Genomic DNA, 72,089 nt, shown 5'->3' with positions numbered 1-72,089 from the left:
GTAAAGTCTGCCTGAGTCACTTCCGGGTTTGAGGGGTTACAGCCAGATCTCATTAGGTTCTGGCGTTTTTTTTAGAGGACCCTCTGTTTTAGGCTTTAACTTCTCTGCCAGCTTACTGTTTTGTAATCAAGGCAGAGTAGTTAGCCTATAGCAGAGTGGCTCCTATAACTTCTCTAGCCACAGAGATCACTCCCGCCCCTGGTCTGCTCAGGACGCTAGCCTCTCGCTGCCTGTGCTAGTCTGTTCCTGGCCCCTCAGGACAAACCTTTCCTGGCGAGCTTCCGGATCGGCTGGTAAGTTGTAGTGCTTCTTATCTTCATGAATTTAAGCAGTGAAGAGTTATTTTTGAGGCTGGATTAAATAGTTGGTTATGAGGGTAATGAGAGGAGCTTAGAGAGTCGTGTGTGCCTGCTCCGCCATCTTGGCTCCGTCAATTTTCTACATATGTTAGAAATGAGGCCTTTATCAGATCCTTTGGATGCAAAAATGTTTTTTCCAGTTTATTGCTTCCCTTCTAATCTTGTCTGCATTAGTTTTGTTTGTACAAAAACCTTTTAACTTAATATAGTCAAAATGATCTATTTTATGATCAATAATGATCTCTAGTTCTTGTTTGGTCACAAATGCCTTCCTCCTCCACAGGTCTGAGAGGTAAACTATCCTATATTCTTCTAATTTATTTATAGTATCATTCTTTATGTCTAGATCATGAACCCATTTTGACGTTATCTTAGTATATGATGTTAGATCTAGGTCTGTGTCTATTTTCTGTCATGCTAGTTTCCAATTTTCTCAGCAGTTTTTGTCAAATAGTGAATTCTTATCCCACAAGGTGGGGTCTTTGGGTTTCTTGAATACTAGATTGTTATAGTCATTGGCTATTTTGTTCTGTGAACCTAACCTATTCCACTGATCAACTATTTCTTAGCCAATACCAAATAGTTTTGATGACCAGGGCTTTATAATATAGTTTTAGATCTGGCACAGCTAGGCCACTTTTATTTGCTTTTCTCTTCATTAATTCCTTTGAAATTCTTGATCTTTTGTTCTTCCAGATGAATTTTGTTGTTATTTTTTCTAGGTCAGTAAAATGGTTTCTTGAGAGTTTGATTGGTATAGCACTAAATAAATAGATTAATTTAGGAAGTATTGCCATCTTTATTATATTCACTTGACCTATCCACCAACACTTAACATTCTTTTCAATTGCTTAAATCTGACTTTATTTATGTGGAAAGTGTTCTGTAGTTTTGCTCATATAGTTACTGACTTTCTCTTGGTGGATAAATCCCCAAATATATTATATTATCAAAAGCTATTTTAAATGGAATTTCTCTTTGTATCTCTTGCTGTTGGATTTTGTTAGTGATGTATAAGAATGTTGGTGATTTATGTGGATTTATTTTGTATCCTGCAAATTTGCTAAAGTTGTAGATTATTTATGGCTTTTTAGTTGATTCTCTGGGGTTCTCTAAGTATGCAAAGAATGATAATTTGGTTTCCTCATTACCTACGCTAATTCCTTTAATCTCTTTTTCTTTTCTTGTTGCTAAGGCTAGCATTTCTAATACAATATTGAATAGCAATGGTGATAGTAAGCAAGCTTGTTCCACCCCTGATCTTTTTGGGAATGATTCTAATTTATCCTCATTACATATGATGCTTGCTGATGATTTTAAATAGATGCTACTGACTATTTTAAGGAAAAGTCCATATATTCCTATACTAGCTTTTCATTTTCAAAGAAGAATATTGAGACTTGGGAAATGACTGGTTCAATGAGTAAAGCCTTGATGCTCCTGTGTTGGAAACTAGAGACTAAGTACTCTTTTAGTAAAGCTGTGCTTATGGTATACCTATCTAGAGTAAGTAAAGCATCCTCTCATGTGGAGTCAATTGTAAGGATTATCCAAAATACACATGCATATACACACATATGAATGCATATGTGTGTATATATGTGTACGCACACATATGTGCATATATTTCTATGTATGTAAATATCTAGCTATAATTTTACAAACATTACATATATGTTATATATTTTACATCTGATATACATCTCATAATTATACATATACATAGCTGATATGTCATTATCAGTGGTAATGACCACTGATACTTGCACATACACATCATATGTCTACATATATATGCAGATATATGTATATGTATGTATAAATGGAGTGGCAAATGTTAATGAGAGGGGGAGTAAATTTTCCTTCCTAATTATGTTTTTCTTAGCTAAAATGGACTATTTTCCTTGACCAGAATCTGGGAGAAGATCACCATAGAGCTCATATAATGCCAGGCTAAAATGAAATGTTGGCTTTGCATAGTCCCCAAGGAAATTTTTAGAGTTGGCTATCTTTTCCTATAAAAGGAATTTCTGCAGTTCCATTCTGGAGTTGAGCTTATACCCAGCTGATAGAACCTGCTCATAATCCCAAACCCTATATTAGGATACTACATCCCTTGAATATATATATTTTTTAATTGTTCCCATGAGCTTTGCATATATTCTGTTCAAATGAAATGTGTACAAATGCATACCTTTAGGTATAAGTCTGTAGGAGTTCATCACAGAATCCTAAATATCAGAGGCTGAAAAATTCTTAGAGACTGACAAGCCCAAACTCTATCATATTACAATGAATCAATAAGTATTTATTAAGTGTTTTCCAGGCACTGAAGTAAGAACAGGGTTTAGAGAAAAGTAAAAACAATCTCTGCCTTCAAGAAGTTCACTTTCTAATGATGGAGACAATATGGAAGATTGCTTACCCAGGTTCACATATGAAATTAATGGCCTGGCTAGGAGTTTTTTATCTGCCAAGTTGAGCCAAAATCATACTCTGAGGTTTTCCTGTGGCAAATGAGAAGTCTGTGAGGTTTCTGTTCTCAAGCCTAGCGACCATGATTTTCTAGGAACATGAAACGGAACTTGGGATAAGGAACAGGGAAAATAGAAAGGAAGAAAAGATAGAAGAAGCTTAGAATTATGAGGAGAATCTAATCCTCTACTTATTTTTCTTTTTTTAGGGATAACAGTGACTCCCAATCTATGTAAGAATTTAAAAACAAGAAGAAAAAATGAAGGAATAATAAGGCTGGGGACAGCACCTGTATCTTCTCTGTAATTTATAGCCTTAGAAAGTCACCTAGAACACTAAAGAGTAAATGAATTATTCTAGATCTCACTGCCAATGTGTGTCAAATGTGAGACTTCAACCCAATCTTAAGATCCATCACCAGCAACAATAGCACAACCACTACCATTTAAATCATATTTTATGCTTTGTGAAACATTTATCCTATTTGATCATCTATTCCTAGCCCCTGTTTTTTAAATAAGCTCATACCCAAACAATGATGCAGAGGAATAAAGAAAATTTATTATATAGCTCTTCATTCACATTCTGGCATACTCCTGATAGCCAGAGAAAGGAAGAAAGGTCTCCAGAACAGTGGAGTCTCACTAGTGAATTTATGAAGCAGCATAGACAAGAATTGCACAAAATGGACAGGGAAATAATAGGTTATAGTTATCCTATATAGGTGATATTATATAGATTGATTTATCCTATATAGGTTCTATCTCATACATTTGCAAATTGAATGTTGACAGCCTTATTTGTCTTACTGTCTAACCTCTCTTAGCTAACTCCTTCTTATCATTGTATTCCTTGGATGGCTAATGTTTATCCCCAGTTTCAGTGGCAGTCCACTTACCCTTTTTCCAAGTTCCCTTTTATAGACTAAGTTATAACCTAAAAAACAGGATATTTCTTTCTACAAATTTTACTGTAGAAGGTGGATTCTGGAGTTTCTCCAGATGGTTATCTTTTGCTGCACTTGTTCAAGGCTCAGACCCAATCTATTGTGCTCTCCTCCTCTCTCTCCTTAGCCCCCAACACTGTTTCTCTCCTTCTCCAGACTCTGCCTCTCAGGAAAAGGAGATAGGAAGATAGATGTCATTAAGCCATACATGTCATCAAACCAGTCGTTAGCTGGGGTCAGATGAATAGAAAGAAAGGAGAAAGAGAAAGGATGATGCTAGGTTTATAAGCTTATATGAAACACGTATGAGCTAAAATTATTAGTGTGCCTTGAGGCTATATTTCTGAATTTTTTTTTTTTTGGTCACTACAAAACTCAAATAATTCCTTATTTCAACATAGTTCCTATTTTCAAAAAGCTCTATGTATTTTATTTTCCAATTTAATGAATCCCTATAAACATGATTCCTGAGTAATTACTATGATCTCCATTTTAGTTTGAGAGAAAACACAGAGAAATTCAGTTATTTTCTGAAGGCCGCGCAACAAGAAAGTCTCTCTGACTTTCATGAGAATGAAACCTAGTTTTTAGCTCTCAATTGGATGGTCCTGGAAAAAAAAAAAAAAAAAACTAGTACTTTTTAATAGTAGTTTTTATAGTAGTTTACCCAAGTAAAAGAGTATTTCCTCACTAAGATCCTCCAGAACAACAAAGAGTCAGAAAGAACATAAGACTTGTAGTTCCTAGCCTAGCTCAGAGATTTGGCAAGTGGTACAAACTGGGAGTAGACTTTAGAGTGCATGGATTCAAATCTTGCTTCTGCTGCTTGCTAACAGTATGGCTTTGACCAAGTGAAGTTCACTTGTTTGATTTTCAATTTCCTCTTCTGAAAAATTAGAAAATTGTATTTTATGATCTTTGAAGTCCCTTCCAGGTCTAAATCCTATGTTTATTTGTCCTTTCTTAAACTATATATAGTACTTTTATATAGACACTTCACTATTTCCTGTATCTCTGCTAGCTCTCTCTTAAGGCAGTGTGAATTTTTTTATATGAGAATATTTTTATATGGTGAGTCTGGTTTGCTGATAGAAATAGAAATAGAGGAAAAATTAGTACAAAAATGGTTCATACTAGCAAATGAATTCTTTTTTCTTTTTTTTTATTATAGCTTTTTATTTACAAGATATATGCATGGGTAATTTTTCAGCATTGATCTTGCAAAATCTTCTGTTCCAATTTTTCCCCTTCTTCCCCCCACCCTTTCCCCCAGATGGCAGGTAGGCCAATACATGTTAAATATGTTAAAATATATGTTAAATACAATATATGTATACATATCCATAGAGTTATTTTAGCAAATGAATTCTTTTTGAGGATATTATCCTAGTTGCTTTGAACCTAGAATAGAGCACAGACTTCTGGGTGAGATCTATAGTCACTCAAAATAGTTTGAGGTAACTAATAAGGAAAAACTAAGTAGATGAAAAATATTCATCATTCAAACTATGATATGCAGTTAGATAGGCAATTTACTGAGTTTCTGACTCATCCATCCATCCATATATATGCATATATTTTATATGTGTGTAAAATATATGCATATATATATATAAAATATATGCATACATATGGATTCTCTTTAACTACATATTATATAGTGTGAAGAGTAAACATTCTTCAACCACTAGGATTCACATATATATGCATATATACATACACACTCATACATACACACATATAAAATTTAGGGAACTAGATTTTTGGTTCCATTGGTAAAAAGGAGCCCTTATTGAGGAACTTCCTCTATCAATTCAGAACTTTATCTTCTCTGTAACTCATATTCATAGCTATTTGAGAGGTAAAGTAATTTACCCGAGGTGACAAGGTATGAACTCAAATCTTCACTGACTAGAAGGCTAGTTCTCTAACCACCAATGCTGAAATTAGTCTCCCTTCAAAACAATGAAAAGTATATGATGGATTTGAGGACCACAAAGTCTTACAAATAACAAATTATGAGGAAGTTGGAATCAAGCATGTCATCAAAGACATATAAACAAAAACAAAATAGTTATGAGATGAGAGAAAGAAAGAAATTATTGGAGAGTGAATAAATAAATTGATGAATGTGCTTCACTGATATCCTCTTGATGTCAAAAGAAAGCATGAAACCCTCCAAAAGAACTATTGAATGAGTCCCTTGCAGCAAATCTAAAGGAGAATATGGACAAAAGTCCCACATTGGCAAAAATTGTAAATAGGTTGCAATATACATCACTGAAGGAAATACCCACATCAACAAGCTATTATATGAACAAATCTAAGAACCAACCCCAGAGAAGAGATGGCAAATGATAAGTACATTGTCATGTGTGTTAGCGACTGGTTGCACCAATTTACCTGGTAACATATAAAAATATGTTGATTACTATATGTGTATATGTATTACATATATATGTGTATATATATTCCATATAAGTATACACCCATATGTATGTATGTATAAAATAGCTAGGTTTACTTCATCACCCTGCATTTCCTGTGGCAATGTCCCTCTCCCCCTCACAGATTCACAAAGACCAGAGGCCTTTGTGGGGTATTGATTGGGGTGATAATAATTTTCAAAAAGGACAGCCACTCAGAGAAATGAAAAGAATAAGCATAACTATTACATCACAATGTACATATGACCTTTAGCAGAAGCAACTTTAGTTTTTCCCCCTTCAAATTCCAGGTTGTCTTAAGTAATAGAAACAAAAAAGGACTGCAGGTTTGAGATAGCCTCTGGGCATCAGACCTAAACAGAGTCACCTTAGGTCATTCTACTGTCTAAGGCTGGGTCATATACAAAAGACACGCTGCTTTGAGAGAGAGAGACCTGAGATGCAGGAGATAGTAGAGATGTTAGAAGCAAACAAGAAAACCAGATGACAGCATGTGGTTTGTCCTTGAAAAATTGTAAATAGAATGAGGATTCTATGCAATCCCAGGACCATTTACCTACCTGATTATCCCAGACATAAAAAATGGTCACACTAGAGGATAGAGGATGAGAGCTTTCATCCCACTATGAGTTGCTTTCTACTCTTCACTCCCTTGAAACTATATAGTCAAGCAAAGCTTGGCAAAAATCCTCTGGATATGCTTGCCTGTGTGATGACAGCAGGAACCAGTGCACAAAAGAGAAGGGGGAAAGCTCTGTATTTCTCACCACTCTATATAGCCTTATAGCCTTTCTTTGATAACTTTGTTTTCCAGGATTGTTTGGATAGCTCCTTCTCAAAAAAGGTTTGGTTGAGTGAGAAATGGAATTATTTAGAGGGGACTTTACTTTTTAAAGATTAAAGTATAGGAAAAGGTTAATTTTTTTTCATATAATTTTGATGACCAGGAGTGTTCTTGGAGGAAAGGGGAGCCTTTGTCTTATCTAGTGTTGATTTTAAGTCCCTGTGAAGGTGTCTTTAACCATTCCCCATGGAACAACAACAAAGTACCTATTTTCCAAGAAGGAGGAGGAGAAGATGGTGGAGAAAGAGAAAGTGCAGGATGAGAAGAAGGGAAGAGGGAGGTAGAAAAGGAGAGGGAGGGAAAGAAAAGGGGAGAAGGAGGGGAAGGGAAGGAGGAAGAAAAGAGGGAGTGGAGGAAAAAGAAGGGAGGAGGATGGCAGGGGATGATAACAAGAGGGGAGAAAAGAAACTGAGAGAAATGAAAACATTTTCTTTTAAAAGAAGAAAAAACTTTGACCCTGCTGAGCTAAGCCAAATTTGAGTTTATCCTTCAATTATGTTTTATGCCTATAAAGAAAGAGAATACATATACATGTAAAAAAAGTACCTGGACCTAGAGTCAAGAGACTTGTTATTTATTTATTTTGTTCTAATGGACAAGTCAATTTACCCATTCTGAGTCTCAATTTCAGTATCCAACAAATAGAGAACTTAATATTTATACCACACTATCCCTTTGATATCATGTGGTGTGTGTGTGTGTGTGTGTGTGTGTGTGTGTGTGTGTGTGTGTATGTGTGTGTGTGTGCTTGTGGAGAGAGAGAGAGAGAGAGACAGAGACAGAGAGAGAGAGAGAGAGAGAGAGAATCTACAAACTTTAGTCTACCAAAGTAAAAGAGTATTTCCTCACTAATATCCTCCAGAACAACAAAGAGTCAGAAAGAACATAAGACTTGTAGTTCCTAGCCTAGCTCAGAGACTTGGCACAAACTGGGAGTAGGCTTTAGAGTGCATGAATTCAAATCTTGCCTCTGCTACTTGCTACCAGTATGACTTTGACCTAGTGAAGTTCACTTGTTTGATTTTCAGTTTCCTCTTCTGAAAAATTAGAAAATTGTATTTTATGATCTTTGAAATCCCTTCCAGGTCTAAATCCTATGTTCATTTGTCCTTTCTTAAACTACATGGAGCAATGGAAAGAATGCTGGACTAAACAAAAGGAGATTTTTATTCTTGTTCTTATCTTTATAACCTTAAACAAATTCCTTCCCTTTTCCCTCATTTATGAAAGAAACAAGTTAAACTAGAAATTTTCTATAGTTCATTTGAGCTCTAAGATTATATGATAACCCTTGTATCAAACATTTCCTCTTAATTTAAAGGGCCCATCTACATCTACTTCTAAACTTCTCTAGATTGTTTTAGTGAAATCTAGGAGTGTTAGTATGTGACACTCCAAGGTGGAAGTAGAGTTTTTCTTTAAAGCAAAACTCCTTAAGCTGTAAATTGTGACCCCATTTAGAGTCATGTAACTGAATGTGGGGTGTCATGAAAAACTTGGCAACAGTAAAAGGTATAACTATTCTTCCAAGATTTTAATTCTTCATGTAAAAATAAATAAGCACATCCATCCCATTAGAATTCAAATTTGCTTTCATTTTTAATAAGTGGTAAAATTAAATGTATGCTAAATAATTATTTTTAAATAAATTTCTTATGATTTACTATCTGTAAATGTTTGATTTGCATACATATTTTATATGTCTATATACCTCAGGTCACACAAAAATTTTTCAGGCAAAAGTGCAATGTGAATCTCAGGGGGAAATATCATTAACCTTTGAAAAGTTAAAAAAGGTCTCAGAGATATAGTGACAATTGTAGTGCTTGGTAAGAGATGTGTAGAAATTCAACAGGCAAATAAATAGTGTTAAAGAGATTCGGGATACATAGAGTTCATGGCTGAGGTAGTCTGGAAAAGCAAGGTAGAATAAGTTGTGGAGGATCTTAACACTCATGCATAATATGAATTCTGCACCAATTACATAATAGACAGACATGGAAGTTGTTTGAGCAGAGTGATATATGCATCTTTTCATAAGGGAAATTTGTATAGCAGTATGAAGGATAAATGAGTAAGGGAAAGCAAAAATGAATCATCATTGACTCTTAGAATTAAATTCTACTTGGTTATGATAAGTAAAATTTATTTGGTATATTCCTCTTTCCTCTTGGCTAATATTTTACTAAATTTTTACATCTATATTAATTACTGAGATTAGTTTACACTTTTCTTTTCCAATGCTATCTCCACCTGCTTTAAAATCCAGACTATTTGTTTGATAAAACAAACTGGATATCATGTTATCTACTTCCATATTTAGAAATAATCAGTATAATAATGTGTTGTAAACTGAAAAAAAATTATCCATTAAGTCATTTAGCTTAAATGGTTTATGGGAGGGACTGTTAATTAATGACTTGCTTTATTTCTGCTTCTGAAACTTACCTATTCCTTATTGTATCCATTTTTGTAATTTTATTTTTAATATCTATTCATTTAACCATGTCTCTAATTTATCACCAAAGAACTATGTTGCAAATATTCAATTTATCTGTAACTTTATTTTTAATAAAACACAGACTGTCAGATCTGGCAGATCCTAAGAGATCATTTAATCCAATCTTCTCTTTATACAGATGGATAAACTAAAATAAATTAATTTGTTAAAAGCCATATAGCAGAGTGTTTTGGAAGCATATCCAAGCTGGGAGATACATAGCTTCTCTCATGCTTCACATTACCCTAGCATTGATGAAATATACCCATGACCTTGTAATGAAGAATGACTTTTTGAATAAATACCACCTGGACTAAGCAAAACTGAAGTTGCTGCCACCCACCCTCCTTATAAATCATAAACCTCACACGGAAGCAGATATCTTGATTCTAATAGAAATTCTAACTCATGGGAAGAAAATTTCAGAGCCATACATCACATTCCAAGGATTTGAAACTGATAAGTGCACAGAGATCATGCAAAACAGTTATAACCATATGCATGGTATCTGACAAAGGGAGGAGACGCAATCAAGCAATTTAGCAACCCATCTTTTCATAATGATTAATTATGAGCCATCTCATTTTTGCTGTTCAATTATGTCCAATTTTTTCATTACTTCATGAATCATACCGTCCATGGGATTTTCTTATCCCAATTTTATATTGGAGTGGGTTGCCATTTTCTTCTCCAGTAGATTAAAACAAACAGTGATTAAGTGACTTGCCTAGGATTACACAGCAAGTGTGACCTCAGGTCTTTGAACTCAAGTCTTCCTGACTCTAGATACAGTATTGTAGCTGTCCCATCTGTAATTGCTAAATTCTTTCTATCTCTGTGTATTCTTCAATAAAGCTTATGACAATAATCCAATCATGAGTTGGCTTCTGCTGGGTTATGGGACCCTGCTGAGAGGGAGTACCGAGGCCACCTCGACCTTTGATGCACAATAAGTTTACTTCCACGTTGCAAAAAGGCCCTTATTGAGCAAGGAGCAATGACTTGTGATCATGGGAACAGGTTTCCAAGGGTCACAGCTAGTGCTCATGAGCAGAGATTCCTTGACAAGGCCTCTTGCCTGTGAGTGGGTTGCTAAATTGCTTGATTGGCTCTTCTCCCTTTGTCGGATACCATGCATATGCAAAGCCCACAAACTGCTTCTCTGAATGGGGATTGGGGATTGCCTACTGTTCATGCACTGATCACCCTTGCAAAAATGTATATCAACAAGGCTGTATGGCATAATAAACTGGAGATCTTTTCACACTCTATGAGTCTACCACCTCATTCATCTTGCCTCTGAGAACAAAGGGCTCTATGCTATGAGCACTTAGGCTACAACAACTGGCACTGAGGAACAGGGACAGGAAGCTGTGGAAGTACTGTTACATAGTCAAGACAACCTTTACAGGGAGAACCCGCCATTTCTGGACCAGGCAGAGTGTGGCAGAGATAGTTAAGTAATCTAATAGGGCAAAAAATAAGCACCCTATTTCCTTCAGACAGGGAAATATATGTCAGGACTATATGTAAATGTATAAAAGAGCAAGTGTGCACAGTTCAATTAGGAGACATTAGGAAATTCCTGGACATTGCTTATAAAGTTTCTCCACGGTTACCTAAGGAGGGCTGTTAGAATTGTGATAGATGAATTGTTTATCATAAGTCACCACTTACGATAAGCAATGCTTAGGAGAAATACAAAAAAGCCATTTTACTATGTATAATCTTATTAAGCAAAGTCTGAAATCAGAACCAGAAAAGAAGGTCAGGAATTTACAATTAGAGCACAGAAAGGACCATCTCTTAGCAGTAGATGTCCCTCTCCTGACCCTGAGAAAGATGATTTTGAATGACCTCCCCACCACTACCTTCAGTCCCGCCTTATTTTTGTGTGTATCCAGACTTACAGCCTTTCAAAGGCTCTCCTAATGTAAAAAACAAAATAACAACTGAAGAAAAGCAGGATCAGAAATATAAAACAAAGACCACAATGGCATTTAGTGGACAAAAAACTGGTAATCAGTTATATTCTTTATCTTCACTTCAAAAAGTTTTGCAGCTGTTCATGGAACCTATTCAAAAATTGACCATATATTAGGACATAAAAACCTCAAAATTAAATGCAAGAAGGCATAAATAGTAAATGCTTTCTTTTCAGATCATGATGCAATAAAAATTACATTCAACCAAAAGTTAGGGGTAAATAGACCAAAAAGTAATGGGAAATTAAACAATCTCATCTTAAAGAATGATAGGGCAAAACAGCAAATTATAGACACAATGAATAATTTCACTCAAGATAATGACAACAATGAGACATCATACCAAAATTTGTGGGATGCAGCCAAAGCAGTAATAAGAGGAAATTTTATATCCTTAGAGGCTTACTTGAATAAAATAGAGAAAGAAAAGATCAATGCATTGGGCTTGGAACTAAAAAAGCTAGAAAAAGACCAAATTAAAACCCCCCAATGAAATACTAAATTTGAAATTCTAAAATTAAAAGGAGAAATTAATAATATTGAAAGTAAAAAACTATTGAACTTATAAATAAAACTAAGAGTTGGTTATATGAAAAAAACAATAAAATAGATAAGCCTTTGGTAAATCTGATTAGAAAAAGGAGGGAGGAAAATCAAATTAATATTCTTAAAAATGAAAAGGGAGAACTTTCCACCAATGAAGAGGAAATTAGAGAAATAAGGAGTTACTTTACCCTACTTTATGCCAATAAATTTGCTAAACTAAGTTAAATGGATGACTACCTCCAAAAACATAGGCTTCCCAGATTAACAGAGGAGGAAGTAAATTGCTTGAATAGTCCCATTTCAGAAAAAGAAATAGAACAAGCTATTAATCAACTCTCTAAGAAAAAATCCCCAGGATCAGATGGATTTACATGTGAATTCTACCAAACATTTAAAGAACAATTAGGTGCAATGCTATATAAATTATTTGATAAAATAGGGAATGAATGAGCCTATCAAATTCCTTTTATGACACAGACATGGTACTGATACCTAAACCAGGTAGGTTGAAAACAGAGAAAGAAAATTATAGACCAAATAAGATATTATCAAAAAGACTACAGAAAATCATCCCCAGGATAATACACTATGATCAAGTAGGATTTATACCAGGAATGCAGGGCTGGTTCAATATTAGGAAAACTATTAGTATAATTGGCCATATTAATAACCAAATTAACAAAAACAATATGATAATCTCAATAGATGCAGAAAAAGCATTTGATAAAATCCAACATCCATTCCTATTAAAAACACTTGAGAGTATAGGAATAAATGGACTTTTCCTTAAAATAATCAGTAGCATCTATTTAAAACCATCAGTAAGCATCATATGTAATGGGGGGAAAACTGCAACCATTCCCAGTAAGATCAGGAGTAAAACAAGGTTGCCCACTATCACCATTACTATTCAATATTTTATTAGAAATGCTAGCTTTGGCAATAAGAGTTGAGTTGAGAAAGAGATGAAAGGAATTAGAGTAGGCAATGAGGAAACCAAATTATCACTCTTTGCTGATGATATGATGGTATACTTAGAGAACCCCAGAGATTCTACTAAAAAGTTATTAGAAATAATCCACAACTTTAGCAAAGTTGCAGGATGCAAAATAAACCCACATAAATCATCAGCATTCTTACATATCACTAACAAAATCGAACAGAGTTACAAAGAGAAATTCCATGTAAAGTAACTACTGATAGTATAAAATACTTAGAAATCTATTTGCCAAGGGAAAATCAGAAACATTATGAACAAAACTACAAATTAAGTCTGATCTAACCAATTGGAAAAATACTAAATGCTCTTAGATAGGGCAAGCAAATATAATAAAGATGACAATACTAACTAAACTAATCTATTTGTTTAATGCTATACTAATCAGACTCCCAAAAAACTATTTTAATGACTTAGAAAAAAATAACAACAAAGTTCATATGGAAAAACAAAAGATCAAGAATTTCAAGGGAATTAATGAAAAAAAAAAATCAAATGAAGGTGACCTAACTGTACCAGATCTAAAATTATATTATAAAGCAGCAGTTACCAAAACCATTTGGTATTGGCTAAGGAATAGATTAGTTGATCAGTGGAATAGGTTAGGTTCAAAGGACAAAATAGTCAATAATTTTAATAATCTAGTGTTTGACAAACCCAGAGACCCCAGCTTTTGGGATAAGAACTTACTGTTTGACAAAAATTGCTGGGAAAGTTGGAAACTACTATGGCAGAAACTAGGCATCGACCCACACTTAACACCATACACCAAGATAGGTCAAAATGGGTTTATGACCCATATAATGAGATTATAAATAATTTAGAGGAACACAAGATAGTTTACCTCTCAGACCTGTTGGAAGAGGAAGGAATTTATGACCAAAGAAGAACTAGAGATCATTACTGATCACAAAATAGAAAATTTTGGTTATATAAAATTGAAAAGTTTTTATACAAACAAAACTAATGAAGGCAAGAATAGAAGGGAAGCAATAAACTAGGAAAATATTTTTACTGTCAAAGGTTCTGATAAAGGACTCATTTCCAAAATCTATAGAGAATTGACTCTAATAAATGGTCAAAAGATATGAACAGATAATTCTCAGATGAAGAAATTGAAACTATGAAAAGATGCTCCAAGTCATTATTAATCAGAGAAATACAAATTAAGACAACTCTGAGATACCACTACACACCTGTCAGATTGGCTAGAATGACAGGGAAAGATAATGGGGAATGTTGGAGGGGATGTGGGAAAACAGGGACACTAATACATTGTTGGTGGAATTGTGAATACATCCAGCCATTCTGGAGAGCAATTTGGAACGAGGCTCAAAAAGTTATCAAAGTGTGCATACCCTTTGATCCAGCAGTGTTACTACTGGGCTTATATCCCAAAGAGATCTTAAAGAAGGGAAAGGGGCCGGTATGTGCAAGAATATTTGTGGCAACCCACTTTATAGTGGCCAGAAACTGGAAACTGAGTAGATGCCCATCAACTGGAGAATGGCTGAATAAACTGTGGTATATGAATATTATGGAATATTATTGTTCAGTAAGAAATGATCAATAGGATGATTTCAGAAAGGCCTGGAGAGACTTACACAAACTGATGCTGAGTGAAACGAGCAGAGCCAGGAGATCATTATATACTTCAACAAAAATACTATATGATGATCAATTCTGATGGACGTGGCCCTCTTCAGTAATGAGATGAACCAAATCAGTTCCAACGGAGCAGTAATGAACTGAACCAGATACACCCAGCAAAAGAACTCTGGAAGATGACTAAGAACCACTACATTGAATTCCCAATCCCTATATTTTTGCCTGCCTGCATTTTGGATTTCCTTCACAGGCTAATTGTATAATATTTCAGAGTCCAATTCTTTTTGTACAGCAAAATAATGGTTTAGTCATGTTATTATGTATCTAATTTATACTTTATATTTAACATCTACTGGTCATCCCGCCATCTAGGGGAGGGGGGAGGGGGAAGGAGGGGAAAAATTGGAACAAAAGGTTTGGCAATTGGCAATGCTGTAAAATTACCCATACATATAACTTGTGAATAAAAAGCTATTTTAAAAAAGTTTTGCACCTAGCTAGAGATCAAGGAAAAGACATGGAGGGGGTGGGAAGAATTGTATCTTGATATAGAGGAGGATGACCCTTTTAACCCAGAACAGAGAAGGCACAGCCATGAACCACTTCCCTTTAAAGTTCTAATCCAGATCACGGACTCAGTTCATAAATATGGGCTCATAGCATCTTTTCTTATGTTACAACTTGAAACAATGTCACAGGCAATTTTGTGTCCCAATGATTGGAAAGTACTTGCAGGGACAGTGTTGACTCCAGTCCAGGCAGTATTCTGGATGACAAAATTTTTAGAACAGATTTAGTTGACTGCCACTCAAGTTGCTCCAGGAGCAAGTATGAAATTATATTTTGAGCAACTTAGCACCACTGGGGCTCAGACACAGGATATCAAATTCATTTTACTGAATAGACATAGCTCCTAATATTCCAATGTGCCAGAACAGAATGGAGTAGGATTCTTGTAGAAAAGGGTGAAAAGGAAAACTTTACCCAAATAAGACAAAAAATTGGGGAGCCCTTTACTGATTTTGTTGCTCGATTACAGAATGCTATAGCTAAGGCCATAGGAAATGTAAATGGTGTAGATAGGATATTAAAAGCTTTGTTTCGGAAGAATTGTAATGCAGATTGTTGCAGAGCAATGATTGGACTGAGAATAGATTGTACCATAGAAGAAATGATATGACAGAGTAGGTTCACAAGTATATCAAGTTGACTTGTGATTGCTGCTAACAAAGGGTCAAAAGGGAATTGTTATACTTGTGGTAAACCAGGACACTTTAAGAAAGACTGTCATTCCCAAAGAAAGAAAGAAGGTAATGGGGGTCAACCTAATACACCATGTCCAAAATGCAAAACAATGGGACATAGGGCTTCAAAATGCAGGAATCAGGGAAATGGAGTCAGAGGCCTCTAGGAGGCCCCAAAACCAACCTGGGGAATAATAGCTCAAGTAGGGACAGATATAAATCAGGAATAGAGGAACAGGTATGCAGCTTTAGATGCCAAGGGACACTCACAGTAATAAAACTCAGGAGCAATGATTATTACCACCTACCCCCTCATGCTGTTTGTGAAGTGCCCATTTAACAGCATCAAAGAGGAAAACAATTAAAAATTCTTGTTATAAATCCTCCACTATCCTGGTAACATTAGCTATCCTAGTAATACATGTATATGAAGAAGTGCCTATGTCCATAACTATGATTAATACTGACAATATTGAAACATATCTGAACTTACAGTTAAAACAGAAGATAATAATTGTGAATTAGTCCCACAGATGGATCTAAATTCAGAGGCTGTTATACAAACATTTTACAAAGGCTATCACACTCACTCTGCGGATACTGACCCTTACTTTAAATAAACAACAGTTTGAAGGATTAATAGATACTGGAGCTGACAGGAATGTGGTCTCTGCTTCTCATTGGTCTGTTATGGGCCAGAACTGTGACCTTGAAATAAGGATTCTTACAGGGTGCTAACTCAGTGGAATTGATAAAGACAATGGTTGTTTAGCATGGTGCTTAATACTTCTCTAGTTCAATACATGTACCTAAGTACTTAATATAGTTCTACAAGATTCACATCTATGATAAGAAAGCATATAAGCTTGGACAAACTCAGCCAGATGGCGAGGCCAGAGAAGACAGAGGATTGGAGGCAGAGAGATCCATTTCATCTTCATCAGCACCATGGCTGACCTGTCCTCCTGCATTTTCTCCAGTGAAACCAAGACTCCATTAGGCCTCTAAGAAAACTGCCCAGCCCCAGGCAAAGAGATAATAAAGGATTTAGACTTTAACACCTGACTGTTCTCGTGGTGATTACTGAACTGAAACAAAGGCTGCTCCCAAGATTCCCAGGGACCACCAGAAAACCAACCAGAGAATATTACAGTGGTCCCTTTAGTGGCCTATGACTTCAGTTAACAATAGAGTGTCAGGAATAGGAGGCAGTAAGAAGGCTACAGGAACCATTTTTTCCTTTAATAATAGATGGTTTACATATTAACTTATGGGGTAGGGATATATTATATCAATTGGGGATGAAAATTACCACAGATTTTTAGGAGGGGTCATTGCTGCTGCAGCTTCCACTGCTCCAAAAATGACTTGGACTACCAACACACCAGTATGGGTGGAGCAGTGGCCCCTGACCAAATGTTAATGGTATGTTAATAAAGCTACTAGCAAGATAAGGAAATATTACTCTGATGCAGTCATCCTCCATTAATGGAGGTCATTCACAGCCTCAGAATTTGGAGAAAATATTACAAATGATACAGAATTAAAACATTTAGGTTTGATAATATTATCAGAAAAAATTCAAAGATACCCCCTTTTAGTTATTTGGGTTTCACTCTTCAGCCTGGGGGTGTATATCAAAAACCACTTGAATTCCAAACTGATCAGGTACACACATTAAATCAGGTCCAAAAATTGATTGGGGACATTCAATGACTTAGGCCCTAAACTTGTATACCCAGCACTCTGATGTTTCATTTGTATAAAATGCTAGAGGGCAATCCTTGATTAGATTCTAACAGGACATGGAGTTCTGAAGCCCTTCACAACATAAAGCAGATAATACAAATAACAGCAAAAACAAGTACTCAGGAAATACTTCCACAAAAAAAGGTTACATGGCTCTATTATTTTAGCTCCTATATAACCCATAGGAGTTATACACCAAAGCCATGACATTTATGAATGGTTATATATCTCAAAGACAAAAAGGTCACTAGAACCATACTTAGACGTGACAGCTGAAATAGCAACCAAAAATAACTTACCCAGCTAGAATGAGCATCTTTTTCCAGGGAAGAAGATGGGCATTCAACGAAGTAAGCGAATTTCACCTATTTTTGATGAAAAAGCCAGAACTTAACAAAAAGTTTGATCTACAAATATAGAACTCAAGAGAAATCTAAAAAGGTAAAGATTAATCTTGGGAACTATATTTTGGCTATAAAGATGTATAAAGAATACATGTATACCTTGTTCTAGAAACTAGATGTGGAAAGGACATTGTACTAGAAAAAGGGTAAAGTGGGGGTATTACATCTCATGAAGAGGCAAAGGAAACCTATTATATCTGAGAGAAAGAATGGAGGGGGATGAATATAGTGGGTATCTTATTGCCTTCAGAATTGGATTTAAGAGAAAAATTTTAGACATATTCAATTTATGGTGAAACTTCTCCCACCTCATTGAAAAGTGAGAAGGGAAAAGTGAAAAGGGAAGGAATAAGCTAAGCGGAAGGGAATATGGAAACTGAGAGGGAAAGGGGTAAGATAGGGGGAGGAACTCTAAGGCGGGGAGAGGGATAATAAAAAGGGAGGACTGTGAGAAGCAAGTGGTGCTCACAAGCTTAATACTGGGAAGGGGGGTAATGGGGAAAGAAGGGAGAAAAGCATAAACAGGGGTTAACAAGATGGCAAGTAATACAGAATTGGTCATTTTAACCATAAATGTGAACGGGGTAAACTCCCCCATAAAGAGGAAGCGGTTAGCAGAATGAATTAAAAGCCAGAATCCTACAATATGTTGTTTACAGGAAACACACCTGAAGCAGGGAGATACATGCAGGTTAAAGGTAAAAGGTTGGAGCAAAATCTACTATGCTTCAGGTGAAGTCAAAAAAGCAGGGGTAGCCATCCTGATCTCAGATCAAGCTAAAGCAAAAATTGATCTAATTAAAAGAGATAAGGAAGGGCACTATATCTTGCTAAATGGCAGCATGGATAATGAAGTAATATCAATATTAAACATATATGCACCAAGTGGTGTAGCATCTAAATTCTTAAAAGAGAAATTAAGAGAGCTGCAAGAATAAATAGACAGCAAAACTATAATAGTGGAAGATCTCAACCTTGCACTCTCAGAATTAGATAAATCAAACCACAAAATAAATAAGAAAGCAGTCAAAGAGGTAAATAGAATACTAGAAAGTTAGATATGATAGATCTCTGGAGAAAATGTAATAGAGACAGAAAGGAGTACACTTTCTTTTCAGCAGTTCATGGAACCTATACAAAAATTGACCATATATTAGGACATAAAAACCTCAAACTCAAATGCGTAAGGCAGAAATAGTAAATACATCCTTTTCAGACCACGATGCAATGAAAATTACATTCAACAAAAAGCCAGGGGAAAGTACACCAAAAAATAATTGGAAACCCAAAAAATAATTGGAAACTAAATAATCTCATACTAAAGAATGATTGGGTGAAACAGCAAATCATAGACATAAATTAATAACTTCACCCAAGAAAATGATAATAATGAGACATCATACCAAAATGTATGGGATGCAGCCAAAGCGGTAATAAGGGGAAATTTCATATCTCTAGAGGCCTATTTGTATAAAATAGAGAAAGAGAAGGTCAATGAATTGGGCTTGCAACTAAAAATGTTAGAAAAGAAACAAATTAAAAACCCCCAGTCAAACACTAAACTTGAAATTCTAAAAATAAAAGGAGAGATCAATAAAATTGAAAGTAAAAAAAAAAAAACTATTGAATTAATTAATAAAACTAAGAGTTGGTTCTATGAAAAAACCAACAAAATAGACAAACCCTTAGTAAATCTGATTTAAAAAAGGAAAGAGGAAAATAAAATTGTTAGTCTTAAAAATGAAAAAGGAGAACTCGCCACTAGCGAAGAGGAAATTAGAGCAATAATTAGGAATTACTTTGCCCACTTTATGCCAATAAATTCGACAACTTAAATGAAATAGAAGAATACCTCCAAAAATATAGCTTGCCCAAACTAACAGAGGAAGAAGTAAATATCCTAAACAGTCCCATCTCAGAAAGAGAAATAGAACAAACTATCAATCAACTCTCTAAGAAAAAATCCCCAGGACCAGATGGATTTACATGTGAATTCTATCAAACATTTAAAGAACAATTAACTCCAATGCTAAATAAACTATTTGAAAAAATAGGGATTGAAGGAGTCCTACCAAACTCCTTTTATGACACAGACGTGGTACTGATATCTAAACCAGGTAGGCTGAAAACAGAGAAAGAAAATTATAGACCAATCTCCCTAATGAATATTGATGCTAAAATCTTAAATAAAATATTAGCAAAAAGATTACAGATGTTGCAGCTCAAGAAAGGATTTTTTATCCAAAAGATAAAAAGGGGGAATTGCTGAGTTATGGGACCCTGCTAAGAAGTACTGAGGCCACCTCAATTTTGATGCACAATAAGTTTTCTGCCCCATTGCAAAAATACCCTCATTGAGCAAGAAGCAATGATTTGTGATCATTGGAATGTGTGAACGAGGGTCACAACTAGTTGCTCATAAGCAAGGATGCTTTAACAGGGCCTCTCATTTATGAATAAGTTGCTAAGTTGCTGAATTGGCTCTCTTCCCACTGGCAGATACCATGCATATGCAAAGCTCACAAAGCTGCTTCTCTGAATGGTGACTGGGGATGTGCTGTGGTGTTCTCTTCTTTAAAATATAATGGTTCTCTCTGAGCAGGTTTCTTGGGGAGGTTTTCTGGAGGCAGCCTTAGTTTCGGTTTCAAGTAATAATCACCTCAAACACAACCAGCTGATAAAATGCAAACGTTTATTTTCTCCTTCCGAGTCTTGTCTCCTTTCCTGGGGCTGGGCAACTTTCTATAGAGACTTTCAGACCAGCTTTGGTCTCAGTGGGGGAAGTGCAGGAGGATAGCCATCATGGTGGTGTGAGATGAAGTGAATGAATCTGGTTCCACCTCTGAGAGTGGGCTTCTTCTGAACTGACTCACTTCACTAACTCAGCTCCTTTTTATGCTCTTTTAGAGGTGTGAACTCAAAGGTTGACTCCTCCTCTGAGAGAGTGGAATTGTGGGTTTCTGACTTGTGAATCTCATACTGAATACTGACTTGTGAATCTCCCAAAAGTGTGACCGCCAATGAGTACTTAAATACATTAGTGAGCTAGAGAATTTGCTAAGTATCATGCTAAATTAGGCAACTGACATATCACTTTGTAAGGATTCTAACATCCCCCGCTTTCTTTTGATTTAGAACATAAAGTGGTCATGACCTCCCTGACTTCTCAAAGGAGGTGAGAACCCCCCAAAAAAGGTGATCACACCTTCCCTGACTGCTCAAAAAAGAAGTGAAAACACCATAAAAAGAAGATGGTCACACCCTCCCTGACATCTCAGGAAGGGAGATGAAAACACCAAAGGAAATGGGAAATCAAATCAGAATAGCGGGTTTCTGAAGGGGCTCATTTGAAAAAGTTATACATAAATCCATCAATATGGGAGGCATTACACATAATTTACATAAGCACATAGCAATATAACACAGGTTAGTAGTGATGTAACAAATAAGATGAATCAATATACAGAATTATAAATGCCCATAAGTCCTAGAAATAGTCCCAAAGGAATCCATTGTCCATTAGTTCATGTGCCAGGAATCCTATAATTCCTGTAAGCTTTGAAATTCTGCAGTAGTCTCATCAACAATTTTTCATCTCAAGGAATCCAATGATTCCTACTAGTTTTTGTTCATCTTGTGTTAGTGAATCCAATAATTCCTGAAGATTTTAAAGTTCTTTTAATAGTCTCATTGTCAGCCATGCTCTTTCAGTGTCAGATGTTTCTTAAATCTTCTCCTTTGTTTTGAAGTTTTTCTGCTTTTCTGTTTCTCTCTGATGAACAAGGTGAATATGACTTGTTGGCACCCATGTGATTCCTTCTCCACCTGTGGAGATACAAGCAAACCCTCTTCCCTAGGCAGTTAATCTATGTAATTCCCTTCTATTTATCACTTTGGGGATTTCTCCTCATCATCTGGCAATTACATTGGAGCTGTTTGCACTGGACAGTGCCCTGTTGGGTTAAAAAGCCTGAATTCTCCCCAATTGTAATCTCTTCCTATCATATGATTACTTTTAGGCTGATTGATCACATCAGAATCCTGAACTTCTAAAGACTCTCTGGGTGTAACCTCAGCTGCCATCATGCCCCATCTGTCCTTTGATCGATACCTTGGAGCTGGGCCCTGCTTCTCATTTCTCTGAGTCAATCTACATTCAGAGGCACAATGAAAGCCTTGGCTGCATTTTGGACATAGGGTTTTGGGTTTTCTGTCACCCTGTTCTCTTATTCTATCTCTGTACCTATGCTGAGCTCTCAGATGTCCTATCTTTCCACACTGAAGACATTGATGAATTTCTCTAGAAATCCCTTGCCAAGAGGGACCCTGTCTTCCCATGTTCATCATAGTCTGGGCATAATAAGCATTTGTGCCCACTGTGGCACAGCATCTTATGATCTCCTCTAAAGGAGCATCTTTGTGTAGTTCCCATATAATTCTTTTGCAAACCTCATTGGAATTTTCCTTAGCCAAATGTCTAGTCATTATTTCTGTTGCTGCATTATCTCCAATGGTTCTTATTACTTATTATAGTTGTTTGCAAATGTCCCACAAAATCAGCAAAAGATTCATTGGGACATTGCTCTATTTTTGTGAAGGCTTTACATCCATCTTTCTGTCCAGGGAGAGAACTCCAAGCTTTTATTGCAGCCTTAGAAACTTGCTCATGCACTGTTATGGGATAATAAATCTGTTCTGAATTCTCTCCATACTGAACTTCACCAACTAGTTGCTCAAAGTGATTTGTCCAATAACTCCAGTTTGCCTGTTTCGTTGGGCTTAAAGCCTACATAATTCATGATATTCTGAAAGCCACAAGTTTTGTCCAGGTTCTAAACGTGTTCTTACTATGGATTTCCAATCATTTGGGATTAAGATTTTATAAGACAAATTATCTAGTAACATTTTAACATAAGAGTGCAACCCTTTTTTAACTCTTTATTTTTTTCCAAATTAAAAGGAGTATTATCTTCTCCCTTTTTGACCTGAAGAGTCAAGCTTTTCGATCACAGGGTATGCATTTCTAAAATCAGATGTATCTTCTCCTTCATTTTTTGACTTAATTAATGCTTTTTCTAATCTTGTCATAGGCTCCTTAATAGGTGGTTCTGATTGCATTACTGCTTTTCCCTCTCTTCCTTTTCCCTCCACCCATAAAGGGTTATTTGAGGGGTGAGGGTCATGAGATGTGGAATAACCTAATTTCTCCTGCTGTGAAGTATCACACTCAAAATTGTACTTAACTCCATTCTTATCTGATTCTTCCTCCTTTTCACCTAGTTTAGTTGGTACCTCCCCTTTCTGCACTTTCTTCTGTTTTTTCATTCTAACACTTAAATAATTTCTTATAGCCAGTTGTATTAAATTGTATGTATAAAGTATATTTTTGGAAATTGAGTTTGGATGAGAATTGTAGTATTCACCTAGTTGTTCTCCTACTAATTTGGATCCAATTCTTTTTTCCATAGAAAACCAAGGAGATGTGTACTGTACAGTTTTTAAAAGATCAACAATATGCTCCCAGGTTATAATTAAACCTTGATTTTTTATAATTTTGGCAATGGTCTCTAAACATTTTCCTTGAACAGAAACAGAAGTCTGTTTTCTAAACATCTGTCCCATCTTAGCTGAAATTCTACTTTAACTTTTTTAACAAAAATTTCTTTGTTTGTACTCACCCTAATTTCTGGGTTGAGGAGACTTTTCCACTAAATCAGGATCACAGGCTTTTCCTCTGAGATCAGAGTCCTATTAGCCCAACGTTGGGTGCCAAAATGTGGTGTTCTCTTCTTTTTTATAATATGATCATTCTCTCTGGGAGCAGGTTTCTTGGGGAGGTTTTGGCACCAAAATGTGGTGTTCTCTTCTTTAAAATATAATGGTTCTCTCTGAGCAGGTTTCTTGGGGAGGTTTTCTGGAGACAGCCTTAGTTTTGGTTTCGAGTAATAATCACCTCAAATATAGTCAGCTGATAAAATCCAAACATTTATTTTCTCCTTCCAAGTCTTATCTCTTTCCTTGGGCCCAGGTAGCTTTCTTAGAGGCCTGTTTTTCAGTGGAGAAGCAAAGGAGGAGAGCCTGCCACCACGGTGGTGTGAGATGGGATGAATGAATCTGGTTCCGCCTCCAAAAGTGGGCTTCTTCTGAACTATGACTGACTCACTGAAGCTCTTTTTATGCTTGGTGTAAAAGGCTGACTCCTCCTCTGAGAGTAGGATTATGGGATCTGAGAGTGGTATTATGGGTTTCTGATTTGTGAATCTCATATTGAATACTGACTTGTGAATCTCCCAAAAGTGTGAAGTCCAATGAGGACTGAAATATATTAGTGAGCTAGAGAATTTGCTAAATACCATGCTAAATTAGGCAACTGACATCACTTTGTAAGGATTCTAACAATGTGCTGATCACACTTACAAAAATGTATATCAACAAGGCTGTATGTATGCCATAATAAACTGGAGCTCTTTTCACACTCTGAGTCTCCTGCCTCAATCATCTAACTTATGAGATCAAAGAGCTAATATGCTATGAACTCTTAAAAAACGGCTGCAGTAGGCTTCCTTTTATCAATCTGTATGGAATTATTAGAACTAAAGCCCAAAAGCCAAATGTGGAGTAGTTCTCTTGAACTTAGTGCTCTTTCCACTACACCATACCTCCTACATGATTTCTTCAAATTTTCAGACTGCTAATTGTAGCAAATGTATCTCTGTTCCACAGTGTTATCTTCTTCTAAGATAGGACAAGATTAAATCTGTTTACATATGTGAGACCAGTCACCTCTTGGTGTTGCTAAAAGTTGTCAAATCTACATATTCTTAATTACAAAATTTGACCTCCCCACAGTGTGCTGTGACCCTTTATAGCATTGTTTAGCAAATTAAAGCAATGTGTATGGTCCACTGTCTAGGGAATACAGTACTACCTTTCTGCCTTTTCCTGATGTTCAGTCTTTTAAACATACACACACACACACACACACACAATCACAAAACACATTGTTGCAAGAGTACAAGCCTTAGAATCAGACTCATGATTCAAATCCCCATCATCACAATTGATTTCTCTATGCCCTTGAACACTTGTCTCTTACTTCTTAGGACTGTCCCTTTTCATCTATGGCCCTAGAAGGTTGGATGGCAAGGTCTTTAGTGTCCTTTTAACTCAAATGTCCCTGATCCAATTAATAAGTGAATATCATCATTTTAGGTACAAGGAAATGAGTCATACTCACAAAATTAAAGTGAATTGCCCACAGTAGTAGAGTAAGGCCCAGGACACCCAGAACAAGAACCTGGCCTTCTTGGTGCCTAATCTTGAACTCTCTAAAATCACAGAACTGGAAAGATCTTAAGAACTCACCTAGTCTAAACTCATTTTATAGATAAAGAAACTGAGTCTTAGAAAAGATTCATCTCATGATTGATTACACCTCTTAGTAACAAGCCAGGACTTGTTGCCAAGATAATATGTAAATGTTTTCTGGGGTATCGATGAAGCATTTTCAAGGACATCTAAAACAGAAAATCTATAGCTGAAAAGGACCTGAGAATCTGGACAAATTCCTAATTTTATATCAGAAGAAAGTACTTGCCCAGAGCTAGGTCTTCTGCACGCTAAGTGATAAGCAGTAACATGATATACTAAAGACAGTCAAATTAAAGGTCCACAGGTTACAAATGACTTCATATGAAATTAAGATACAATAAAGCAAAACTATGCATCATCCCCATTCACTATCCACCAGAATCTTGAATTTCACTTTCTTAGATGCTAGGTGGTAATAGGTGACCCTACATCATCTTTAAAGGAACCAGGTCTCTGTGCCACTCTTATGCCATCTCTACACTTTCTAGTTCCCCTTTATTTGTTCTATATCTCAGTTAGAATATAAGATCCTTGAGGGCAGGGACTACCTTGATTGTTTATATTTATATCCTCAGAATTTATCACAATGCCTGGCACATAGCAATATTTAATACACATTTTATTTTTTTTCCAATCTGTTATCTTAAATACATTTTTAATAATTATATCCATTTCCATTAAGAGTTGTTATTCCTTATTATTGTTCGGTAAGAAATGACCAGCAGGATGATTTCAGAAAGGTCTGGAGAGACTTACACAAACTGATGCTGAGTGAAATGAGCAAGGCCAGGAGATCATTATATACTTCAACAAAAATACTATGTGATGATCAATTCTGATGGACCTGGCCATCTTCAGCAATGAGATGAACCAAATCAGTTCCAATGGAGCAGTAATGAACTGAACCAGCTACACCCAGCAAAAGAACTCTGAGAAATAACTAAGAACCATTACATTGAATTCCCAATCCCTATATTTTTGCCTGCCTGCATTTTAGATTTCCTTCACAGACTATTTGTACAATATTTCAGAGTCCGATTTTTTTTGTACAGCAAAATAATGGTTTAGTCATGTATACTTATTGTGTATTTAATTTATACTTTAATATATTTAACATATACTGGTCATCCTGCCATCTAGGGGAGGGGGTGGGGGAAGGAGGGAAAAAATTGGAATAAAAAGTTTGGCAATTGTCAATGCTGTAAAATTACCCATGCATATAGCTTGTAAATAAAAAGCTATTTAAAAATAAATAAATTAAGAGTCCTAAAAAAATAAAAGTTGTTATTCCTTTCACCTAGAATGTAGGATGTAATATTTCTTTAAAAGCCCACATATCAGAAATGTTATAGACAGAGCTTCTTATTCACCATTTCTCCTGTATTATGTTAAGAAGCTATAGCTTCCTTCCCCAATAGTGCAGGCAGAGAGGAGAAATGAAGAAACTGCATTTGAACTCAAATCCTGTCATGAATTTCCTGAATATTCTAGACATACAAAGAATAGATAAAGGGGTCAGATATCAAACACCCACCTCTCCTTTCATTTTTCTCTACCCATCATCCCCATCCTCCATTGCCCCTTAACAACCTTCATGGGCTGTTTTACAGATGCTGTAGTCAAGCAGTAATAGATGAGGTGATCTGTCCAAAAATCCACCAGGAAATGTATTTCAGATCCTAATATTTGAGTCTTGTAGCTGCCAAGCACATTTGGATATGGATGATGTGGCTCATTTTAGTACCAGAGACAGGGAATGGGAGCCTGAAGCCCCTTGGCAAACACAAAAAGGGTGAGAGAGAGAGAGAGAGTGAATGGGCATATTGCCAAGTTATAAATCAACTGGCCTGCTTGTGCCAAGTTTCTCTGAAACTAAGATGCTTTTATAAAAATGATTTTTGTCCTCAGAATCTACAGCATGTGCTATGCACACAGTGGCAGGCATATCAAATGGAAATTAGAAGTAAGAAACTGAGTTTGTTCTATTTTTTTTTTCTTGAAATTGGTCCTGTCTACTTTCCTAACCCTTCCATTTTGTCTCTGTTTCCTTTAATGAAGATCTAGGTCGGGGGGAAAGGACTTGTCCCAGAGTTAACATAACAACCTTATCTCTGCATCTCTGGAATCACTTGTGTGCTAGTTTTACCACCTCCATCTCGAAATCAGACTCTATTCACTTCTCATATGAACTGTTTTAATAGCTTCTAAAATGATCTTCCCAAATCCTAAATCCCACTCACAAATCCATCTGTTATACCATTACAAATATTATTTCCCTAATGTATGAAACTGGCTTAATAAAAATCTCACTTTCAAATAAAAAAAAAATAGCTTCCTATCACTTACATGATAAAGGCATTCAAAATCTTGCATATTATGGCTCTAAACAACCTTTCCAGTTTTATTTCACTTTACTCGTCTTTGGATAGAAGATAATTCCATCCAAATTTTACTATCATCAATAACAGAACTTACAGAAATCATATGATTATCTCAATAAATTCAGAAAAAAGCATTTGGCATAATATTACCATTCCTAGTTAAAAGACTAGGGCATGGGGATAAATGGAATTTTCCTTTAAGTGATAAGTAACATTGGGGCAGGTAGGTGGCACAGTAGATAGAGGATCAGCCCTGAAGTCAGGAGGACCTGAGCTCAAATCTGGTCTCAGACACTTAGCACTTCCTAGCTGTGTGACCCTGGGCAAGTCACTTGACCCCAATTGCCTCAGCAAAAATAATTAAATAGAATAAAATAAAAATAAATGATAAGTATCATTTATCTAAAACCATCAGTCAGAATGATATGCAATGGGGATAAATCAGAAGCATTCTCAATAAGATCAGGGGTGAAAAAAGGTTGCCCATTATCACCACCATTATTCAATCTCAGAAAAAGATATTAAAGGAATCAAAGTAGATAATGAGGAAACAAAAATATTACTCTTTGCAGATGATATGATGATATATTTAGAGAATCCTAGAGAATTAACTAAAAATTACCAGAGATAATGAACAACTTTAGCAAAGTTGCAGGATATAAAATAATAATTATCCACATTTCTATATGCTATCAACAAAGCCCAGCATCAAGAGATAGAAAGAGAAATCCCATTTAAAATAATTGTAGACAAAATAAAATACTTGGGAGTCTACCAGATGTACAAATCCAGGAAATATATGAACACAATTACAAAACACTTCACTCAAAATAAAGTCAGATCTAAACAATTTGAAGAATATCAATTGCTCATGGGTAGACCAAGCTAACATAATAAAACTGATAATTCTACCTAAACTAATCTACTTATTCACAGCTGTACCAAACAAATCTCCAAGGAATAATTTTCTAGAGCTAGGGAAAACATTAACAAAATTCATATTGAAGAACAAAATCAACATAATTAATGTACCAGACCTAAAACTCTATTAGGAAACAGAATTCATCAAAAACATATGGTACTGGCTAAGAAATAGAGTGGTCTATCTAAATCTAAAAGTATATTATAAATTATAAGTACCAAAACCATTGTTACTGGTTAAGAAATAGAGTAGTGGATCAGCAGAATAGGTTAGGTACCCAAGATGCAATAGTCAATGACTATAGTAATCTAGTTGTTGATAAACCTCAAGACTCCAGCTTCTTGGATAAGAACTTATTATTTGACAAAAATTGCTGGGAAAATTGGAAAATAGTATGGCAGATATTACGCTTTGACCAATATCTAAATAGCTATACCAAGATAAAATTGAATGGGTTCATGATTTATACAAAAAAAAAGTGATATTAAAAGCAAAGAGAGAAAGAGATAGTCTACCTGTCAGATCTTTGAAGAAGGGAGAAATTTATGGTCAAAGAATAACTAAAGAACATTATGAAATGAAAAATGAATCATTTTGATTACATTAAATTTAGAAGATTTTCCACAAACAATGGCAACACAAGCCAAGATTAGAAAGGAAGCAAAAGCAGGGGGAAAATTTTACAGCCAGTGTTCCTCATAAAGGGGTCATTTCTAAAATAAATACTGAATTGACTTAAATTTATAAGAACACAAGTCATTCCCCAATTGATAAATGGTCAGAAAATAGGAACAGACAATTTTCAGATGAACAAAGTAATTTCTAGTAATATAAAAAAATGCTTTAAATCATTATTGATTAGAGAAATGTAAATTAAGACAATTCTGAGGTTCCACTTCCTACTTCTTAGATTAACTAAGATGACAGGAAAAGAATAAATGTTGGAAAGGATGTGGGAAAACTGGGACATTAATGCATGGTTTGATGGAGTTGTAAAATTGATTATCCATTCTGGAAAACAATCTGGAACTACCAAAGAGCTACAAAACTATGCATACACTTTGATCCATTCTCACTAAGGGGTCTGTATCCCAAAGAGATCATAAAAGAGGGAAAAGAACCCACATGTGCAAAAATATTTGTAGCACTCCTTTTTGCAGTGGCAAGGTACTGGAAACTGAGAAAATGCCCATCAATTGGAGAATGGCCGAATAAATTATATTATATGAATATAATGGAATATTATTCTGTAAGAAATGATAAGCAGGCTGATTTTAGAAATGCCTGGAAAGACTTAGATTAACTGATGTTGAGTGAACCAAGCAGAACCAAAAGAGCATTGTACATAGTAACAACAAGATTATATGATGACCATCTGTGATGCACTTGGCTCTTCTCTACAATGTGGCAATTCAAGGAAGTTCCAATAGATTTGGGATGGAAAATGCCATCTGTATCCAGAGAAAAAAACTATTGAGACTAAATATTGATCAAAACATAGTATTTTCACTTTTTATGTGTTTGTTTTATTTCTGATGAAATTTTCCTTTTTTGTCTGCTTTTTTTTCTTGTACAAGAAATACATATGAAAAATACGTTCAAAAGAATCACAAATATTTAAATTATGTCAAATTACTTGTCTTGAGTAGAGAAGAGGTGAGAAAGGGAGAAAATTTAGAACACAAAGTCTTTACAAAAATAACTATTGATAACCATCTTTATCTATATTTGCAAAAATAAAATACTATAAATTTTTTTAAATAAAATTAATTATATTTCACCATAAAAACAAACAAACAAATTTGACTGTCTACTGATCTCATCCTGTAATCTCTTGCTAGTGTATGCATTCAGGAATGTACAAGTCTGAGACTGGTGGACAGAGGAGAAAGACTTACATGAACTGATGCTGAATGAAATAACCAGAACCAAGAGAACACTGTGGACAGTTACAGCAACCCTGTGCAGTGATCAACTATGACAGGCTTTGTTCTTCTCAGCAATACAGTGATTCAAGACAATTCCAATAGACTAATAATGGTAAATGAAAGCCACAACCAGAGAAAGAACTATGGAATCTGAATGCAGATCAATGCATACTATTTTCATTTTATTTTTGCTTGTTTTTTTTATCATTTTTTTTCTTTAGTTCTGATTTTTCTTCGATAGCATGACTAGTATGGAAATATGTTTTAAATGACTGTACTATGTATAACCTTTATCAGATTGTTTTCTGTCTTGGGGAAGGGGAAACAAAGGGAAGAAAGGAGAAAAAAATTTGGAATTCAAAATCTTTAAAAATGAATACTTAAAATTTTCTTTACATGTAATTGAAAAAAAAAGTGCTATCAAGTGGAAGGTAAAAGAGGTAAGTGAGAAGAGGAACAATCAATGGAGATGTCAATTCAAGTATACATGCTACAACAACTCACACTCTAGGAACACATCAGGCTATTTCCATTTCTTAACTGTATTCTTAGTCATAGACCTCTTTGAAGCCCAAATTAGGTATCACCTCCCCATGAAATTCCTAGTCCTCCAGAGTATTTTGTTTGAACATTTTTTTGTCCTTATATAATCTACATGAGTAGTATCAAATCCAAACATAACCTGATTCTTGCTGGCAGCATATTGACTGAGAAAATCACAAATTAACTTTATGCTGGACTATAGTTTTAATTTTATGAAGCATTTGCAAGTTACATTTTATTCTGTCTACAGTCAGAATGTTGGTGATATTGGTGATATACCTGTTCTACATTATATTATATTAATCTTTCTACATGTTGTAGATACTTAAGGTCAGGGATTTGAAGGATTTTTCTTAAGCTCCTTGAGATCAGAGAGACTCCATTCCAAAATCATGTCTGAGTAAAGCTTCACCTGGACATATTTAGTCGTAAGAAGAGGATGGCAGCACAGATGACATGAGTTCAAATCCATACTCAGGCATTTGCTAGTTTTATCACTTTGGAGCAAGTTATTTAACTCAGTTTGCTTCCATTTCTTCAACTGTAAAATGGGAATATCATTAGCCACCAGCTCCCAGAGTTGTTGTGAGGATCAAATGAGAGAATAATTTTAAAGTGCTATGTAAATACTAGTAGCTATTATAGTCATTATCATCTATTGTAGGGAGGGAATATGGTGATAGAAAGGACAGTCTGGGTTATTTTTTTTTATTAAAACTTTTTATTTACAAAACATATGCATGGGTAATTTTTCAACATTGACTCCTGCAAAACCTTTTGTTCCAAATTTTTTCCTCCTTCTCCCCATCCCATCCCCTAGCTAGCAGGTAGTCCAATGCATGTTAAATAAGTTAAAATATATGTTAAATCCAATATATGTATACAAATTTATACAATTATCTTGCTGTACAAGAAAAATCAGATGAAGAGAAAAGAAAAACTGAGAAAGAAAAATTTTAAGCAAAGAATGAGAATACTCTGTTGTGGTACACACTCAATTCCCATGGTCCTCTTTCTGGGTATAGATGGCTCTCTTCTTCACTGAACAAGGGGCATTGGTTTGAATCATCTCATTGAAGAGAGCCACATCCTTCAGAATTGATCGTTGCATATTTTTGTTGTTGCCATGTATAATGATTTCCTGGTTCTGCTCATTTCACTTAGCATCAGTTCATGTAAGTCTCTCCAGGCCTGTTGAAATGGTCCTGGTGGTCATTTCTTACAGAAAATGTAATATTCCATAACATTCATATACCATAACATATTCAGCCATTTTCCACTTGAAGGGCATCTACTCAATTTTCAGTTTTTTACCACTACGGCTGCCACAAATATTTTTATACATGTGGGTTCCTTTCCCATGTTTTAAGATCTCTTTGGGATATAGTCCCACTAAAAGCACTGCTGGATCAAAGGATATACACAGTTCGATAACTTTTTGAGCATAGTTCCAAATTGCTCTCTAGAATGGTTGGATCCTTGCACAGTTCAACCAACAATGTATCAGTATCCCAGTTTTCCCACATCCCCTCCAACATACGTCATTATTGTTCCCTGTCATCTTAGCCAATTTGAAAGATGTGCAGTGGTATCTCAGAGTTATCTTAATTTGCATTTCTCTGATCAATAGTTATTTGGAGCACCTTTTCATATGACTACAAATAGTTTTAATTTCTTCATCTGAAAATTGTTTGTTTCCTTTGACAATATATCAATTGGAGAATGGCTTGATTCCTTATAAATTTGAGTCAATTCTCTATATATGAGGCCTTTATCAGATACTTTGGATATAAAAATGTTTTCCCAGTTTATTGCTTTCCTTATTATCTTGTCTGCATTAGTTTTGTTTGTACAAAACCTTTTTAACTGAATATAATAAAAATTATCTATTTTGTAATTAATAATGATCTCTAGTTCTTCTTTGATCCCAAATTCCTTCCTCCTCCACAGATCTGAGAGGTAAACTATTCTATGTTCTTCTATTTGTTTATAATATCATTCTTTATGTCTAGATCCTATGATGTTAGGTGTGGGTCAATTCTTGGTTTCTGCCACACTAGTTTTCAATTTTCCCGGCAGTTTTTGTCAAACACTGAATTCTTAACCCAAAAGCTGGGGTCTTTGGGTTTGTCAAATACTAGATTGCTATAGTCATTGACTGTTTTGTTCTGTGACCCTAATCTGTTCTACTGATCAACTGCTCTATTTCTTAGCCAGTACCAAATGGTTTTGATGACCACTGCTTTATAGTATAGTTTTAGATCTGGTACAGCTAGGCCACTTTCATTTGCTTTTCTTTTTCCATTAATTCCCTTGAAATTCTCGACCTTTTGTTCTTCCAGATGAATTTTGTTGTTATTTTTTCTAGGTCAGTAAAATAGTTTCTTGGGAGTTTGATTGGTATAGCACTAAATAAATAGATTAGTTTAGGTACTATTGTCATTTTTATTATATTTGCTCACTCTATCCTAGAGCACTTGATATTTTTCCAATTGCTTAGATTGGACTTGGTTATTGACATAGTCAATTATGCTAATAGTTATCATAATATTGAACCAACCCTACATTCCTGGTATAAATCCTACTTGGTCATGGTGTATTATTCTGGGGATGATTATTTGTAATCTCTTTGCTAATATTTTATTTAAGGTTTTTACATCTGTATTCACGAGGGAGATTGGTCTATGATTTTCTTTCTCAGTTTTCTTCCTACCTGGTTTAGGTATCAGTACTATGTCTGTGTCATAAAAGGAATTTGGTAGGAGTCCTTTGTTCTCTATTTTTACAAATAGTTTATATACTATTAGAGTTAATTGTTCTTTAAATGTTTCGTAGAATTCACATGTAAATCTATCTGGTCCAGGGAGTTTTTTCTTAGGGAGTTTTCTAAAATGAGACTATTTAACCTCTTCTGTTAATCTGGGCAATCTATATTTTTGTATATATTCCTCCATTTCACTTATTTATTGGTATAAAGTTGGGCAATTAATTCCTTATTATTGTTCTAATTTCTTCTTCATTGGTGGAAAGTTACCTATTTTGTTAGTTTTTCATAAAACCAACTCTCAATTTTATTTATTAATTCAATAGTTTTTTTAATTTCAATTTTATTGAGCTCTCCTTTTGTTTTTAGAATTTCAAATTTGGCATTTGATTGGGGGGGGGAGTAATTTGTTCTTTTTCTAGCTTTTTAAATTATAAGCCTAATTTATTGATCTTCTCTTTCTCTATTTTATGCAAATAAGCATCTAGAGATATATAATTTCTCCTTATTACTGCTTTGGCTGCATCCCACAAATTTTGGCATGTTGTCTCATTATTGTCATTCTCTTGGATGAAATTACTAATTGTGTCTATGATTTGCTGTTTCACCCATTCATTCTTTAGGATGAAATTATTTAGTTTCTAATTACTTTTTGGTCTATTTTCCCGTGGCCTTTTATTGAATTTAATTTTTATTGCATTGTGATCTGAAAAAAATGTATTTACTATTTCTGCCTTTCTGTATTTGACTTTGAGGTATTTATGTCCTAATATATGGTCAATTTTTGTATAGGTTCCATTAACTGCTGTGAAGAAAGTGTACTCCTTTCTTTTTTCTTCATTCAATTTTCTTCAAAGATCTATCTTATCTAACTTTTCTAGTATTCTATTTATCTCTTTTACTTCATTCTTGTTTATTTTGTGGTTTGATTTATCTCATTCTGAGAGTGCAAGGTTGAGATTTCCCACTATTATAGTTTTGCTGTCCCTTTTTTCTTGCAACTCTCTTAACTTCTCTTTTAGGGATTTAGATGCTACACCACTTGTTTAATATTGGATATTGCTTCATTGTCCATGGTACCCTTTAGCAAGATAGAGTATGCTTCCTTATCTCTTCTAATTAGGTCAATTTTTGCTTTTGTTTGATTTGAGATCAGAATGCCTACCCCTGCTTATTTTTACTTCACCTGAAGCATAATAGATTCTGCTCCAGCCTTTTACCTTTAGTCTATATGTATCACTATGCTTTAAATGTGTTTCTTGTAAACAACATATTGTAGGATTCTGGCTTTTGATCCAGTCTGCTATCCACTTATGTTTTATGTGAATTCACCCCATTCACATTTATGGTTAAAACTACTATTTCCTGCCATCTAATTAACCCCAAATTATATTTTTCTCTTTCCTTTTCCCCCTTCCTTACTCCTCATTATTTTACTTATGAGCAGTACTTGCCTCAAGCAGTCCTCCCCCTTTCTTATACCTTTTCCCTACTATTTCTGTTTTCCCTTCTATTTAGCCTACCCCTTCCCTTTTCCCCTTTCCCCTCCAGCTTTTCTATAAGATGAGAGAAGTTTCTCGGTGAAACCAAATATGTCTGAGTAAGATTCACACAATGTTCATCACTCTCCCTTAGTTCCTTCAGTTATGATAGGTTTTCTTTGCTTCTTCCTGAGATGTAATTTCCCTCATTTTACCTTCCTTTTCCCCTTTTTTCTGGTACATTCCCCTTTTTACCTCTAGATTCTTTTTTATATTATAACAGTAAAATCAGATTATATATGTACTCTCTATGTATACCCATAACAGAAATAAAATTCTCAAGAGTTCTTTTCTTTTTGCTTTTTTATGCTTCTCTTAAGTTCTATATTTGGAGGTCAAATTTCTGTTTAGCTCTGGTCTTTTCATCAGAAATAAATTAAAATTACCTTTTTCATTGAATGCCCATCTTCTTCCCTGAAAGAAAATGCTTAGTTTAGCAGAGTAATTTTTTCTTGGCCAAGTTCATTTGGCACATGCCAAGTATAGCTTTATGGATGTAACGTTTTGCTTTTGAAATACAAGTACCTGGAATAGCATCTGGAACATAGTAGATCACTAATAAAGAATTGTTCATTTAAACTAAGCTGAAATGAATTTAATTTAATTTAATTGTACCAAATTAAACTGAAGTGAATTTAATTGAATTAAACTGAATTGAAATGAAGTCTATCAGGGCAAGAAAATGTGATTCTTAGAGACAATTCATTCCATCATATTTTTCTTTCAAGGGACAAAGGGGCTACAGAAACTAAACTAACAAGGAAAGAATGACTTGTCTTGAAGAAATTAAAACTATTAATAGCCATAAGAAAATATGCTCCAAATCATTATTAATCAGAGAAATATAAATTAAGACAACTCTGAGATACCACTACATACCTGTCAGGTTGGCTAGAATGACAGGGAAAGACAATGCGGAATGTTGGAGGGGATGTGGGAAAACAGGGACACTGATACATTGTTGGTGGAATTGTGAACACATCCAGCCATTCTGGAGAGCAATTTGGAACTATGCTCAAAAAAGTTATCAAACTGTGCATACCCTTTGATCCAGCAGTGTTTCTACTGGGCTTATATCCCAAAGAGATACTAAAGAAGGGAAAGGGACCTCCATGTGCCTTTTGTAGTGGCTAGAAGCTGGAAAATGAATGGATGCCCATCAATTAGAGAATGGTTGAGTAAATTGTGGTATATGAATGTTATGGAATATTATTTTTCTGTAAGAAATGACCAGCAGGATGAATACAGAGAGGATTGGCGAGACTTACATGAACTGATACTAAGTGAAATGAGCAGAACCAGGAGATCATTATATACCTCAACAACGATACTGTTTGAGAATGTATTCTGATGGAAGTGGATCTCTTCGATAAAGTTTCAATTGATCAAGGATGGACAGAAGCAGCTACACCCAAAGAAAGAACACTGGGAAATGAATATAAACTGCTTACATTTTTGTTTTTCTTCCCGGGTTATTTATACCTTCTGAATCCAATTCTCCCTGTGCAACAAGAGAACTGTTCAGTTCTGCACACATATATTGTATCTAGTATATACTGTAACCTATTTAACATGTAAAGAACTGCTTGTCATCTGGGGGAGGGGGTGGAGAGAGGGAGGGGAAAAATCGGAACAGAAGTGAGTGCAAGGGATAATGCTGTAAAAAATTACCCTGGCATGGGTTCTGTCAATAAAAAGTTATTTTTAAAAAATGACTTGTCTTCCTATAATTAAGAACAGAAATTACTAGTTTAAAATTATCTCAGAATGCCAAAAGTAATTCTTTCCTCCTCTCTCTCCTTGACCTCAGATACTCTTCCATGGTCCTCTCACCAAATTCATTTTTTTTCTGGAACTTTGACTACTATCTCCATTTGTCTCCCTGTCTTTCTTATTTTATAAAGCCCTATTCCATTTGGTCTTTCTGAGGACATGTGTGGAGGTGATCTTTTTAGAATATGATTATTAGACTGGTAAATCAAAAGAAAATCTGATCAAACAATCTTAACTAAAGCTGAAGAAGAAATTGAGAGAAAGCTTGTGATTCAGTAGAAAGAGATATGACTTTGCAATTATAGTACTGGAGTTGAATTTCAATCCTGCTACTTTGTGACCCTGAAAAGACAATTAACCTCCATAAGACTCTGTTTCCTCATCTATATACAAAGAGGTTGGACCAAATGGTTTCTAAGGGACCTTTCAGCTCAACATCTCTGATCCAATGATCTTAATTAAAATCATGGATACATTGTGGACCCTAATCTGCTGAATGTTATGAAATTTCTCCTAATTCAAGGAATAATCATTATCTTATATGATCATCACAGCAACCTTAGAAATAATAATGTTATTATTATTATCATTTTGCAGATGTGGAAACTAATTGAAATAGAAATTAAGTGACTTGCTTAAAATCACATACTAATCATCTGGGGTTATATTTGAACTCAGCTCTTCCTGACTTTACATTCAGCACCCTATTTATTGCATCATCTAGTTGCCAAAGAATTATGTAATCAAAAATATAAAAAGTTAAGAAATCTTGCCTTAAATGAAAGTTAGGCTTTGAACTTGTAAAACTGCACATGGAACATATTGATATAGTGTGATAGCAAAAGAAAACCAGTTTGTCTTTCATTTAACACAGACATGCAAAGAAAAACACCTACCAACATTCCCCCTGGGTGTCAAAGAGCATTTAGCTTTGAGAAGTAAGTAATGGCATACGTGCATTTTTAGTGCAATTTACATTTATTTCAATGATGCGGGCAATTGTCAGTGTCAAATTCTGTAGTGAAGCAAACATTCCACAAAATAAATAAGCATAAGATTTGAAGGAAGAAAAATTAGAACAAAATAACAAAACACATTTTTTTTCTTTTCCAAGATCTATACATACCAAAGTTTCCTCAACTTAGACACTTGTAGACAAGAGATATCCACTCAATCTCATACAACACTCCACATTACTAATCACTGGAGTGGTAGGAGGTAGTTAATAAGTACCTAGAATTATAACTAGAGTAGTATCAAGATATTTTTCCTAGACAAAATCATGTGAGTGAATTTTTACCAAACTACTAGTCCTTCAACCAGAGCAGGAGAAGCGAAGGACTCCTGGTGATCTGTTTTGGTTAGGAGTAGGTGAGAATGGGTCCACTAGAGCAGAACTTCTTAAACTTTTTCCACTTATGACCCGTTTTCACCTAAGAAATTTTTACATGACACTAGATATATAAGTATAAAAAATAGGTATACAAATTAAACTTTGACAATAAGTCATAATTTCACAACCCCTATATTAAATTACACAATCCCATATGTGGTAATGACCCACAGTTTAAGAAGGTTTGCACTAAACAGATTTTGTTTAGGTATATCATGGAGCACAGATATAAGACAACCTTCACGCAGCCCAAGGAAAGAAAATCCAATAGGGGCCTTGCTTTTTTTCCTAGGGAATTTGTTAATGGTTTATTCAATTTGTTATTTTCAGATGGGGTTATTTAGGGTTTCCATTTCCTGATCATTTAATCTAGGTAATTTATAATTTCATAAGTATAAGTATACTTTTTGCTCAGATTGTCAGATTTATTGGCTTATAATTGGGCAAAATAGTTCCTGATGATGAATTTTTTCTTTGTTGATGGTGATTTTAAACTTTTCAATTTTGATGCTGGGTATTTGATTTTCTTCTTTCTTAATTTTTACCAAATTAATCGATGGATTATCCATCTTTCTTATTGGTCAGTTTTTTTTCATAAAACTAGTTCTTAGATTTATTTATTACTTCAATAGAGTTTTTGCTGCTGTTGTTTTTAGTTTCAATCTTATTAATCTCAGGATTTTGATTTTAAGGATTTCCAATTTGGTGCTCAATTGGAGTGCTCAATTTTAACTTGTTTTTTTTTTTTTTCAAATTTCTTTAGTTGCATTGTTGTGCCACAGTTCCCTTTTATTGTCCTGACTCAGTTTCCCTAATTGTCCTGCCTCAGTTCCCTAACTGTTCTGCCTCAGTTTCTCTAAATTAGTTCTACCTCAGTTTCCCTTAGTTGCACCCCCCCCCAGTTCAGTGTATAACTCAGGGGTTATAAATTGTCAATGTGTAAACTCAGAAATTGGGACTACAGACATTCTGTCTGTAACCAGACACTTTCTTAATTCCCAGTTAGTAAGAATTTAGGATCCTACCCCTAACCTGTCAGAACTGAATTAATGATTCCTGCCTAGAGATTCCTGCTCACCAGATTTTGTACTCCATACCTCCGCCTTTGTTTAGCTATTGTGTATAAATATGTTATTGAGAACTCACATTGGCTGCTGGATGCTGGATTCTTGGAGATAGTCTCATTCAGCCCTGGAACCAAATCATGGATCCATTTGGTCCCAGTATATCTCTCCCTTTTAAATAAATTATTAAAAACTCTCTAATCTCTTATCTTGCCTCAGTTTCTCTGCCATTACAGCATATTCAATTTATTGATCTATTCTTTTCCATTTTGCTAATCTAAAAATTTACAGAAATATTTTTCCCCAAGCACTGCTTTTTCTATATTTTACAGATTTTGATTTGTTGTCTCATTTTCATTCTCTTTAATGAAATTATTTCTGATTTGTTCTTTGACCCACTTATTCTTTAGGATTAAATTATTTAGTTTCCAATTAATTTTTATCTTTCCACTGTTCTTTGTTAAATGTAATTTTTGTTTCATTATGATACAAAAATAACATGTTTAACATTCCTGCCTCTTTACATTTGATTCTGAGATTTTATACTCTATTATGTGGTCTATTTTTGTGTAGGTGTCAGGTACTACTGAACAAAAAGTATATTCCTTTCTGCTCCCATCAGCTCTCTCTAAAGATTCATCATATCTAACTTTTCTAATGTTCTATTTACTTCCTTAGTTTCTTTTTTTATTGGTTAGATCTATCAGGTTCTAAGAGGAAACCACTGAGGTTTCCCACTAATATAGTATTATTGTCTATTTCTGTCTGAAGTTATGACCATTTAACTTCTTGTAATTTACTTAACTTCTTTTAGAATTTGGATGCTATATCACTCAGTTCATATATGTTTAATATTAATATTGCTTTATTGTCTATGGTACCTTTTAGCAAGATGTAATTTCCTCCTTTATCTCATTTAATTAGGTGTATTTTTGTTTTTGTATTGTCTGAGATCAGGATTGCTATCCCTGCTTTTTTTTTTTACTTCAGCTGAAGCATGATAGATCTTGTTCCAGCCCCCTTACCTTTACTTTGGTGTGTCTCTATACTTGAAGTATGTTTCTTATAAACAATATATTGTAGGATTATGTTTTTTTTATTTGTTCTGCTAACCATTTCCATTTTATGGAAGAGTTCATCCCATTCACATTCATGGTTATGTTTACTACCTATGTATTTCCCTCTATTACAGTTTTCTTCCTATTTTTCCTCTTTCTCCTTTCACCCTTTCCCTTCTCACCACTGTTTTGCTTCTATCATCTTCCCTGATCTGCCCTCCCTTTTATCAGTCTCCCTCCTTCCCCTTTACTTATTTTCTTCCCTTCCTACTTATCTGTTAGATAAGATCAATTTTTATATTCAATTGATTGTCTATATTATTTCCTCTTTGAGATAATATTAATGAGATGCTTTTTGCTCACCCTCCTAGATTCTCTTCCTGCTTCTTTATGTGAAATAATTTAAACCAATCCACCTCTCCATTCTGAACTCAATGTACTCATGTTTTCTCATCCCTTAATATTTTTATGCAATTCTCTCAAATTCACCTTATACCTGTATCTCTTTCTGTGAACAGTTCTTCTAAGCTGTACTATTAGTGATACAATTATTAAGAATTTACAGGTATCATTTCCCCATAGAGGGATGTAAATAGTTTAGGTCTATTGAATCCCTTTTTTTTTTTTTTTTCTTTTTCCTTTTTATCTGTTTATGTTTCTCTTAGGCCGTGATATTGGAGGTCAAATTTTTGTTTAGCTCTGATATTCTCCTTATGAAAGCTTGAAATCCTTCTATTTCATTGAATGACCATTTTTATCCTTGAAGCATTATGCTTAATTTCCCTGGGTATGTAATCCTGAGTTGTAATCCTAACTCCCAGAATAAAAGGATTATTGTCTCAGGCTTCTTATATTAATGACTCTTGGCTCTGGTTGTTAACCTGAGATTGCATTGATGTTGCTCTAAGGTTCATGAGAGACTCTCTTGCCTGCTCCTGGCTGATGGGGTGATATGTGGGTAGGCGTGCTAGAGGCCGTTGTGATCTGGCAGTTTACCTGGTGCTGAGCTGAGGTCCTAGTGGTAGTATCCAACATATGCTGAGGCCAGGTGGGGGTAATTTTGTGTTTCCCTAGATTTATGCTGAAGCACTTGGTGGTCAGGACACTAAAGGATGCCTATTTGTCTGGGGCTTCACCAGAGCATGTGATGATTCCTAGAGCTGGAGTCCACTGGAACATTTTGTTTTGCCAAGGCATGTGGGGGAGTACTGGTATTGGTGTTCACCCACTCCAGCACACAGGGACTCAGGATCTTCTGCTGATTTGCTGAGGTGGAACTTGCTGCCAGTTCACTGGAGACTGCCTGTCTGAACTGCACCCCACCACCATCCCATCTTATCCAAGTGAGAAAGATCCCATCTGCCAATTCTCCAAGTTTCCTGGACTAAAAGTTTATTTCATCTGTCTCCTTGCTGGTTCCACCACTCCAGGGCTCATCTTGGAATGTTGTTTTATGATTGCCTGGAGGTAAACATGGGAGGATTATACTTCTACTATGTTGCCTCCCAGAAGTCACCCAGTTTGTCTTGATGATTTTTTATAAAGCAAAAATAGACCCTCTGATGTTCATCTAATCCATGTTTAACACCCAATCAAGATTCTAAAAGCTACTATCTATTAATGCCTAGGATGCTCCTTTCCTCACTAAGTTCAGTGCCTGGCTTCCAGTCTTTCCACCTCAATACTTGCCTTCATCTTAGTGTATTTCAACATACTTACTGATACTTACTCAAATGCCCTAATTTCCCACTTATCCTCCACATTTCCCAAGACCCACAGGTGACCAGTACTCTACCTTAGCTACACATCCTAAATTCTTTTGTCACCATCAAGTGTTTCATCTACTTTCTCTCTGCATTATAACCCCTAAACCAGTTCTTCCCCCTCATCGTGACCTCAGATACTTCCACCACAATTCTTTCCCTTGGATTGCTTACATTTTATAAACCAGTTGTAGCCTTTCCTCTCTTCTTTTCTGAAGTTTCTGGCTTTCTTATTCTATTGAAAATCATTCCATACCAACCTCTAATCTTGAATTGTATCCACCATCCATTGTCTTGCCTTTTATTCATATGCTGCTGAATGAAGCTGAAGAAAATCCTTTAACCAAACTAATTGGATTTACTAAAAAACATACTACAATAATCTCAGTGTTCACTAAAGCAAGGGAATAATTTTACACTTGCTAGTTGATTCAGTCCCTATTCAACCACAGTGTTTCCATACCTTTTCAACTCTCTTTAAGCTTTCCATATCTTGTTATTCCTTCAACCTCTCAGCCATAAATCTTGCATTATATTGCATTGGAAAAAACAAATAACCAAAGTAATTTGCTGAAAATTCTCCCCACCATTTCCTTCTTTATCCTTATCTCATGTAAAACAAGTTCTTTGACAAAGGTTAACCCTCCACATTCATCCTTGGTCCCATTCACTCTTGTCTCCTCAGCAGATGGCTCTCCATAACAGCTTCATTTCACTGATCTTCAATTTCTCCCTTTTTCTGCTGCCTAAAAACATGCTTCTGATTTTCCTATCCTTATAAAAACAAACAACCTTCACTTGCTATGCCCATAATTATAATCCAAAATCTCTCGTGATTAAATACCTTGAGAAAAAATACCTACTTCCTTTCTTTTCACTCTCTTCTAAATCTGATATCTACCTTCTAACCTCCTCATTCAACTGACATTGCTATCTCCAGTTACCAGTGATCTTTTAACTGCCAAATCTAATGGCCTTTTTTCAATCTTCATCTTTCTTGATTGTTTCTAAAACCTCTGACTCTATCCATCACCTCCTGGATACTCTTTCACTGCTCCTGAACACATTCTTTTCTCCAGACTTCTGTAACACTACTCATTCCTAGTTCTCTCTTCTCCTGTCTGACCACTCCTTTCTCAGTCTCCTTTTCTGTATCTTCCAAAAAGGCTCATTCCTGGAACCTCTTCTCCCTCAATACTGATTTTCTTGGTGATTTTCTAAATTCCTATGGTTGAACTTATATCTTTATGCTCAGATTCATTGAGATTCATTGAGAATATGAATATTTCATATTCATCTCAAACCTTTCTCCTGAATTTTAATCTTATATCTCCAGTAGCCTTTTGGGCATCTCAAATTGGATGTGTCATATAGATATCTGAAACTCAATATGTACAAAACTGAACTAATTATCTTGTCTCAAAAAATCCTCTCCTGTTCCTAAATGTTCTATTACTGTCCTAGTCATCTAAGCTACCATCTGAAATGCCACCCTCAATTCCTCATTCTAATTCACCCCATATATTCAATCTGTTGCCTTATGCTGGTCATTTCAATCTTTGCAAGATCTCTCATACATGTCTTCTTCTCTGACAAAGAGAAGACCACTCTAGTGCAGGCCTTCAACACCTAGACTAAACATTCTATTGATTAATCTCCCTGATACATGTCTCTCCCTATTCCAATCCATCTTGCACTCATCTTTTTTTTTTTATTTAAGAATGAAATTGCCAAGTTTTTATTTCACAAATATGAAGACTGGAATTTTAGACATAGTAATGAGAAAATTTTGTAATGTTATAAAGTAAATAACATCTGTTGAATGCATCTTTTAAACTGATCTTTCTAAAATGTGCATCATTATTATTTATGTTTACATCCTCTTCATTAAAAATTCAGTGGCTCCTTATTTCTTTCAGAATCAAATTTTAAAAATTCTGTTTGCCTTTTCCAAAAAAAACCCAAAAGAACCCCAGTTTTCATTGATGCCATTGTTACAATTACCCCTAGTATAACTCCCCTACCACTTCTCAGAGAAGCATCTCATATAACAAATATTATTTTTTAAAGACAAAAAGGTGGTAGGAGTAGGGAGGGAATCAGTACAACTGCTGGATATATCAAAAAAAGTCTAAAAGTATATACAGTGTGTAATATTTGTGGGACTCCCACATCCACAAAGAGTTTTTCTTGCTAATTTATGTATTCTACTGTATCAAACACTGGATTATTGCGTCCCAGTGTTTATTACTCTTGTAATAAGAGTAATAGGATTTGTTGAAGGGGAAAAGAAGGAAACTTTTTCACTGAAAGTGTTGTGCCACAATTTAGTCTGTTTCATTAATTTTTCTATCTATAGATTGTAGGATTTTGCTTTCTTGGCTAATTTGTCACAATTTTTCATTTTATTGGTTATTTTAATCCATCCACATTTAAAATTGTAAGAATAAGGTATATATTTTTCTCTATTGGCCTTTAATATTTTTTCATATTATGATTTCCTCCCTTCTCTAGCTCTTTTTAATGTGATTCTATTCCCACTGACTCTCTTTCTCTTACTCCAACATCTTCCCATTTGTTGCCTCTTTCCCTTAAAGTTTGGTTTATTAAGGTCCTTTTTCTCTCTTATTTTTATCTGTCCATTTCTTTCCTTCTGTTTTTTCCTTTTGTAATGCTGAAGAAACTAAGTCAAGAGAGAGATAAGAGAGTTTTAAATATTTTATTTAAAAGTGAGAAATTGTGCTGGGGGCATGTTGCCTCTAGGACTGATGTCCAAAGCATCCAGTAGTTAATGTGTGCTTCTCATGAAGTATATAAATACATGTGGCTCCAAGCTACCAGGGGGTAGACCGAGGCAGGAGTGGAGTCAGAGCACTGAGAGTGGGAACAGACTGTCAATCCAGTTCTGACAGGTGCGGGGAGGCACCTGACATTCTGATAAGTTGGGATCAAAAAGAACAATAACAGGATGGGGGGAGGCACTGGACATTCTGATAAGTAGGGAAGGTCTGGGGTCAGGATGTCTAAGATAGAATGTCTTCTATCTTATCTATCTAAAAATGTCTTTCTCCTTGTCTGGATCATGATAATTAGGATGGGAGGAATGTTGCAACGTGGCGGAACAATTCAGGGAAATTGAGGTAGAACAATTAGGGACACTGAGGCAGAATAATCAAAGGAAACTGTGGCACAACACTTTCAGTGAAAAAGTTTCCTTCTTTTCCCCTTCAACAAATCCTATTTATTAGATTTTTAAAGTTTCATTTCTGCACTGTTTTCCAGAGTATTATGTGTGTATATATTTATATTTATATAGTCTATTAAGTCCTACTGATAGGATACAGGATGCAAAAGCACTGGCCCCTGTAAATATATTGGCGTTTCAGAACTCTCCCAGTGTAAGCTACCAAATAATGGAATGCAAGGATTGAATCCCAAAAATATGTTAGGGTTTGGGGCTGTTGTAATAAATTGTCTTAAAATAACTTATAGGCTTAAATCATCTCCAAGTCAAGAGACAAAGATTTTATTATGCTGTTGGCAGTGGGGCTATATTCCAAAAGGAATTAACAAGAGAAAATATGAGGGCTAAGTTTCTTAGTGCAATTTGCCATTACCAAGTGCAAAGATACCACAAGAAGGCAGGCTAAGTTCCTAATGAACTAGTCTTGGTGATGTTTAGTAAAAGGGCTATGTTCCTAAAAAGGAGTTAGCAAAGAATTGGAGTGTCAATAGGTTCTTTTATAGGAGCAAATTAACCTCAGGGGATTAGCCTTCAGATCAGATACAGTAACTATGAAATGATGATAATTTTGTCAATTCAAGGAATTCAAACAAGGGCCCATGGTCACAAAGGCCCATTTAAAAACAACAAAAGGCCAACTTAAAGACAATATAATTAATGTTCTCTGCTTGCTGTGGGAATTCAACTAGAGCCCATTGCAGCAAAGGCCCATTTAAATTCACATACTCCTGTAATGCCTCCCCATAACCTACCTAGCCACCAAGGACCTAGAGTCTTTTTGCTGGATTCTTATTCATTCCAGAAAACAAGGCCACCCTTTTCATGTTCCCCTTTTTCAGTTATTGTCCCCTCCTCCTCAGCCATTTTCCTATAGGTTCTTCTCTTCCTGAAAGTCTATGGGAATCACCTTCCCCTCATTGCTAGCCTTCAATTTGACACTGGCACACCACACACTCCTCTTTTTGCCCTTTCTTCCCTTACACTTTTGCTCTTTCCCATTCTGTAATATAGTCCCACAAAAATCATTGTAAACAGAATGTCACAAGATTCTGTCCATAATAGTCCTGGCCTGCTTCTCTACAATCACCCCCAGATGGTGTCTACCTATTTTTCCCTCTATCTTCTTGTGTACCTTTAGAATAAAATCTTTTATTAGTCATTTGCTGTCATTCTGCTGCTATTGCTGTCCTTGGCTGCATTTGTTCACTCCTCTACATTTCTATTATTGAGAAGCAAATAATCTCTTTGGGTCTGATTTTCTTTCTAAAAATGTTTCAAATACCTCTTTATTATTGAACATCCATCTTTTTTCATTTTTGATTAAGCTTAAATTTGCAGGGTAGGTTACTCTGGGCTACATCTTAAGTTCCATTACTCTTCAGAACACATTATTCCATTCCCTCCTGGGTTTTCTGATGGGTGCAGAATAGTCTTAAGTTATTCAAATTTCCTTTCCTTTGTATTTGAAGGTCTTTCTCCTAGTTACTTGAAGAACTTGTTTCTGTATTGAATTGTTAAATTTAACTACTTTGTGCCCTGTAGTTTGTAGCCTTGGGCTTTTTTCTGCAAGTGATATATGAAATTCTTTCAACTGATAGTTCAACATTTGTATTCAGTTACCTTCTATTATTTCTTGAAATGTGGTAACCAGGTTTTTCTTTACTTGTGTTCTTCTGGAAAACATATAATCTTTAGATTGTCTCAACATGCCCTGTCTTTGACATCAATAATTTTCTTTTAATGTTATTGTTTTATGTTTTTCTTCTACATATCAAATTATTGCATTGGTAAGAACTTGTGAGCTACAATTCTAGCAGTGTAATAGCTATCTCCCTGGGCCCAAATCTTAAGCACAAGTAGCTCCAAAAAGTATTTACAAGTATTTACTTGTAAATTGCACATGCTATTTACCCTGGTAGAATACCAGGTAGAATATATGCCATTTGAGGGCAGAGACAATTTGCATTTGTATCCCTAGTGTCTCTCAAAATGTCTGGCACTCAATAGGTGCTTAAAAATACTTTGTGATTGACTGATGGATAGTTGAGCCCATGTGTTAAGAACACATAGAATAAAGAGAATAAAATAAGATTTTACTTCCATGCTTGTGTTGAGATTGGGAAAGGGGACCCTAAAATTTGGTGTCACAAATTGGTGTCACAAGGTGTCTCAAAAGAATTTGCAGGATGGAACCTATTTCCTAGTCAAGGGACAAAGTTTATTGTAATTGTAATGCTATTACAAGCTGGCTAAGTTCCAAAAGAAATTAACAAAGTCCTGAAAGAGGAGACCCCTTCATCCATCTTTTTATCATTGCCATGCTAATTCTATGGCCCAGAAGAGTGGTCTCCAGAATTTGATTATCACTGACCAGATTATCATTACCCAGATCATCAGTCAGCAATGAATTGAGGAGTGGTCTATTCAGTCTCAGGAGTTTATGAGACTATCTGGAAGCCAGAAACTATCTGACTGAGGAATGGGCTATTCAGAATCATGATGCAGATTGTGGTCCCTTTAAGAAACTAGTCCTTTCGGATTGATTTATTCCTTTCTTATTCCCAACCCCTCCTAGCTGATGCATTATCAATTCAGGAAGCTAGGACCTTTGATTCACAAATCCTGGTCAAAAGCATCCCTTTGAATTCCAATAAGAAGAGAAATAAAAGTCTCTTCAAGACTTACATGAACTGATGCTAAGTGAAATGAGCAGAACCAGGAGATCATTATTTACATCAATAATGATACTGTATGAGAATGTAGTCTGATGGAAGTGGATTTCTTCGACTAAAAGAAGATCTAACTCAGTTTCAATTGATCAATGATGGACAGAAGCAGCTATACCCAAAGAAAGAATACTGGGAAATGAATGTAAACTGTTTACATTTTTGTTTTTCTTCCTGGGTTATTTTTACCTTCTGAATCCAATTCTTCCTGTGCAACAAGAGAACTGTTTGGTTTTGTATACATATATTGTATCTAGGATATACTGTGACATATTTAACATATATAGGACTGCTTGGCATCTGGGGGAGGGGGTGGAGGGAGGGAGGGGAAAAGTCGGAACAGAAGTGAGTACAAGGGATAATGTTGTGAAAAATTACCCAGGCATGGGTTCTTTCAATAAAAAGTTATAATTTAAAAAAAAAAATACTCTCACAGTACCAAATGCTGTTACCTTGTTGCATTCACTGTGTATGTGTGTTTGTGTATGTGTGAAGAAAGTGTAGAAATGTCTATTTTAAAAGATTGTTTAGTTGAGAAAAATGAACCTTTAGAGATAATACATTTGTCTCCATATGTGATGGTAAATCTTTTTTAACTTTTAAAATGTCATGTCTTCAAAAGTTGGGATAACTCGCATGTTACAGTTTCTCAAAAGGACTCGTTTCTTGGGGAATCAATGCAATAAAGCTATCTATTATTACACCATCTTCTCTTGGCACATTCAATTTAATTCAGGCAAAAAAGTGAAGTGAACAGACTTCTGAAAGGTATATTAGCCATCACCTTGGATACTCAGCTATATAGCTCAAGGAGTCTCTGACTCTGTTCATGAATGGTCACAAACTCTTGCCCTGTAGACTCCAAGGGAAAGTGAAGGCAAAACAACTTGGCCTCCATCCAGATAGAGTATTAATTTGAATAGGATAATGCTTATGGAGTGAGGTAAAAGGAAAGTTTATTCTCTCTTCATTCCCTGGGTGGCATAAACCTCTCAGTCTGCTGGCCCAGGTTTCAGAGAAGAAAAGAGAACTAAAAAAAAACCATTTCTCTTTTCTTTCACAATCATACATAAAGATAAGGAGGGAAATGGGATGAAAATACAGGAAAGAGCAATATATTCTTTTTATCCTAGGAGAAAAAAAAACTTATATTTCAAATTATTAAAGATTCAACCTCATGCTTGGAATAAATGTATCTCATTTGATCCTAGAAATTTTCTGCCTTTATTCTTATTTAGTTAGACCATTCTCTATGTAAAGACCTGATATTTTTTGGTGAGAGACCTCATCAGCAAGCTTAACTCCAGAGGAGAGGGAATTAATTTTAGGAACGGAGGCTGTCAGGCAGTTAAAAGTCTTCCTTGGAGTGAGATGTGTATCATTCCCTCCGTGATTACCATGTTGAGTGGGAAGGGCGGAAACATGGAAGACTATACCCAAACTAGTTCAAATACCACCAAGTTATTTACTTGGATTACTTTTGTGGAAATGACAATATCACCTTTTCTGAACAACCTTGATGATTTGTATAGTCCAGTCGTTTTGCTGAGTAGCCTGAAACCTTAGAACTTAAAGAATTTCCTGAAATAATGCTAGTAAATAATGGTTTCAAAAATATTAGTATAAATTATGATCTTTAATATGATGGACATCTTTTAATATCGCTGATCTCAAGAGGGGAAATGGAATAAAAGTGAGTCAAAAGAAAAGGGAGGATAGTGTACAGAGTGCCCATTCAGGGGAATGATAGAGATAATTCAGAGAATCAGGAGTAGGGTCCTTAGAGTAATAAAGACATGGTTGGCCTGGACTCTTTCCTTAAAATAGAAATTATGAAAGGAGTATAAATACTCCCTCAGATGACATAAAATACCATTTATTCATGGCCTCTTATCTGAGTGACACTTGTTCATATTTTCCCATAAATCCTCCATCTGGTGTCCACAACCTCTTTAGTTCTGAGAGACAATTCAGTAGAATAGACAATAGAAAAGACACTATTTAAAGTTAGAAATCCTTGGTTTGAATCTGAGCACTATTATTTTTATCTGTGTAATCATCAATCAATAGTCTGCTATGTGCCAGTCTAAGTACTAGAGGTAGAAATAGAATTCAGGGCTTCTGTCCTCAAGAAGTTTAATGTCCTGAATACAGATTGAAACATTCTCTATTTCTCTCTCTATCTCTCTATTTTTAACTTAATTTTTCTTGAGAGTTTTTATTTTCATTAGGGTGGGAGATATGTATTTTTAACTTCACACGTCATTTTTTAATTGTGGGTGGGAATAAGAAAGAGAACATAGAAGTCAAAAATCTCAAAAACAAATTTTTAAAAATTGCTTTAAATCTAAATGGGGAAAATATTAATAAATAAAATTTAAATTTTAAGAAGAGAAGCTTACTGTCTAATAAAGAAACACTACCTATAAAAGGAAACTGAAAAGTCAGAGACAAAGGATTGGGGCAGAAAGAAGGAACAGTATCTACTGCAGGAGTTAATGAAGTCCAATGAAGTCCAAAAAAAGGTAGTTAACTTTGACTTCCTCTTTAAACAAATATTTTGAACTGTGAGTAAGTAACTTAAGTTGCCTGGGCCTATTCTATGAAATTCTAAGGACACCAAAAAAGCACAGAAGCTAGTCATTGGTTCACCTTCTGTCTGGCTTCATCACCAACCTACTCTCTTTCTGGTAGTACATTTCTCTAATGATTGTCTTTTTGCTACTTCTCTTGTGCATTTCTTGCTGGTAAAGCATTACAGTCTACCCATACCCAATATGCATGTTTTCATTGACCTTTTGGTGACTCAAAATCTTAATTTTTCAAAGACTTATTCCATGACTAAGAGCTTAGGGCTTTATCACCCTCAAATATCCCTCCATTGGTACCCTTTTCCCATTGGTTATATCCTTGCAGGGCCTACGTTTTAGGGACAGATTCAGGATAGCCATGCTTCATTTCCCTTCTGATTCTGTTTCTGTATCTGTGACTTTTGGTACTGTGACTCAGCTGCCTTTTCACCCTTAAATTTCCTTTAAATCCTGGGTCCTTTTCTTCTTAAATCATCTCTCTACCTTCTAAGCTAACCATCATTTATTTCCCTCCTGGTTATACTTCTGACTCTTCTGACTTTATCATTATACACCCAAATGATTCCCATTTGTTCATTCTAAATTACAAGTGTGTTCACCAGAAATATATTAACATTAATTTAGTCTTTCACTTTCACTTAGTCTAACCCTTTCACTGGGTTTTCACTGTACATAGTTAGTTATTATTATATATAAAGCAATTTTAAATGTATGCAAATTTTCATTAAAATTTAATTGAAATACATGTCTTCTCCGTTTAGCATAGTCCTTTCTTTGTGCTCTCTGTACAAGACATCCAAAGAGGCTAAGGTGCTGAAGGGCAGGTATGTACATCAGGACTATGTATGACCTTGTTTTTAAAATTTGCATATAGATGGTTTTTTTTCCCATGTTTAGAAACGATGCAATAAATTGATTGTGTTATTCTTGAAGTAGCAAGTAAAAAGATTAATATAACTTAAAATCCTGTCTAAACTCAAGAATATATGATTGTACTTTGTCTTAGTCTCACATATGTGATAGAGTTCTCCCAAAATTAATTGTGAATTAACTGGAACATATGACCAGGATAATGTGGATACAAAAAAACATTCATTCAGAGTGTGGAGGTTGAGGGGGTAGGAAACAGCTTTGGAGCACTTTTCTCACATGTACAATGAGAAGGCTGTGCTAAAAGCTTTCCTAGGGTCTTTCTAGCTCCAAATACTATGGCAGTCCATCTCCCAAAATGGCATCTTAGCACAACCTGTTCCCCACGTTTGGAATGCTCTCCCTTCTCATTACCTTTAGTTAATGTATTTAAATCCAAATTGATTTTCCCCTGTTCTACCTCCAAGTTTATGTATTGTAAATATATCAAAAAGACTAGGTAATGGGCAAATTAGCATAGTTAGTTGGAGTGGTGGTGAATGTGTTTTTCACATGTAAACAAGCTCTTTTAGCAGATATGTGTTATGGGCTAGAACTCTGAATTTGAAACGAGGATTCTTACAAGGTGGAATTGATAGAGACAATGGTTATTTAGCATGGTGCTTAACACTTTTCTAGTTCAGTACATGTACTTAGTACTTAATATAGTTCCACAAGATTCACACCTATGCTAAGAGAGCATATAAGCTCGGACAAACTCAGCCAGAATCAAAACTAGAGAAGACAGAGAAGTGGTGGCAGGCTCTCCTCCTTTGTTTCTCCACTGAAACCAAGATCCAAAAGGCCTCCAGAAAAACTAGCCGAGCCCCAAGTAAAGGAGACGAGACTTTGAAGGAGATTTGAACTTTAACCTCTGGCTACTTGGGTGGTGATTACTGAACTGAAACGAAGGCTACTCCCAGAGACCCCAAGAAAACCTCAACAGAGAACATTATATTTTAAAGAGAATATTACAGATATGTGCATGTTACTCATGGTTTTCAACAGGCTCATTTCAAATACTATCACCTACAAGAAGACCAACTTATTTCATCTAATAGCTATTGTCTCACACATTTAAAATCACTTACATGCCCATATATGGTCTAGTTCCCTGCCAAAACACCAACTGTCTCAAGGGAGTTTTTGTCATTGTGTCTGTGTCTGACACCCAAGACTATGCCTGGTGCAATTTACTTTCATTCTCTTGGTTAAATACCAAAATCATCATTACCTATACAACACATCAGGACTTGCACAAAGAGTGGGTGGGGGCCATTCTTTCTCCAAGCATATATATTAATAGAGTATGGTCCAATTACTATTAAGCCTCAAGTGCTTGGGACTCAGTGCATCAGCTCAAGCTTCAGCCCATTTAGCACTTTTTTTTTGTTTTAGAACACAGGTGATCATGCCATCCTTGACTCCTCAGGGAGGTCAGAGCCCCCAAGGGGGGGTGATCACATCCTCCCTGACTTCTCAGGAAAGGAGGTGAAAGCACCAAAGGGAAGTGGGGGTTGCTAATGGGTTTCTGGGCTGAAGGGTCTTCTTATGCACAAACCCATCAGCATGGGAGGTATTACACAAGCACATAGCAATAATGCAGAGGCTATTAGTGATGACCCTCCCCTCAGTCAATGCAGGCTTGATGTGGTGTAATAAACATGAATTGCACATGCAAGTAGCGGTATAATAAACAATATAAATCAACATGGTATTGTAAAAAATTGCCAGAAGACCTAGAAGGAGGGTATGTAAACAACAGTCATACATATGCCTTCTTCAGCAACCAAGAGATAGGCACTCAAGTGTGGGAACCAACCTACTTTCACTGAAGAAGTCTCTGGTGACCAGGAACTTAGGTGAGTGTTGTAATAGACAAACAGGGAACTTATTTTCTTAAAGACTAAACTAGTAACCTTTTTTGGCTGAAATGGAATAGATGCTAGCTAAAGATTCTCCATCCTCACTCCCCTCCCCACCTCCACTCAGGAGTGGCGCTATAGAAAGCAAGCTTAAACTGATTAGAAGGACAAGGGATACTTATAACTTGGGAACAGATAGAGTCTCTCTAGAAGTCTTTTGCCAAAAGGGACCCTGTCTTCCCATGTTCAGATCTTGGGAAGTCTGCATCATAGCCTTGGTATAAAAGATATTTGTGCCCATTGTGGCACAGCATCTTATGATCTCCTCTAAAGGAGCATCCTTGTATAGTCCTGGTATAATTCTTCTACAAACGTCATTAGCATTTTCTTCAGCAAGTTGTCTTATTATAATTTCTGTTGCTGCATTTTTATCAATAGTTCATATGACATCTGTCTGCAGATATCCCACAAAATCAGCAATGGATTCATTAGGCCCTTGTGCTATTTTCGTGAAGGCCTCTCCTCTGTCCTGTTTACCTGGGATTAAAAACCTCATGCTTTGATAGCAGCAGCAGCAATTTGCTCACATGCTGCTATGAGGTAATTAATCTGTGCTGAAGTATCTCCATAAGGTGATTGGAGTATTAACTCCAGTTTGCCTATTTCATTGGGCTTGTGTACTACAGTGTTCACTATATTCAGAAAGCCAAAACAAGTTTTGTCCAGGTTCCAAGCATGTCCTTACTATAGATTTCCAGTCATTAGGGGTTAAAATTTCATTTATGTATGTAATACATAATTATGTACATTACATACAAACATACAAAATTATGTAATAACATCTTAACGAAAGATGATGTAGCCCCATAAAGAATGCAAGCCTTTTTCAGGTGTTTAATGATTTCTATATCAAAAGGAGTGTATCTTCTATTTTCTTGACCTGAAGAGTCAATGTGTTTAATCACAGAATATCAGCTGTATTCTGCCCTTGCTCTTTGGCTTTAAGTAGTGCCTTTTGTAACAGGATCATGGGAGAGAGTGATTTCTTGGTGGGGGGGGGGAGGGAGAGGGAGAGAGGTGGCTTACTGCCCCTCCCACTTCTCCTCTTCCCTCCACCCAGGAAGGTGGAGTTTATGGAGAAGGGTCAACAGCCTGCTGGGGTGTAGGCAGAGTTGAAGTTGGGCAGTGAGAGTGAGAATCCCCATGCCCTTCAAGTTCACTTAAGTCCTCATGCCCTCTGGCAATGTTTCCATTAATCTCTCCTTTCTCTTCCTCTTTCTCCTCCTACTTCCTCATCTGGCTGTTCTTAAAACTTTTCTTTTTTCTAGAAGTTGCAGCATTCTTTAAGGTCAATTGTATTAAGTTGTACATATAGAATGTTTCCTTAGAAATTAAATCAGAACCTTTATCATTGTAATAGTCACATAATTGATCTCCTACTAGTTTCCAATTATCTGCCTCTATTTCTTCTTCCTTGAAGAACCAACGGGATGTGCATTCTAAGGTATCAATGAGTTCATCAATCTGCAATCAAACAATCAATCAAACCTTGCCTCTTAATTAGTCTAAATATGCTTCCTGTAGATCTTCCTCTGGGTGGAGTTGGGGATGCAGGAGAATCTTTTCCTAATATCTGCTCCATTTCAGCTAGAAAATGAGAGTTACTAGTTTAGCTCTTACCAAAGTAAGTTTCCTGTCTGTCTATTAAGATACTCACCCTATTTTCTGGTCCCTGGGACTTCTTCAGTGAAATTAGGGTTCTTAGTCCACATTGAGTGCCAAATGTAAGTCCAGACTAACTCCCTGGAGGCCTCAGGATCAACCAGAGTCAGGATAAGCAAAAATCCTTGGTCTTTAGAGGGAGAAGCAGGCAGATTTCCGAGAATTTTGCCAAAGATCTCTTCTGGATTCTAAAGTCTAGAATCTCTACTTTTCTCCTCCTTTCCCTGCTGCTAAATGAGTCTCTGGCCTCTGTCACCCCACCCTCTTATCCTTGCCTACAGTTATCTTAACCCTAAACATTGCGCCAGTAGCAAATAGTGAGAAGAGCCATTTTTCCAAGAATATGCTAATAGAGTCATTGTCTTATATCGAATAGGTAATTAGCCTTAAGTGCTTGGTTCCCTGATTCAAGTGCACCTTTTCATAGTTTCAGACCTTTACATTTAGGGTTGGACAAAAGAATGAAGAGAAACTCTAAACACAAGAGCTCTTCTGGGGTACTAGAAACTCATGAAAAGAAAAGTGCTTCCCTTTTCCCTTTTTCCTCCTATAGAGCAAAGTCCTCTGTCCTCAGATTTGAATTCAGACATTTGCTCTCTCCCTTCAGAGAAGTTTCCTCCAAAATTCTTAGTCTCTAAGAATATGGTGAAATAAAATTTTTCCTAATCTTGGAATCAGAGGATCTGGGTTCCAGGTCCAGGTCAACTTTAGGAAAATCATTTAGCTCTTCTGAATCACACTTGCTTTATCCATAAATTGGGAATGATCCTTTTCTAGTCATCACAAGGAAAATGTTTGTAAAGTATTATGCTTTTGTTGTTGCTGTCATGACATATTAACATGTCTAAAGATCTGGGATTTCATCAGTGTGAGTTCTTTTTCACATTTTAGGAAATGAACTTCATGATTTCCCAAGGCCAAAAATTTTTCATCACTAATGGATCAACTCTAGGAGGGATGAGTCTGTCTGCATTTGACTGGGCTGATGAGCTCGTTCTTGAAGCCTCTCTATTTTGTTAAGACAATTTTACAGGACTGATAAATCTCCATTAAAGTTGGTCTCAAAAACCATCACCTCCATGCCTAGATTAACCACCTAACTAAGGTGTTGGTAGAAGCAGCATGGTACAGTGAGTGAAAAGGGCACTAAGAACCTACATTCAAATCTGAATCATAAGTGGTAGTACATGTGACCTGTATGACATTGGACAAGTCATTTCTCTGGAATTTGTTTTCCTGAATTTAAAGGAAGGGGGTTAAGCAAGTAGATGATAAGATTCCTTCTAGGTTAGGCTCTGGTGTTTAATGATTCTAATTTTGTTACTGTCATGAGGAACATCATGATGTGTTGACATGAGCAATGCTTTTTAATGGCAGATAACCTAGATTTTAATGCTGATTCTACCACTTATGTGTGACCTATATGCCAGTCACTTTAAAAAGTGAAGTTTTTTTTTTTTAATTCTGAAGTGAAGCATTTGAACTAAATGGCTTCTAAGATACCTTCTGGTTTTCAATTTATGATCATTACTTGTTTTTCAATATTATGTCATTAATCCTCTGTCTTTGTACTCCTAAAACTATAGGATTAACTTTGTTTCCAGATTTTAACAAGATCTGGCATTGTGGGAATTCCACAATGCTTTTCTAGATAGTATTTTTGTTTAAAATAGTGAATAATACACACCCACATATTTTCTAAAAATATATGTGTGTTATATGTGTCAAAAAATATTTTCCCCTCCCCTCACAAGAAAGTCTATGCTAATTTAATTTCCCACAAACTTTTTTCATATTTTTACATCATATGAACTTTTTTTAAGGTAGAGAACAGGGTAAGCAATTTGGATTTAAATATATAAACAAAATACATTAGAACTATATTCTTGGCAAAACTGAACATTAATAAACCAACAGAGATTCAGCTAAAAACATATATTCTTGGCTGCAATCTGGCTTCCTAATTAGAATGCCAGGAGACAAAGAAAAGTAAAATTTCCCTCAAATCAGATTCATCATGTGATCCAAGTCCTGTTTGGACTTCATCAAGAAACAATGGTGGAACAATTACCAGTGAGACAGTGTTGGACAGGGGAGATATCTGAAATAGACAGAAGAGGAAATCTCCACTAACAATGAGAAGTAATTGCCCACTACTAAGAAAAAGCTAATAAATACTTCCTGCCCCTGCCATGCCAAAATCAACAATTCCACCAGAGAAACTAAAGTAATAGTTTTACCCATCTGTGATTCTTGAAGTAAAATTCAAATTTCTGGTTGTAGAGCCTTGTCAATTTAGGAAATGAACTTCATGATTTCCCAAGGCCAAAAATTTTTCATCACTAATGGATCAACTCTAGGAGGGGTAAGTCTGTCTACACTTGACTGGGCTAATGAGCTCATTCTTGAAGCCTCTCCATTTTGTTAAGACAACTTTACAGGACTGGTAAATCTCCATTAAAGTTGATTCAAGGGAGGTGGAGCCAAGATGGCAGAGAAGGCACATGTGACTTTCTAAGCTCCTCTCATACCCTGACGACCAATTATTAAATTCAACATCAAAAATAGCACTTGAATGGTAAAATTCATGAAGATTAGAAACACAACAACTCACCAGCTGAAGATAATCTGGAAGTTCATCAGAAAAGGTTTGTCCTGAGGGGCAGGGAAAAAAACCACCACAGGCAGGGATAGAATTAGAGGCTAGCATATTGAGCAGACCCAGCGGGGGTGGCCTCTGTGGTTAGAAAATCTACAGGGACAACTCTGCCATAGGCTGATTGCTTTGCTGTGCTTGCAAAACAGCGAATCAGCCTAGAAATTAAAGCCAAAGGTAGAGGGTACTCTAAAAAACGCCAGAATCTAACAAGATCTGTCTATACCCACCTAAAACCAGGAGTGACTCAGCACAGACCACAGCACAGCTGTGCAGCTGCATTCTGCAGCACAGGCAGAGGAAGGCTCTAATCTGCACAATGGGGGACTCAGCCTGGGGCAATAGAACTTCTACAGCATGAGTGTGCTTCACTGGGCAGAGACACTTCTGTTCTGTGTGGGACTATTCGCTAGTCAGCTACTAATATCCACAGCCCCAAGGTGGGCTTTGGCTTGGGGTAGTGACACTTTTGCTGCTCAGTCTCTAGCCCCAGGGCAGTGGCTAATCTGCACAGTAGGGTTCTTCACTAGGCACTTCCACTGCTCAGCCTGTGCTAACCAGATCTGAATCACTTTTTTTTTTTTTGGGGGGGGGGGAGGGGGAAAACGTTTTTCCAGAGCATTCCCGTACCTTGCTGCTCTTTGCAGCTTGTTTGCAGGACAGCTACTGTCCATACACCTATCCCTGTTCTGCAGAGGAAGCTGGTAACCTCCTTACCCTGGAGGCAGACCCTACAGGCTTTAAAAATGAGCAAAAAAATCAAAAGGACAACCAATAGCTTCTAAACAGAAAGACAGCAGGTTTTCAACCCTGAGGAGACTAATAGCAAACAGTCTCCAGACAATACCCCAAAGGGGAATGTTACCTGACCCCATTCACATAACACTCTCCTAGAAGAATATATTAACAATCTTAAAAGAGAGCTAGAGGATGAATACAGAGAGGCTTGGAGAGACTTACATGAAGTGATGCTAAGTGAAATGAGCAGAATCAGGAGATCATTATACATTTCAACAATGATACTGTATTAGGATGTATTCTGATGGAAGTGGATTTCTTTGACAAAAAGATCTAATTCAGTTTTAATTGATCAATGATGGACAGAAGCAGCTACACCCAAAGAAAGAACACTGGGAAATTAATGCAAACTGTTTGCATTTTTGTTTTTCTTCCCAGGTTATTTTTACCTTCTAAATTCAATTCTTTCTGTGCAACAAGAGAACTGTTTGGTTCTGCACACATATATTGTATCTAGGATATACTGGGACATATTTAACATGTATAGGACTGCTTGGCATCTGGGGAAGGGAGTGGAGGGAGGGAGGGGAAAAATCGGGACAGAAGTGAGTGCAAGGGATAATGTTGTAAAAAATTACCCAGGCATAGGTTCTGTCAATAAAAAGTTATAATTATTTTTTAAAAGAGAGAGAGAGAGCTAGAAGAAAAATGGTGAATGAAAAGAGAAGCTATACAAGAGAGTAACAACTTCCTGAAATGTGAATTGGAAAAGATAAAGATTTCCCAGGAAGTGCAAGGAAACAGAATTTGTGAATTGGAAAAGGTGAAGAAATTCCAGCAAAGTAGGATTTGTGAAGTGGAAAAAGAAAATAACTTACTAAAAAAAATTAGTGAAATGGAAAAAAATTCCATAGAGCAAAACAACTCATTAAAAATTCAATTGGACATAGACTAAAAGAAATAACAAAAGTTAATCAAGAAAATAACTCATTAAAAATCAGAACTGAACAAATAGAAATGAATGATTCATTGAAACATCAAGAATCAGTCAAGCAAAACCAAAAAAAAAAAAAAAAAAAAAAAGAAAGAAAGAAAGAAAAGAAAAGAAAAGAAAAGAAAAGAAAAGAAAAGAAAAGAAAAGAAAAGAAAAGAAAAGAAAAGAAAAGAAAAGAAAAGAAAAGAAAAGAAAAGAAAAGAAAAGAAAAGAAAAGAAAAAAGAAAAAAAGAAAAATTAGGGGAAAAAACATTAAATATCTACTTGGGAAAACAACAGACCTGGAAAATAGATCTAGGAGAGATAATCTCAGGATATTGGACTTCCCGAAAATTATGATGAAAAAAAGAGCCTAGATACTATTTTACAGAAAATCATCAAACAGAACTGCCCAGGTGTAATAGAATCAGAAGGTAAAATAGACATTGAAAGAATTCATCAAACATCTGAAAAAGACCCTAAAATAAAAACTCCAAGAAATATTGTGGCCAAATTTCAGAACTATCAGATTAAGGAAAAAATATTACAAGCAACCAGGAGAAAACAATTCAAATACCAAGGTGCCACAATAAGGATTACTCAAGATCTAGCTGCCTCCACATTAAAGGATCAAAGGGCCTGGAATCTGATATTCCAAAAGGCAAAATAACTTGGAATGCAACCAAGGATAAACTACCCAGCTAAGCTGAGCATTTTCTTCCATGGAAGAAGATGGACATTCAATAAAACAGATGAATTCCATTTGTTTCTAAGGAAAAAAACAAATCTAAACAAAAAATGTGATCTCCAACCATAGGACCCAAGAGAAGCAGAAAAAGGTAAAAGATTTTCTTGAGAACTGTATTTCTGTTGTGGATATACATAAAGACCCCATGTATAATCTGATTTTACTTATATAACATTAAAAAAGGGGGAAGTAGAAATGGAAAGGGGATAGTATCAGAAAAAGGGAAAGGGGGAGACAAAAAGAGGGAAACTACATCCCACAGAGAGGCAAAGAAAACCTATCATATCTGAGGGAACTTAGACAGGGGGAGGAACATTGTGTGAATCTTACTCTCATCAGAGTTGGCTCAAAGAGAAAATAATTGACATATTTATTTTACAGAGAATCTTCTCTCACCTCATTAAAAAGGGAGAGAGGAAAAAGGGAAAGGAAAAGAATAATAAGGAAAGAGTACAAGAAAGGGGAAGGGATTCAAAGGGAGGAGGAAGGGATCCTAAAGAGGGAGAGCTGTGTGACATGGTGTGGTCCATAAGTTTAGTACTGGGAAAGGGGCTAAGGGGAGGACAAGAAAAAGAAAAGCATAATCTGGGGATAATATGATGGCAGGAAATACACAATGATTCATTTTAACCATAAATGTGAATGGGATGAACTCTCCCATAAAGCAGAGGCAGATAGCAGACTGGATTAAAAGTCAGAACCCTACAATATATTGTTTACAGGAAACACATTTAAAGCAGGGAGATATATACAGAATAAAGGTAAAAGGCTGGAGCAGAATCTATTATGCTTCAGCTGAAATAAAAAAAGCAGGGGTAGCCATCCTTATCTCAGATCAAGCAAAAGCAAAAATTGATCTAATTAAAAGAGATAAAGAAGGAAACTATGTCTTGCTAAAGAGTAGCATACACAATGAAGCAATATCAATACTAAACATATATGCACCAAGTGGTATAGCATCTAACTTCCTAAAGGAGAAGTTAAGAGAGGTGCAAGAAGAAATAGACAGCAAAACTGTAATAGTGGGAGATCTCAGCCCTGCACTCTCAGAATTAGACAAATCAAACCACAAAACAAATAAGAAAGAAATTAAAGAGGTGAACACTAGAAAAATTAGATATGATAGATCTCTGGAGAAAACTGAATGGAGAGAGAAAGTCTCAGCTGTTCGTGAAACCTATACAAAAATTGAACACATATTAGGACATAAAGACCTCAAAATTAAATGCAGGAAGGCAGAAATAGTAAACATTTTCTTTTCAGATCACGATGTGATTAAAAACTACATTCAACAAAAAGTTAGGGGTAAATAGACCAAAAAGTAATTGGAAACTAAATCATCTCCTTTTAAAGATGATTGGGTGAAACAGCAAATCATAGACAATAATTTCACTCAAGATAATGACAATGATGAGACATAATACCTACATTTGTGGGATGCAGCCAAAGTGGTAATAAAGGGAAATTTTATATCTTTAGAGGCTTACTTGAATAAAATAGAGAAAGAGAAGATCAGTGAATTGGGCTTGCAACTTAAAAAGCTAGAAAAAGACCAAATTAAAAACCCCCAATCAAATACTAAATTTGAAATTCTTAAATTAAAAGGAGAAATTAATAACATTGAAAGTAAAAAAAAAAACTATTGAATTAATAAATAAAACTAAGAGTTGGTTTTATGAAAACACCAATAAAAGATAAACCTTTGGTAAATCTGATTAGAAAAAGGAAAATCAAATTGTTAAGTCTTTAAAATGAAAAGGGAAAACTTTCCACCAATGAACAGGAAATAGAGCAATAATATGCCCAACTTTATGCCAATAAATTTGATAAACTAAGTGAAATGGATGATTACCTCCAAAAAATATAAGCTCCCCAGATTAAGAGAGGAGGAAGTAAATTGCTTAAATAGTCCCATTTCAGAAAAAAGAAATAGAACAAGCTATTAATCAACTCTCTAAGAAAAAATCTCCAGGATCAGATGGATTTAGATGTGAATTCTTCCAAATATTTAAAGAACAATTAGCCCAAATGCTATATAAACTATTAGAAAAAAAAAATAGGGAATGAAGGAGTCCCACCAAACTCCTTTTATGACACAGACATGGTACTGATAGCTAAACCAGGTAGGCTGAAAACAGAGAAAGAAAATTATAGACCAATCTCCCTAATGAATATTGATGCTAAAATCTTAAATAAGATATTAGCAAAAAGACTACAGAAAATCATCCCCAGCATACCATAATCAAGTAGGGATTTATACCAGGAATGCAGGGCTGGTTCAATATTAGGAAAACTATTAGTGTAATTGACCATATTAATAACCAAATTAACAAAAACAATATGATAATCTCAATAGATGCAGAAAAAGCATTTGATAAAATCCAACATCCATTCCTATTAAAAACACTTGAGAGCATAGGAATAAATGGACTTTTACTTAAAATAATCAGTAGTATCTATTTAAAACCACCAGTAAGCATCATATGTAATGGGGATAAACTGCAACCCTTTCCAATAAGATCAGGAGTGGAACAAGGTTGCCCACTATCACCATTACTATTTAATATTATATTAGAAATGCTAACTTCGGCAATAAGAGTTGAGAAAGAGATTAAAGGAATTAGAGTAGGTAATGAGGAAACCAAATTATCACTCTTTGATGATCATATGATGGTATACTTAGAGAACCCCAGAGATTCTACTAAAAAGCTATTAGAAATAATCCACACCTTTAGCAAAGTTGCAGGATACAAAATAAACCCAAGTGATCAGCATTCTTATATTTCACTAACAAAATCCAATAAGAGTTACAAAGAGAAATTCCATTTAAAGTAACTACTGATAGTTTAAAATATTTAGGAATCTATCTGCCAAGGGAAAATCAGAAACTATATGAGCAAAACTTCAAAATACATAAATTAAGTCAGATCTAACCAATTGGAAAAATATTAAATGCTCTTGGATAGGGCGAGCAAATATGATAAAGATGACAATACTACCTAAACTAATCTATTTATTTAGCATTATCCTCCCAAAAAAACTATTTTAATGACCTAGGAAAAATAACAACAAGTTCATATAAAAAAACAAAAGGTCAAGAATTTCAAGGGAATTAATGAAAAAAAAAAAAAAAATCAAATGAAAGTGGCCTAGCTGAACCAGATCTAATATTATATTATAAAGCAGCAGTTACCAAAACCATTTGGTATTGGCTAAGAAATAGACTAGTTGATCAGTGGAATAGGTTAGGTTCAAAGGACAAAATAGTCAATAACTTTAACAATCTAGTGTTTGACAAACCCACATACTCCAGCTTTTGGGATAAGAACTAACTGACAAAAATTGCTGGGAAAATTGGAAACTAGTATGGCAGAAACTAGGCATCGACCAACACTTAACACCGTACACCAAGATAAGGTCAAAATAGGTTCATGACTTAGGCATAAAAAATGAGATTATAAATAAATTAGAAGAACATAGAATAGTTTACCTCTCAGACCTGTGGAAGAGGAAGAAATTTATGACCAAAGAAGAAGTAGAAATCATTATTGATCACAAAAGAGAAAATTTTGATTATACCAAATTGAAAAGTTTTTGTTCTAACAAAACTAATGCAGATAAGATTAGAAGGGAAGCAATAAAGTAGGAAAACATTTTTACAGTCAAAGGTCTGATAAAGGCCTCATTTCCAAAATATATAGAGAATTGACTATAATTTATAAGAAATCAAGCCATTCTCCTGTTGATAAATGGTCAAAGGATATGAACAATCTCAGATGAAGAAATTGAAACTATTTTGTAATGGGCTGAGGTTTGAGTTGATGCACTGAGGTCCCAAGCACATGAGGCCAAATAGTAATTGGACCATAATCTATTACTATATAAGCTTGGAGAAAGAATGGCCCCCGCCCACTCTCTGTGCAAGTCCTGATGTGTTGTATAGGAAATGACGATTTTGGTGGGTGGAGGCAGGGGAGTGGAGAGGGAAGGGGAAGGAGAGACTTTTGGCATTACTATTGTGACGGTTTGCTCAGCTCAGATCGCTCTCTGTTAGCTGGCTTCCTGTTGCAGCTGCCCATATTGCTATAGCAATCTTTCTTGCCCATATTGCTATCTCAATCTTTATTCACCTTTTCACTTCAATAAATATTGAAGATTTTTCCCTTAACCTGAATTCCTGACTCTGGCTGATTTTAAATACACGGTCATTACACTATTTCTACTCCTATGAAAGAGTGTTCCAAGTCATTATTAATCAGAAAAATGCAAATTAAGACAACTCTGAGATACCACTACACACCTGTCAGATTGGCTAGAATTACAGGGAAAGATAATGAGAAATGTTGGAGGGGATATGGAAGAACAGATTAAAAAAGAAAGACATGGTGAAAACCGGTAAAATTTATGCCTCAGAAGTATAAGTACCACTGTGAACTGAACCATTTTTCATGAATCTTGAACTTATATTCAGCCAGTTTATAGAGAGCTCCAGGTTAGGGAGAATAATTGAGAGTGCGAGCCTTAGACTACTGAAATTTCTAGAATTTGGTGCCCTGAGTCAGCAAGAGAAATATCTTTGATTTGAAAACTGGCCATGATCCCAATGAGAAAGAAAAATAATATCTAGAGCCAATCTGAAAATCAAAGAACCCTGAAAAGATTTGATGATTTGATGCAAAATCTGGGGAAGAAAAATACAATTCATACATCACTTATGTTGCTATCTGTTAAAGATCTGTTAAAGGCTTCTCAGAAAGGAGGCTGTAACACATAGAACCCACAATAAATTGTAACAGGATTTGGCATTTCTTTGAAGGCTTACCTTTAATTGTGTAGAAATACATACATACAAATATATACATATATTTGTTTGTTTAATGGTGTACAAGTAGAGTACAGCATGTTAGGATGACCTAAGTGAAAGAAATCACATAAAGTATGAGAAGGAAAAGACAGGAATAATGTAAAGAAAAACAACCCTGAAAGACTCGAGGACTCTGATCAATGCAATGACTAATCATGATTTCAGAGAACTAATGAAAGAATACCTCCTGCTTTCTGCCAGAGAGGTGGGGAATTCTAAGTATAGAATGAGGTAATCAAAGTGATGCATTTGAGCTGATTTGTTTAACTGTATTCTTTTTGTTACATAGTAGTGTTCTTTTTGGAGATGAGGTTGGGAGAATCTTTGGAAAATGACCTAAATGTTTTTTAAAAGAGAATCAAAACATTTGGGCTGGTCCCAGTGATGAGAGGAGCCCGGAAACACTCTCTCTTCCTCTGAATCTTGGCGAGGCAGGGCATAAGGTAGAAACTCCTTGAGACTCTCCTTGAACCCTTTCCTTTGCAAAAGACCTGCTGGAATCAAGTTAAATACTTTCATTCTGTTAGACCAACATACCCCCATTGATAACACTTACTACTGATTATGCCCTCTATTGAGTTGAAGATTAGTCTACATCTACTCATTCAATTAGCAAAGATCTCTGTCTGATTTCAACTCAAACTGCTCCCCAGCCTCTAAACAAAGCTTCAATTATTAAAAAGAGGCAACTGGGCTCAAATCCTTGCAGAGAGGCCAAAGCAGGAATCATGCCAGGCCAAGGGACCTTTCTTGGCATAGCTGCCTGTGAGGGATTTTCTGTCCACTGAAAAGACATTCTCTTTTCAGTGTTAACCTCTCTTTGTCTCTCTCACACATTTCTCTAACTGGACTATACCCCTCTTTGCCTCTCTGTTAGGATTTCTCTGCTAGACCTTTACTTCTCTTTTGGGACCTTGCCACTAAGGTAGTCAGCCTGCAAAAGCTGACTTCCCAGTGCCAATAAACTTCTTTTGCCAGTCTAACTTTTCAGGTTTGTAAATTTATTTATAAAGTATCTGCAGTGACCAGGGGTTCTCACAACTCTCTGCCCTCTGCCAAACCTCATTATTTTTGGTTCCCTAACCAGGAATCGAAGGGAACTGAACCTCATCACCAGTAAAAGAAAGAAAAATAAAAATTCAAGTGCTCATCTAATGTTAAAAATAAAAGAAAGATCTCCAGATAGATAGATAGATAATTTGTAGAAAATGCATGAAAAAATTGTATTCAAGAATCTCCCAGGATGTAAAGACATCTGCCCTGATGGAGTGAATTTCTACTTCCGTGAGGTTGCAGGACTACTGAAATATGTTTAAGTTCCATTACTTTCTATATAAAGTTCTCTCCTTTACAATACTGCTTGGGACACAGTTTGCCTATATAATTTGGAGAAAGTCTAGTTAAGGCAATTATAAAGAGATTGCAAGTCTATTAGCTCCAGGTTATTTTTTTCCTTCCCATAATTTCATTGTGTTAAATGGATCACCCACACGCACAATAAAGAGAATAATGAAGGAAATTTCCTTACAGTATTCTCTTCTTTTTATCATTAGGCATCTTAAATGCTCTTTAATATTGGATATAAATGAGAAAGAAAACAGATGGATATTTATAATTCAACACAGACATAGTAGCTCCTGTCAAGACACTGTCTGAAAAGGGCAGAGTTAAGGGAGGTTGGAAGGGAGAGAGAGAGAAAGAGAGGAGAAGGAAAGAGAGAGAGAGAAAGAGAGAGAGAGAGAGAGAGGAGATGATAGGAAAAGACATAAAGTTACAGAGACTCCCTGAGATTAAATAGTGCCTCATCTAGCAATTTTTCAGGGAAAAGCGATAGACCACAGCTACATTAAAAGAAAAATATATCCTTCTGAACCAGGCAGAGAGTTAGCAAGAGGGGAAGGTGTTAATGAGAACAACTATAAATTCACTGGTAGAAGAACAGCATACAAATTTTCTCATACAATCTTCAAGCATAGGGGGAAGGGGGAGAGCGAGGAGAATTTTAAATCCAAATGCCAACCAAGGGACACACACATCTCCTTTGGGGAAAGTCTTAGGTTGAAGGGTCTTAATGAGCAAAGAGGATCTTATTACTGTTTTTTTTTTTTTAAGTTTCCTTTTCTAGGTTATTCTGGGTACACTTCCTTTTACATATTGTAACATCATCTCCTTACAATGAGCACTATCAAAACATACACACACACACACACACACACACACACACACACACACACACACAAAACTTCAATATGCAAAAGTATTTCCTGGTCTCTGCTTCTCTGTTCCCTATTATTCCCTATTATTTATCTATCATGAGAAATGATAGAAGTACTTGATTTGGGCTGTTCCCACCAAAAGTAGGGAGGTATAGAAAATTTAAGATGAGGGATTAGTAGGAAAAGTCCCACAGTGGAAGCCAGGAAATTAAGATTGTGGTTTTGTTAGTGCCATAACTTGCTATGGGACCTTGAGCATTTCCCTACTTTAGCCTTGTTTCCTTCCACCCACTTAAACTATACATTTTTCATCTTTTTTATGTCATGGATTACTTAGGCAATCAGGTGAAGCCTTCTTTTAGAATGCATAAAATAAATGCAAAGAAAATTTTATGCATATTTTTAAATATCTAGGATTACAAAGGAAGCCAATTACATTGAAATAGTTGTCAAAATATATATTTTAACAAACTACATCAGAGACTTCCTATAATATTTCCATAGACCAAGGTCAGTGGACTTCAGGCTAAAAACAGCTTAACTAGATGGTCTCTAGGGTCCCTTCCAAGACGGCATGGTAAGTAAAAGGAGCAATGGAATTTGGAGTTTAATGCAACAACCGCGCTAGCACCCAGGACACCCCAGAATCATCCAGAGTCAGGATAAGCAAAAGTCCATCTTTATTTTTGGTCTTTAGGGGTAGAAGTGAAGGGGATGGAAGAGAATCTCTGTAAGTGCCTTCTTCCTTGTCTACCACTGAGAGTGTCTCCCTGACTCATCTTACTCCACCCCCAATCCCTTCTACCATCCTCTCTACACCAATCATTGAGCCAGTACAGGTAGTGGAAAGGACGATTTTCCAAGCATATGCCCATGGAGTATCGTCCAATCAGAAGTTAGCCTCAAGTGCTCAGCAGTCCCCACCTCAGTGCATCAACCCAATAGTTTCAGCCCTCTACAATTTAAGTCTTGGCTCTCTCACTTGCTGGTTGCATGACCTTAATCCAATCACTTTTACTCTCTCTGAGCCTCAGTTTCACCACTGATAAAATAGATATAGTTAGTTGTTTTCCCTACCTCACATCATTGTGAGAACCAAATTAAATGCCATACATAAAACACTTTATACAGAATAACTAGCCATATGCCAACTTATAAAATCATAGAACCAGAACTAGCAGGGATCTCTGAGATCATATAGTCCAACCCTCTTGTTGTACAAAAGAGGACCCAAGAGAATCTAAGGTCCTCTGATTATGCTCTGTCCACTGAACTAGGCTTACTAGCATCCATGAGAAATAGTAGAAAAATTTAAAAAAAATTTAAAAAGAAAGTAGCTATCATTCAGTATTATGATAGTTTTGGGCGGATGGAAAAAGTTAAATTATTCCTGTCTTTCAGGAACTTGTTCATTTATTTATTCATTCATTCATTCAACAAATAGATACTAATCACCCACTATGTGCAAAGCACTGGGGAAATACAAAGACAAAAACAAAATAGTCCATATCCTCAAAGAACCTACATTCTATCAGTTATTTTAGAACCTTCCAATAAAAAAAAATTTGGTTCTCCCAAAAGATCCAAAATCCCTAAAGGAATGACCCAAAGGAACTTGGCAGTCACAAATGATTAGATATATATCATTCTTTACAACAGTTTCCAAGGAGCAGCAGCCCTAAGGAAGAATGTGCTGCTTCTGATGCTGGAAATAAGCCATGCACCAGAAAATCCACTGTCTTTGGATGCTGAGGTCAGTAAATAAGGGCCAGCAACTTGGCCCATCTCCCACAAGGTTTGAATTTCTCAGTAGAGAGCTGGAACAAAGAATGGTATCATTCTGAGTTTGAGGTTGAAGTCCCCATTAGAAGAATAAATGATGGGTTCTGTTCCAATTTAATGAAGCATGGATCATCAAACACAAATTTTATGGTGTAAAACATTTCCTTCTATTTCTCTTCTCTCAGGCTCGAGACCACACATCATAAATGGAAGTTAATATCTCAAGATTAAATAACACAACTGAAGATTTCCATGTGTTTAATCTTTGTTTGGTATATGAATATAAATCTTGTACTCCAATTTTGCTCAAAAACAAAACAAATAGGTTCAACATCCTACATGAAGGACACTGAGATGAATATCCTGATAAGAGTACTAGGATACATGCACAGGCTATACAGGGAGGAAGACAGTCTGTAATAGGCTGACAAAGCATTAGGGAATGATCTCACACACTCAGTGTCTGTATCTCTTTTGGGTCTTAGAGTGCCCTGGCAACAGCTTTAGCAGCAGCTACATAGACTTGGGTGACATGAAAGAAAGGACTTTATCGCAAAAAAAAAAAAAAAATAGTCTTCAATAGAGCCCATTTCCTTCCATATGAAAGGGGCTGAATAAAACCATAAAATCTGGATGAACCAGGGTAAGGATTTGTGGCCAAAGAAGAAATAGAGTATATTATTGAATGCAAAATGGATAATTTTGATTATATGAAGTTAAAATGTTTTTGTATAAACAAAACTAATTCAGATAAGATTAGAAGGGAAGCAATAAACTGGGAAAATTTTTACACCCAAGAGTTCTGATAAAGGCCTCATTTCTAAAATATAGAGATAATTGACTCAAATTTATAAGAATTCAAAAGGATATGAATAGACAATTTTCAGTTGAAGAAATTAAAACCATTTCTAGTCATAGGAAAAGATACTCTAAATTACTACTAATCAGAGAAATGCATATAATCCCAGGGTTTTCAACATGAAGGGACCTTAAAAATAAATCAGTCCAGCTCCTCATTTCTATGTATAAGAGAAATATGGCAGAAAGAGATGAAATGATTTGTCCAACTAGACAAGTAGTAAATGGCAATCTGGATTTGAACCCAAGATTTCTGATTATAAGTGCAATGCTCTTTATGTTATACTTTTGAGCCCCTGACTGTTCAGATTCATATTGTAGATTGTCTGGTCATTTGAATTGAGACCTATTTGGGATTTTATTTTCAATAACACTGGAACAGTTTGGCATTTCCTTCTCTAGCTCATTTTATATTTTTCCTTATTTTATTTTTCAAAATACATACATGGATAATTTTCAACATTCACCCTTACAAAACCTTGTGTTCTAATTTTCCCTTCCCTTCCCCTCATCCCGTCCCTTAGATGGTAAGTGATCCAGTATATGTTAAACATGTGCAATTCTTATATACATACATCCACAAATATCATGCTGCATAAGAAAAATCATATCAAACAAGAAAAATTGAAAAAGAAGACAATATGTAACCAAACAACAAAAAGAGTGAAAATGCTATGTTGTGGTCCACATTCAATTCTCACTGCCCTTTCTCTGTATGCAGATAGCTTTCTTCATCACAAGATCATTGGAACGGGTGTGAATCATCTCAGTGTTGATGAATGCCATGTCCATCAGAATTGATCATCATATAATTTGCTGTTACTGTATATAATGATCGCCAGGCCTCTCTGAAATCATCCTCCTGATTATTTCTTATGGAACTATAATATTCCATAACATTCATTGTTAGGATTCTTACAAAGTACTAAGTTAGTGGAATTGATAGAGACAATAGTTATTTAATTTAGCATGGTTCAGTATGATTGATCTCATCCTACAAGAAGATGTTATGGGCCACAACTTGAAACAAGGTACTAAGTAGAAATGAGGAGACAATGGTTAAATCTAATTTAGCATTGATTTAATCCTACAACAAATAATGGTTTCCTCGTGATATAATGATTGGTGTGTACTCAGTGTACAGCATATAAGCAAGAAACTCTCAGGGCCAGACACAGAAGCCCACTAAAAGCTCTTGGAACTTCAGCCAGGATTCAGTTGAGGAGATTCATAAGCCAGAGAAGGCAGACCTCTCAAAACCAAGGAGAAGATAGGCCTCCAGAAAGCTAACCAGGCCACAGGAAAGGAGACAAGACTTGGAAAGAGACAATAAAGGATTTAGACTTTAACTCCTGGATGCATTTGGGGTGATTATACTGAACTGAAACAAAGGCTGCTCCCAGAAGCCCCCCAAGAAACCTGCTCCCAGAAAACAATATATTTTAGAGAAGAACATTACAATTCATATAGCATAATTTATTCAGTCATACTCCAATTGATGGGCATCCACTCAGTTTCCAATTTCTTGCCACTACAAAACGGCTGCCACATTTTTGCACATGGGATCCCTTTCCTTCCTTTATGATCTTTTT

This window comes from Antechinus flavipes, chromosome 2 (genome assembly GCF_016432865.1).
Source record: "Antechinus flavipes isolate AdamAnt ecotype Samford, QLD, Australia chromosome 2, AdamAnt_v2, whole genome shotgun sequence".
NCBI lineage: Eukaryota > Metazoa > Chordata > Mammalia > Dasyuromorphia > Dasyuridae > Antechinus > Antechinus flavipes.
Note: the sequence above shows the minus strand (reverse complement) of the source record.